The sequence below is a fragment of the Sander vitreus genome, chromosome 15, assembly GCF_031162955.1.
Source record: "Sander vitreus isolate 19-12246 chromosome 15, sanVit1, whole genome shotgun sequence".
Lineage (NCBI taxonomy): Eukaryota > Metazoa > Chordata > Actinopteri > Perciformes > Percidae > Sander > Sander vitreus.
Window position 1 is genome coordinate 4,168,417 of NC_135869.1, and position 72,089 is coordinate 4,240,505.

The 72,089-nt window shown below is 41.6% G+C and overlaps 1 protein-coding gene across 1 annotated transcript; it reads right to left on the reverse strand.

The window, feature by feature from the left end:
- Positions 1-20,879: 20,879 nt before the first annotated feature.
- Positions 20,880-47,188, reverse strand: col1a1a (collagen, type I, alpha 1a). Its single transcript, XM_078268830.1, has 49 exons — positions 46,925-47,188; positions 44,079-44,270; positions 43,317-43,339; positions 42,636-42,671; positions 40,781-40,873; positions 38,925-38,993; positions 38,795-38,839; positions 37,153-37,206; positions 37,005-37,058; positions 36,841-36,894; positions 36,672-36,725; positions 36,530-36,583; positions 35,739-35,783; positions 35,564-35,617; positions 35,375-35,419; positions 35,046-35,099; positions 34,027-34,125; positions 33,882-33,926; positions 33,611-33,709; positions 33,396-33,449; positions 33,166-33,273; positions 31,893-31,946; positions 31,619-31,717; positions 31,469-31,522; positions 31,269-31,367; positions 31,085-31,138; positions 30,919-30,972; positions 30,307-30,414; positions 30,173-30,217; positions 29,062-29,160; positions 28,852-28,959; positions 28,558-28,719; positions 28,384-28,437; positions 28,169-28,276; positions 28,003-28,056; positions 27,301-27,354; positions 27,044-27,205; positions 26,780-26,887; positions 26,226-26,333; positions 26,072-26,125; positions 25,424-25,531; positions 25,179-25,232; positions 24,951-25,058; positions 24,803-24,856; positions 24,395-24,502; positions 23,714-23,993; positions 22,910-23,100; positions 22,406-22,648; positions 20,880-21,640 (listed from the first exon to the last, which is right to left on the reverse strand). Exons 1-49 carry the CDS (start codon positions 47,004-47,006, stop codon positions 21,494-21,496), a joined length of 4,344 nt encoding a protein of 1,447 aa, XP_078124956.1. The 5' UTR covers positions 47,007-47,188; the 3' UTR covers positions 20,880-21,493.
- Between the last annotated feature and the right edge of the window lie 24,901 nt (positions 47,189-72,089).

A 72,089-nucleotide genomic window follows, 5' to 3' on the forward strand; every position in this document is an offset into this window, starting at 1 on the left:
TCCGTATAGTAAATGGTGTTCCTCAAGGTAGGACTATAAACCCTATTCTGTTTAATATCATGATAAACAATATTTTTTACAAGTGTTGGTAGAGATATTGGGTCATCACTTTATGTTGATGATGGGGCTATATGGAAAAGAGGGGAAAACGTTAGACATGTGACTAATAGAATACAGAGTGCTATATTAGAAGTTGAAAGATGGTCATATGATTGGGGATTTGAGATGTCGGTTGCAAAGTCATGTTACATGTTCTTTACCAGAAAGAGAAGGATTAATAATGTTCAGCTTACATTGTATGGACAAAATATAGTAAGAGTGAAAGAGTTCAAGTATCTTGGATTGTGGCTTGATGTGAAATGTGTATGGAGGAATCATGTTAAACAGGTTGAAACAAAATGCAAAAAGGTACTGAATCTCATGAGGTCCGTTTCCGGTTATCAATGGGGAGCAGATAAACACTCTCTGCTAGATCTTTATAGAGCCTTAATACGACCGTGTATTGATTATGGATGCATGGTTTATGGACAGAATACAGTTCAGAGCTTTGCGACTCAGTATAGGAGCAGTGAAAACGACCCCTACTAATGCGCTACTGGTGGAAGCTGATGAATTGCCACTATATTTAAGACGGTCTAAGTTGTCATTGGCATATTGGGTCAAGTTAAAAGGATCTGGAGAGGAACAACCTACAACATAGGTTTTGTGTGATTGTTGGGAATATGAACAACAACGGAAAGGTAAAGGATTTGGTTGGACTATTAATGCAGTTGCAGAAGAGTACGGATTAAATAGCATAGACTATGGACCAGCTATTGTATGGTGTAACGTTCCTCCGTGGATATTTCCTGTGCCCATTGTGGACTTGAAGCTACTAGAGAAGAAGAAAGAAGGAGTGAAAGTAATGTGGATAATATTGGATATTTGGTTCAAGATTATGTGAGGAAGAACTATTACAACTATATGCTAATCTTTACAGATGGATCAAAAGATCCAGGGAGTGAACATGTAGGTTTGGGGGTGTATATACCTGAGTTTAATGTAGTTATATGTAAAAGACTTGATGATAAATTATCTGTATATACAGCAGAAATGGTTGCTATTATTTTAGGGCTACAGTGGATAGAGGAGGTGAGGCCAGAAAGAGTTGTCATTTGTTCGGATTCTACTGCAATTTAGCAGGGATTTTAGGGATGCTGCAAAGCGCTATTTAGTTTTCTTAAGACTACAGGAACCATCACCTTATCGTGGTGGAGAGGTTTGTGTGTCCCTATGAACCTGAGGGCTGTGTTGTCTGGAGCTTTGTGCTCCTGGTAGGGTCTCCCAAGGCAAAGTGGTCTCAGGTGAGGGGCCAGACAAAGAATGGTTCAAAAATCCTATGAAAAATCGAGGAAGGGATGAAGTGACCCTGCCCGGAGAAAGCCCGGGGCCCCCGTCTGGAGCCAGGCCCAGATGGAGGGCTCGTCAGCGAGCGTCTGGTGGCCGGATTTGCCACGGAGCCCGGCCGGGCACAGCCCGAAAAAGCTACGTGGCGGACATCTCTCCATCCCATGGGCCCACCACCTGTGGGAGGAGACCCGGGCAGCAGAGGCTGGCTCTGGGGACGTGGAATGACTTGTGCGGGAGGTGGAGCGCTACCGGTTAGATCTGGTGGGGCTTACCTCTACGCACAGTCTTGGTTCTGGAACCATACTCCTGGATAGAGGTTGGACTCTTATCTTCTCCGGAGTTGCCCAGGGTGTGAGGCGCCAGGCGGGTGTGGGGATACTTACGCATACATACTGAACGCCGCTACGTTGGAGTTTAACCCGGTGGACGAGAGGGTCGCCTCCCTACGCCTGCGGGTTGTGGGGGGGAAAACTCTGACTGTTGTTTGTGCATATGCACCAAACAAGAGTTCGGAGTATTCGGCCTTCTTGGAGACCTTGACATGCTAGTCATGGATTGTCTATAACGAACACCATGTTCGAACATAGGGATGCTCATAAGTGTACTTGGTACCAGAGCACCCTAGGCCAAAGGTCAATGATCGATTTTATAATCGTTTCATCTGATCTGAGGCCGTATGTTTTGGACACTCGGGTGAAGAGAGGGGCGGAGCTGTCAACTGATCACCATCTGGTGGTGAGTTGGGTCAGGGTGTGGGGGAAGAATCTGGACAGACCTGGTAAGCCCAAACGGGTAGTACGGGTAAATTGGGAACGTCTGGAGGAGGCCCCTGTCCGACAGACTTTCAACTCACACCTCCGGCGGAGCTTTTCGTGCATCCCTGTGGAGGCTGGGGGCATTGAACCCGAGTGGACAATGTTCAAAGTTTCCATTGCTGAAGCTGCGGTGAGGAGCTGTGGTCTTAGGGTCTTGGGTGCCTCAAGGGGCGGTAACCCACGAACACCGTGGTGGACACCGGTGGTCAGGAAGCCGTCCGACTGAAGAAGGAGTCTTTCCGGGATATGTTATCCCAGACGACTCCGGAGGCAGTTGCAAGGTACCGAAGGGCCCGAAGGGCAGCAGCCTCTGCCGTGAAAGAGGCAAAGCAGCGTGTGTGGGAGAAGTTCGGAGAAGACATGGAGAAGGACTTTCGGTCGGCACCAAGGTACTTCTGGAAAACCGTTCGCCACCTCAGGAGGGGGAAGCGGGGAACCATCCAAGCTGTGTACAGTAAGGATGGGACGCTGTTGACCTCAACTGAGGAGGTAATAGGGCGGTGGAAGGAGCACTTTGAGGAACTCCTACATCCGACTAATACGCAATCTATGGTAGAGGCAGAGCTGGAGGATGAGGGGGGATTGGCATCAATTTCCCTGGTGGAGGTTGCTGAGGTAGTTAAACAACTCCACAGTGGCAAAGCCCCAGCAATTGATGAGATCCGTCCAGAAATGCTTAAAGCTCTGGGTGTGGAGGGGTTGTCTTGGTTGACACGCCTCTTCAACTTTGCGTGGAAGTCTGGGACGGTGCCTAAGGAGTGGCAGACCGGGGTGGTGGTTCCCCTTTTTAAAAAGGGGGACCAGAGGGTGTGTGCCAATTACAGGGGTATCACACTTCTCAGCCTCCCCAGTAAAGTCTACTCCAAGGTGCTGGAAAGGAGGGTTCGGTCGATAATCGAATCTCAGGTTGAAGAGGAACAATGCGGATTCCGTCCTGGTCGTAGAACAACAGACCAGATCTTTACTCTCGCAAGGATCCTGGAGGGAGCCTGGGAGTATGCCCAACCAGTCTACATGTGTTTTGTGGATCTGGAGAAGGCGTATGACCGGGTGCCCCGGGAGATACTGTGGGAGGTGCTGCGGGAGTACAGGGTGAGGGGGTCCCTTCTCAGGGCCATCCAATCTCTGTACGACCAAAGCGAGAGCTGTGTCCGGGTTCTCGGCAGTAAGTCGGACTCGTTTCAGGTGAGAGTTGGCCTCCGCCAGGGCTGCGCTTTGTCACCAATCCTGTTTGTAGTATTTATGGACAGGATATCGAGGCGTAGTCGGGGTGGAGAGGGGTTGCAGTTCGGTGGGCTGGGGATCTCATCGCTGCTTTTTGCAGATGATGTGGTCCTGATGGCATCATCGGCCTGTGACCTTCAGCACTCACTGGATCGGTTCGCAGCCGAGTGTGAAGCGGCTGGGATGAGGATCAGCACCTCTAAATCGAAGGCCATGGTTCTCAGCAGGAAACCGATGGAGTGCCTTCTCCAGGTAGGGAATGAGTCCTTACCCCAAGTGAAGGAGTTCAAGTACCTTGGGGTCTTGTTCGCGAGTGAGGGGACAATAGAGCGGGAGATTGGTCAGAGAATCGGCACAGCAGGTGCGGTATTACATTCAATTTATCGCACCTTTTGTGACGAAAAGAGAGCTGAGCCAGAAGGCAAAGCTCTCAATCTACCGGTCAGTTTTTGTTCCTACCCTCACCTATGTTCATGAAGGCTGGGTCATGACCGAAAGAACAAGATCCAGGGTACAAGCGGCCGAAATGGGTTTCCTCAGGAGGGTAGCTGGCGTCTCCCTTAGAGATAGGGTGAGAAGCTCAGTTATCCGTGAGAAGCTCGGAGTAGAGCCGCTGCTCCTTTGCGTCGAAAGGAGCCAGTTGAGGTGGTTCGGGCATCTGGTAAGGATGCCCCCTGGGCGCCTCCCTAGGGAGGTGTTCCAGGCACGTCCAGCTGGGAGGAGGCCTCGGGGGAGACCCAGGACTAGGTGGAGGGATTATATCTCTAACCTGGCCTGGGAATGCCTCGGGATCCCCCAGTCGGAGCTGGTTAATGTGGCCCGGGAAAGGGAAGTTTGGGGTCCCCTGCTGGAGCTGCTACCCCCGCGACCCGACCCCGGATAAGCGGATGAAGATGGATGTATGGATGGAAGACTACAGGATTAGATCGTAAAGTCTAGTTTTTTTTGTTTTTTTTTTGTTTATCATTATTAAAATGTAACCTGAAGTACTAAAGCCTTGATATTACACACTCCGGTACAGTAGGTGGCGGTATGCACCTAAACAAGTTGGTTGCGATCCGCCATTAAACGTAGAAAAGAAAGAAAGAAAGATGTTTGCGATTGGTCGTGGTGCGCAAACACCGCCTCTTTTATGTGAACGCACGCGCTGCTGGATTGGGAAACCCTGAGTTGATTGAACTAGTTGATAACCACCGTCGTGACACAGCTTATGCGGGACCGCGGTTGTTAGGGTTAGTGAAGCCGGATAACTGAAAAAAATCCAGGGCATGTTGATCTTGATTCGTAGTACAGGCCTCTGAAGGCAAACCTAGGACAACATAACCAAACATAACCAAACCTTGGTGTGCCTGTGGAGACAGCAGAGAGACAGAGGATACTGCAGCTTAAGAAGCCTCAGCACACCAGACCCAGGTGAGCTGAGTGACTTTAATTAGTAACCTGCAAACAGAAGGCACAAGTTAGGACACACCTCCACAATGTAGACAGCAAAACACACTCAGATGACACCAAAGGGGCATCGCAGGGGTACAGATCCAGTGGTGAGGGAGGAGTATATTATTTTTGTGATGATGGGGAAAATGGATGGCAGACAAAGCTTGGACGAGGGTAGTGGGGAGGGGATCAAGCTAACAGGTAGTGGATTTGGCTTTACAGATGAGCTCGGAGATGGTATATTCCGTTGCTGAGGTGAAGTTGGAGAGGGAGCTGATGAGGGCTGGCTTGGGGTAACCATCTAAGGTGGGTCTACTGGGGAGGTGCATGAGGTGACCAACTGTTGGTGAATAGTGCTGATTTTGGTGTCAAAGATTTGCAGAAAAGCAGTACAGGGACCAGTGGAAATATTTTGGGGGAGGGTTCTAGGAGGCAGAAGTAGGTGGCTGACTGTTGAGAAGAGGGCTCTGGAGTTGCCTTTTCCAGAATGGATGAGGTTGGAATAGAAGGAGGATTTGGCTGTGGAGAGGGTATTTTGTAATGGCATAGATGTTCAGCGTATAGTTGGGCATTCACACTGTGAGTCCTGTCTTTTTGTACAGACACTCAAGACGAAGACCAGTGGTCTTGAGCTGTCAAGACAGATACAGGAGAGTACTCTTGTTGGGGTGTCTCGGTTGTAAAACTGCTCTGGTAAACAGTAATAGCAAACCACAGCACTGTAGGGCAGGATAAAATAAGGCTTTTTATCGGAGTGTCACATATTTGGAGCTTAGCCCTCCCGTGGCCGTAGACATACTTTAATCCAGATGATGATTGGTATGATGAGATAAGAAATCATGTAAAGTGTCATGAACAAGCTGAAATATCTGTTTGAGTATGAAGACATGAAGATCATCCAACCTGTCTGCTAGAAAAGGACTAAAACTGTCTGTCTTTCTGCCATTACTTCTTCAGCTCCTCCCACTGTTTGGCTGACTCTTCAGTGTGCCTGGCTATGTGGTTTGCTCCAGGTGTACAGGGTGACATGAAGGTTTTTGTAGGGGTATTTGGGGTTTTTCTATCGTTGTGCGACTGTATGCTGCACAGAAATAATGCCCGCTGTCTTCGGGATGCCTCAGTTTGAGAAAATGAAGGAATGCTTCCTGCTCGCCGTTTCCACTCACTTTAAAGCTACCCTGAAAGGGGTTTTCAACCATTTGAACTGATGTATAACTTGTTAAACCGACAAGCTTTAAAGAAGAGTTTCCTTGTGAGCGATGATACCACAGAACGGTGTCATAGTTGTTGATGCTGTGTTTGCAGGTCAGTTTGACTGTATCGTTTATCTCCCCCAGCAGATAGACTGGAGTCTGATGAACATCTTTACTTTGACTTGGCGATATTCCTGCAGAAATGAACAAAACATGATGAAAGTAAATTTAAATGAATCAAAAGCAAGTTGAAGCAAAAACGAATACCTTAATGTACCTTTGATCCAGAAGAGTGGGATTATAACTGTAATTAAAGCACTGTGCATGTTGAGAACTATATACTGTGTCTGTCTCAAGCAGGAAATGGAAGTGATATGGCGCATCACATGAAGGAGAAGATAAGGACGTTTTATGTCAAAGGCAGATGTGTGCCTGATATGCTGTGCCCTATGTTCACGTGCTATCAGGTAAAAGAGACACATTTTTGTCCCTGGCCCACTCAAGTCCAAATGGCTCTTCTATCATATGGTGACAGGAAAGGACAAATTATATAATTTTGACTCTCCTGTTTAGAATTAATTATTTGGATAACCTTCAAAAATAAGACCAGAAGTCACTGCAGCAGATATTGTGGAACATCTAAGCAGCAAAACTAAAAACTGTAGTTATAAACTTGACAGAGGAAACAGAATTAAAGTTTAAGCTTCTGAAATAACCCATTAAGTTACACTGCTGACTGCTCTGCTATGTTTACCATTTTAGAGAATGATTCTTCAGAGCTTTCCTTTACCCTATGAGGGTTTGGATTATATAATTTATATGAGGTGTATAACTCTCATTCTTCTGGCCAAAATACCAGATGATTTATCTGTATGTTTAACAACTAGACATGCGAGTGTAGCATGATGATTGATTGCTTTGCGCTGAGTGAGTCACACTCTTTAACCACTCACACATTAGCCAATCATGAGCATTTGGAGTGCTTTTCTACTATTTTTTCTGTTTTTGCTTTTGTATGTGGTATATCTTTAACCAGAGCATGGATCTATGGATGGCAATGTCGGTGTGTCGGTCTGTCAGTCCAGCACTTTGGTCCAGACTGAGATATCCCAACAACCATTGGATTGATTGCCGTGCAATTTAGTAGAGACTTTCAGGGTTTTCCCGAATGTCAGGGGAAGGTCAGGGCGATTTCCCCACAGAGTACCCCGAGCTAAAAATTCAACATGGCTGCTCCGTGCATCAGCAATTGTGAAAGCTGTAGTTACATACAGTTTATTAGCACTTCTGTGTTACTTGTGTCTCACTAAATCAGTTGTACACGCAGCGCTGTCCATATTCTATCTGTGGACATGTTGATACGTTGTTTGTAAGCACAGAAACAGCGTAATGGCATTGCTAATAATGGCTAATCTGGCTAGAGCTAATTAAAACAATGAAAATTCCACTTGGAAATGGAACGCATTCAACTTGGGTGTGATGTCATTCCCAGCTTCGGCTTCCGAGTTCCAAGGTAAATGGAACACGCTATAAAACCTGATTCATGAAGCCAAATGCACATGTCAACCAGTTAGTAATGAACCCCCCTTCCTGTAAAAATAGTCATCCATGTTGCTGCTTTGATCCTTCTATTTGTTAAGCTCAAGGTGCTCTGTTCCTCATTGAGGTAGAATCAGGCATTGTGCCAATCTTTATCTATGAGTATTTTTTGTGCAGCTTGACTGGTATCTGCAACACTGTGTGTGCACTGACACCACAGATATACACTCCGTCGTCACCTGGTTTCACATTTTTCACCGTGAAAGATCCGCTCTCAATCACCGTCTTGCTGGCTGAGTATTTGTCCTGGCTAAAGTTCCCAAAGTCAGGCTTCTTGTATGGCACCGTGTGGACGATGAGCTCCATACTCTGCCCTGGTAACTGCTGGAACCAGTACATGTTATAGAAGGTGCCCGGCAGGATGTGACTGCAGTCCATCTGAGCAGACTGACCCCTCTGCACCAGTAAACCTGGAGTTTGTTGGACTCCCTTAGTACAGCCTACACCTGGAATCAAACAAGAACACCAAGCTGAGATTTAAAATAAAGCTCCCTTTTTGGATATAAATTATTATAATTATTTGCAAATAATAGATTATAAACCATAATTTGGGTTTTTGAGTCACATAAAGCCTTTAGGGTACAACTACCTGCAGTACAGAGCAGACAAACCGTGCAAATGATGAGAGGTGAGATCATTTTGATCCACTCGACACACAGACGTCTCTCACAGTGAGACAGCAGCTGATGGGATGAGACTTGAGGCCATACATACTACTCGCTACCGTAGTCACTCTTAGTGTTACGTCATCTTCAAACCCCATGTAGCTGCTGCTTTCCCTGGTGCGTTCTACAAACACGCTTTTTTCGTCGCTTCAGACGCTGATAGCCACTGTCTAAACATCCGTATTTTACGAGTGAGAATGGGTTGGCCCCCTAAAAACGCCCACATAAGTTGTTTGTTCAAGCAGCAATTATGACCTATATATACATTTGTAGTGACAGTGCCCCCCTAGTGGCCCTAGTAGTTATGACAGGAGCAAAGCAGGTAGTAACGTGACAAAGTATAAGAGGGGGGAGTCTCAATGAACGGCCCATTTGTGTGACGTCCTGTTGTGTTCTTTAACCTCCCAACATAGCACATGCAAACTTTATATTTCACAGTTACTGTTTTCCGTCAGGTCGTTTATGGATCTCAATGTTTCCGACCGCCCTTGAAGGCAGCTTTATTACACAGGACAAGTAATAGAGAAAGAAAAGAGAAGAGCGAGACATAGCGAGTGCATTGTTGTTGCAGGAAACATTCAGCTTTTACACAAACTCCCGGGCAGTTCAGTTTAGTGTTTTACAACTTTTTAGTGGCAGCGATAGAGGCAGTGATGTTTCCTGTTTTCTGTACGGGACTCTTACACCGTTCGGCTGAGAACGTGTGATCTCCGGTTACATGATTGGCCACCGCAGGGTGATGTGGGGTTGATTTTCTCCAAAAGTAGAATCGGTCTCAATTTTTTACCGCAGGCCTGTTGTGTTTTTTTTGAGTGTCCCTCCTGTGGCAACCCCCTGCCGCAGCCTAAACACACTACTTCACAATGAATTAAAAGACCTGCCTTTTTGCCGCATCGTGGGACGGCCGATGCAGGCTGTCTGAACGCGGTCCAACTCCAGCTGATTGCAGGGTGTTGGGTGACAAACTGGCTGTGAACTGTGAACAGAAAAAACTTAAAACTAAAATTGCAAAAATACTGTTTGAAAAATATTTATGAATTTGCACATAAAAATGACAACGAACTTCTATTATACACTGTAGAGGCTAAACCCAAGCTTTAAAATCCTGAGGTGCTGTTCCACAGGTAGAGTAATTGACGCACTTTTTACCTTTTTGGTTCCATTTATTTCCTTAGTTGGGTTTCCAGACAAATCACCACTTGGATGCCTGTGTAGGGTTGTGGTGTTGGTGTGCGTGTGTTCGTGTTGTCAAAAACTGTATGTGCTTCTGGGTTGCACCTAAGGAACCAAAGATTGGTTCCTATTGATACCAAGGGCACTAATTGGCTCTTACATACCCTATACCAATAACAACTGAGATATGATTGAAAAGTTGAGTAACCCTAGTGATCCTTTCAAATTAAGTCACTACATAGCCTAGATAGATAAACTGAATGTGATGCTGTTAGTTGTAAAGGATTGTGGGAGGTTGAATACTACTGTATGCTGTATGAGCCACGTGCCGGGTGTCAGGCTTTATGGTTGAAGTGTAGTTTTTTTTTTTTTATCCAGACTATAATACTCCAATAATGAGAAAAAAAATCCAAATAAACCCATTTGTGATTTAGAAGGGTACTTCTGTGTAAGGGAAATGACTGTAAGCACCAATCACAGATCATAGAGCAGATTGGATTCCATTATATTTTAGAGCCGGAGTCTCTGAGACTTTTTGTGACCAAGATTTTCTTGGTTTTTCATTCAATTTTGGGGTTAGCAATGTATGACGAAGTATTTGGACTATGTAAAAATACATAGTCCAAAATGCATAGACGTTAGTCTCCTTTCTCATCAAAAGTTGTAAGAAATGGGGGGGGGGTTATCAGAATACAGCATAGGAAATCTGCTTAAATCTTCATTATTAATTTAACTTGGGTTTTTCAACAAATTCTGTATCAAAATATAATGCACATTTTCTGTGGGCTCTTAAGGCAAAACATTTGGATATGTGAAAATGAATTGGTCATGTGACAAGGGCTGGGAAGATACATAACCGTATAAGAATAAAGTGCAATACACTTACAATAATCTTGCCTCAAACTTAACAAAGAAAACCTTGCTGTACACAGTTATCAGATAATAGGAAACAGAACCGAAATAAAGTGCAATACACAATTTATTTCTTATAGCAACAAGTGCTCTACAGTGAGTTCGATATTATGTTATCAAATAGAAAGGCAGCAATTAGTTGAACAGGCAGCAAAGTTACAGTACTCTGAAATATGGAAATCAAATCTGTCAGATTGACAGCACTCTAGCCCAGTGGATTGGGCTAGAGGAAGGGGCCACTCATATTTCAGCGGCGGAGGGGGGCGGGTGCCAGCCCGGGCCCCCCCTCTTGACCCGCCCCTGGTGGGTTGACACCGTGGGACGCCAGAGGGGTGGAATGACCCCCAGAAATCTGATTGGCTACTTTTTCAGGGATGTTGTTGTAAACTAAAATGGAAACGAAATAAGCAGTGAGTCATATTTTTATGAACTGAAACTAAACAACAACTCAAACTAAACTGGAACTACATTGCCAGTGTAACATATAGATATAGATCTATAGATCAGGAGTTCAAGAGAGAAATTGAACGGACTTGACATGAGATGGTGCTGTGCCCCAATTGCTTTGCATCAAGCACTCGTATCTAACATTTATCTTCAGTCCTTTTTTATTCTGCCAGACTGGTAAGATGGTGCACACAGATTCATCGTTTTGCCATTGCTATTTTATTTGGAATAATACGCTGTCCATGACCGTCCTCAGGAATCCTGTGGTCCATCAGCGCTATTAATAAAAAAAATTTATTTGAAGCAACACAGTGTCCTCTGATTAATGCTAATATTTTGTTAGTGTAAGTGTCCGGTTTTTCTGCTTACATTCAATTCTAATTAAAGACAATACAGCAGCATACCCATTCAGCCTCTTTTTTTCTTATACCAAACAGCTATTTTGTATATATTTGTTTCTGTATTTATTGTTTATTTCTTATTAATGTTTAATATGTTTGTTTGTTTGTGTATGTATGCACCAATCACCAAAGCAAATTCCACGTACTGTGGCAATGAAGTCCTTTCTGATTCTGATTATTGTTTACATGGTAGCAGGTATACATTGTAATTAGCCCACTTTGATAAATGTAATAATACATTGAAAATAAGAGTCATTTAGTTTAAGTTCTTTGTTTGTTTTGACTGACCAAGCTAAGGTGATGCAATGTCATCCTAAGTACAGTATGTATGTATGTATGTATGTATATATAGATATGTGTGTGTATAAGTACAAGCAAATGTGTGTGTGTATTTTTCTGTAACCTCTGACGTACTGTCTGTGTGTTGTGTGTTTGTGTGAGTTGTATTGGTATTTGTTTTGTTTTCTATTTTCATTTTTTGGTCTTCATCAATTCCCAATCTATGGTCCAAATGTACAACAGTATACTGTATATGTGTATGTGTTAGTGGTTAGTTAGGCAGTTGTGTAAGTGGACACTGAGTGTTGATGATGATGAAGATAGGGTGACATCAATAATAAAAATAATTAATAATACATTTATTTTACATAGCGCTTTAAAAGGTACTCAAAGGCACTTTACAATGTAAAAACAATTAACCGTGCATAGTGTATTGGTAGTGTTGATTAAGAAGATAGGGGGGTGATATGTCTGACGTATAATGTATGTTTGGTATACTGTCAACTGATGTGCATTGTGTGTGCTTTTTTTACATGTTTCTATGTTTTTTCAATGTTTTATACCTTATGCCTGGCTGCTGTGACACAAACTGCCCTCTGGGACAAATACTTATATAGAAATAACACTTTTTATTTTATTAAAGTGGATTTTTTTTTCTCACTTATTGAAATGTCAATATTTAGATTGCTACATTTTACTTTACAACGATTGATCGATTACTTTTAGCTAATTATTTGGTCAGCAGGCCTGCTTTTAGCTGACTCTTTCAGCTGCTTATGCAATACTTTTAGGTAAATATTTCAACCATAGCTTTTTATAATAACATGGATGGTTCCATACACGAAACAGGCTGTGATCATCCATCTACATACGTTCCTCTGATCTTAACTAGTAGTCAAAAATAATTCATAATTTCAATAATTAGTTATAATTTAATATGAATTGGGTTTATTGACCATGAATTCCAAAAATAAGTGTAAAACTAGTGGAAATAAGTTGGCTAAGAAGATGTAACATAAAAGAAGTGAGTGATCATTTATACGTTATGCTTTATTAACAGGCAAAACAGACCGGGTCCATTTTGCCAAATGCCAAATCAAATCAAATCATAATTTCTATTTTTTTCAAATGAGTTGCACTACTCCACAATATTCTAATTCCCCCCTGGCAACAACATAATTACTTTTTGCTGATGGCTATTTAAAGTCACAAATGGTAGATATATTTCATATCAGAGTTGTGGATTTGGCATTATGTTGGTTAAACCAGGAAGTCGCAGGGATTACTGCTTATCAACTACAACTTCCTGTGGCAGTCTGTAGTTAGACGCAGGTGTGCTCCTTTGTCTTCAGAGTGGATTTAGAGACTGTTAATCATGAAAGGTTTTTGTAGAGAAGAGAAGGCGACTGATTCACTGTGCATATATTGCAGCACAGTAATACACGCCACTGTCTTCTGGGTGTCGGAGGTTTAGAACATGAAGTTCGGCTCTGTTTGAGCCATCTCCAGTCACTTTGAAACTACGATTACTGAATGGCTTTTCAACGGTTGGGCTACTGTAGAAAACCTATCCGATCAGTTTGAGTTCAGGGTCCCCCACCGACTGCTGGTACCACAATATCGTATCGCATGAACTGAGTGAATGGCTGCAGCCGATTGTTGCAGAATCGTGAAGACGTCCCGAGATGGCTGCCGGAACCTGGAAGACTTCCTTACACAGTGACATACCTGTGTTTAAAAAGAGAGAAAAAGTTAAAGTTGACGAAAAACAGAGGTGGTTTTCAAAAATCTTTTTTTTGCAAATGTAAGGATTTGAACGTTAACCCACAGGAGACGCAGAGGAGCAAGAGAGCGATGCTGCTTCTGATCATGGTGACTTACTTCCTGTGTCTGTGTCGCTGCACAGGCACACTGAACCTACACTTTGGAGGACTTCAACTTCAACAACTTTATTTTGTCGCCTGAGGGCAATTGGAGATTCAGTATACAGTGTTAGTTCTTCCTGCATTGCTCCTCTTTTGCCAGAGCTACAGTAATATAAAAAAAGATAGAATTGTTTATAAGTTCAGTGTTCTGCACAATCATCTTAGAAAACAGATGCCACTTGTTCTTATCATTTTTTTCTTTCACAAGTTATGTCCTTTATATTTAAATAAAAACTGTGTAGTAAAAAGGTACATTATTATGTAAGTATTTGCAATTGTTTACCATAAAAAATGATGACAATTACATAGAATAGTATGTTGAAAAAACAAAATAAAAGTCAATAAATAAAAAGTCATTTTCATTGTTTACATTTTTTTCACTGTCGAAAAAAGTCATAGAATAGTATGTCCAAAAAAGTCATGAAAAGTCAGAGAGTACAGTATGTCGACAAAAGTCATAGTATAGTATGTAAAAAAGTGATAAAAAAATTATAGTATGTTAACAAAAGGCATTGTACAGTATGTCTAAAGAAATGATGAAAGTCATAGTATAGTATGTCGAAAAAAGTCATAAAAAAGTCATAAAAAGTCACTGTATCATATGTGGATGAAAAGTCATGAAAGAGCCATAGTATGTTGAAAAAAGTGAAAAAGCCACAGTATAGATATGAAAAACCCATAGTATAGTATGTCGAAAAAAATGACAAAAAGCCATAGTATATACTATGTTGAAAAAAGTGTTAAAAAAGACATTGTATAGTATGTCTAAAAAATGATAAAAAAGTCATGATATAATATGTCGAAAAAAGAAATGAAACTTCATTTTATCGTATGTGGATGAAAAGTGATGAAAAAGTCATAGTAAGTCGAAAAAGTGATAAAAAGTCATAGAATCGGGAGTCGAAAAGAGTAGTAAAAAGCCATAGTATAGTATATCAAAAAAGTCATAGTCTAGTATGTCGAAAAAAGTGTTATAAAAGCCATAGTATAGTATGTCTAAAAAAGTAATAAAAAGCCAAAGTATTGTATATATAAAAAAAGTGATAAAAAAGACGTGGTATAGTATGTCGAAAAAACTAATAAAACGGCATAGTATAGAATATTAAAAAAAAAGATAAAAAACACATAGTATAAAAAACGTGAAAAAAGTCATAGTAAAGTATATTAAAAAAGTGATTAAAAAAGCCATAGTTTAGTATGTTAAAAAAGTGATGAAAAGGACCTCATACTATGTCGAAAAAAAGTGATAAAAAATACATAGTATAGTATGTCGAAAAAAGTGATAAAAAGACGTTGTATAGCATGTTGAAAAAAGGTTAATAAAAGCCATACTATACTATGTCTTTTTATTTCTTTTTTCTACCTACTATACTATGGCTTTTTATTACTCTTATCGACACCGTAAACTATGACTTTTCATCAGTTTTTTGATATACTATACTGTGACTTTTTATTACTGTTTTTGGACAAACTATACTATGGCTTTTTATAAATTTTTTCGAAATAATATACTATGGCTTTTTATTACTTTTTTCGACATACTATACTATGTCTTTTTATTTCTTTTTTCGACATACTATACTATGTCTTTTTATTTCTTTTTTCGACATACTATACTCTGGCTTTTTTATCACTTTTTTTTGACATACTATACTATGGCTTTTAATTACTTTTGTCGACATACTTTACTATGGCTTTTTATTTTTTTTTCGACATACTATACTATGGCTTTTTATTACTTTTTTTTCGACATACTATACTATGTCTTTATCTATCTATCTTTTTTTCGACATACTATACTATGTCTTTTCATTACTATTTTCGACATACTATACTCTGGCTTTTAATTACTTTTTTCGATAACCTATACTATGTCTTTTTATTTCTTTTTTCGACATACTATACTATGGCTTTTTATTAGATTTTTTGACATACTATACTATGTCTTTTTATTTCTTTTTTCGACATACTATATTATGTCTTTTTATTAGATTTTTTGACATACTATACTATGTCTTTTTATCACTTTTTTCGACATACTATACTATGGCTTTTTATTACTTTTTTCCACATACTATACTATGGCTTTTTATCAATTTTTTTTTGACATACTATACTTTTGCTTTTCTATCACTTTTTTCCACATACTATACTAATGCTTTTAATTACTTTTTTCAACATACTATACTATGGCTTTTCTATCACTTTTTTCAACATACTATACTTTGGCTTTTAATTACCTTTCTTGATATACTATACTATGGCTTTTAATTACTTTATTCGACATACTATACTATGGCTTTTTATTTCTTTTTTCGTCATACTATACTATGGCTTTTTATTAGATTTTTTTCGACATACTATACTATGGCTTTTAATTACTTTTTTCAACATGCTTTACTACGTCTTTTTATTTCTTTTTTCTACATACTATACTCTGGCTTTTCTATCACTTTTTTCGACATACTATACTATGGCTTTTAATTACTTTTTTCGATATACTATACTATGGCTTTTCTATCACTTTTTTCGACATACTATACTATGGCTTTTCATTACTTTTTTCGACATACTATACTATGGTTTTTAATTCCTTTTTTCAACATACTTTACTACGGCTTTTTATTATTTTTATCGACATACTATACTATGTCTTTTCATTACTTTTTTCGACATACTATACTATGGCTTTTTATTACTTTTTTCGACATACTATACTATGAGCTTTTATCACTTTTTTCGACATACTATACTATGGCTTCTCATTCCTTTTTTCCACACACTATACTATGGCTTTTTATTACTTTTTTTCGACATACTATACTATGGTTTTTTATTACTTTTTTCCACATACTATACTATGGCTTTTTATTTCTTTTTTCTACATACTATACTAATGACTTTTTATCACCTTTTTCGAGATACTATACTATGGCTTTTATATCACTTTTTTCGACATACTATACTATGGCTTTTTATTCCTTTTTTCGACATACTGTACTATGGCTTTTTATTCCTTTTTTCAACATACTATACTATTGATTTTATATCACTTTTTTCGACATACTATACTATGGCTTTTTTATCACTTTTTTTTCGACATACTATATTATGGCTTTTTATTACTTTTTTCGACATACTATACTATGGCTTTTTATCACTTTCTTCAAAATACTATATTATGGCTTTTAATTACTTTTCTCGATATACTATACTATGGCTTTTTATTCTTTTTATCGACATATATACTATGGTTTGTTATTACTTTTTTCCACATACTATACTATGGCTTTTTATTTCTTTTTTCCACATACTATACTATGGCTTTTTAATTACTTTTTTCAACATACTATACTACGTCTTTTTATTTCTTTTTTCTACATACTATACTCTGGCTTTTCTATCACCTTTTTTCGACATACTATACTATGGCTTTTTATCACTTTCTTCAAAATAATATACCATGTCTTTTTTCTACATACTAAACTTAGCACAAAAAGAAAGGAGATTTGTTTTTGGTAGATAATTTTCCTGTGGTAACAATGCTTTTTGGCAATAAATCTTATACTGTTGGACCAGCCTGGTCACACACTGCTGTGGGATGGCATCCCATTCTTCAACCAGCAGTCCTGACTTCAACCCCATTGAACACTTGTGGGATCAGCTTGGGCTTGCTGTTCGTGTCAGAGTGACCAATACAACCATGTTGGCTGACTTGCGACAAATGCTGGTTGAAGAATGGGATGCCATCCCACAGCAGTGTGTGACCAGGCTGGTGACCACCATGAGGAGGATGTGCCAGGCTGTTGTGGCTGTATATGGTTCTTCCACACGCTACTGAGGCTCCTGTTTGTGAAATGAATAAATCGTGAAATTGCCAATATGTCTTGTTTCTTCAAACTTCAATCATCCAATCCACCAAACACCAAACAAGTCAATGGCAGAATAAGCTGTTTGGCATTGGCAGAGAAGATTTGGGAAACCCACATACTCAGCGCTGCTGCTCATCCCACAAATGCATGTTCCTTACAAATGGGGAACCATTTGAAAGGGAATATTATAGTATGTCAAAAAGCACAAAAACGTCATGCTAAAATTTATAGTATGTTGAAAAAGTCATAGTCATAGTATTGGGTATCAAAAAACTAATGAAAAAGTCATAGTATAGTGTATCAAAATTCATAAAAAGTCATAGTATAGTATGTCAAAACAAGTCATAGTATAGTTCGCCAAAAAAAGTCACAGTATAGTATGTTGAAAAAAGTCATAAAAAAGTCATATGTCCAAATAATATAATTCTTTTAGTATAGTACGTAAATAAAGTGATTAAAAAAAAGTCATAGTACAGTACGGAGCCCTGAAAGTGACATGGACGATTTTCTTTTTTAAAGCGTGCGCATGTTTTATAACTGGCACGCCCACTTTACTCAACCGCATGCGTGTGTTATAATGCGCTTGCGCGACGGCGCTGTCCTCCTTCAGTTGTGTCCGGTTGAGCCCCCGGTGTGCCTGCCTAATATTTATCCCTGAAATGTATTGAGGCAGAAGTAGAAAGTGGCATGAAAAGAAAAGTAAAGTACAAGTACCTCAAAGTTGTACTTAAGTACAGTACTACTTCCATCCACCACTGTGTTTTATGGACATCAGCTTTACCTGGCCTCACCTCTCTACCATCTCTGTGATGTTTACCCTTGGTGTAAAGTCGAGCCTCTGGGTTTCCTGTCCGCAAACAGAGCCTCCTCTGTGTATGAAACCCGAGTGCTCAGCATTCCTCTGCCCAGGCCTCAAATAAAGACCCAAATTCTTACAGAAATAATCCAGGTCCCTGCTGGGACTGCAAACCTACCCCCTTGCCTCCCTCAAGGTGGACAATCAGTGTCTTTGTAGAGCCGATCTGATGCCATCAGGCTGAGCCGGAGCGGGTCTAGTCCTGCTGCGGCTGGAGATGTGCAGACAGCTGCCTCGCTGGAGAAACTGGATTATTGTGGACAAATATCATGATTATCATCATCATCATCATGGGTGCTGGATTATCAGAGTTACATATGTGTTTTCTGTGGATGTGGATGATCAAAATCTTTTCAAATTGGATTGAAGTGCCCGGATTAAAAAAACATCACCAGTTTTTTGGGATTGGCTGACAACAACAGAGAGTCTATACCAACTTAAGGGTAAGCCACAGTTATTCCTTTTTTTCAGCACGAGATAAAGACTAGGACATGGTTTCCCAAACATTTTTTTTTTTTTCAAAGACTTAATTTACAAATTAGACCACAGAACCCCGTTTGATAAGATTTTGTCCCACATGGGCCCCCCTGTCGGACAGGATTTTTGCTTTTAGATGTTTTATTACATTTTTTGAAGAAAACATTGGCACATCCAACAATTCTTCTGTGCAGGTGCGTAAGAAGAATATCACAGACTTGGGAAACTCCTGCACACTGCTAACTAGGTTTAGAGGGACTGAAACTTTCGTTTTGTTTAATAAATGGTGGTGCTGCAGCAAGAGCAGTGTGCAGAATTTGCCTTTTCTCCCAAGATGTTTTATTACAGAAAGTGTATGAAACCCATGACCAAACAGTCATATTATATGTCATTGTGTTACTTACTGTATGAATGGAATTATAGTGCAAATAACATATTAGCCTTTTTTGCTGGGGGCCCCCCTGGAACCCCCTTAAGGACCCCCCGGGGTCCCTGGACCCCACTTTGGGAACCACTGGGCTAGTGTATGCTGCAGTTAGGAGTGTGGGCTATAAGGGCTGCACAAGATTTTTTTTTAAATGTCATTGCAATATCAACTGGCACAATAAACACATCACGAAAGACAGTGAGAGATTGTTTGGGTTACTTGAAAGAAAACTGCACTTTAAAATGTAGCTGTCATTCTTTTATATTCCACTCAATGTTAATTTGTTTAATAAAAGAACGTTACAATTGTTTTCCTTTCCGTTGTTTTAAATTCAACTGGCAAGTTGTTGTATTTTAGCAGAACATTGAGTGCAGCAGGAAGGCATAATAACAATAACATTGTTATTGCGATATTTAACGATGTTATAGCATATTTTCCTCATATGCCGTGCAGCCCTATGGGCTATATTTTCAGACCACAGCTCGGAGCAAAATTGTAAGCAACAAGGCTAATAGGTGAAAAGTACAATTAATAGCAAATTGTTCGAAATCGCAATATGCACTAGTGTGGATGTGTCATACCATTCTGAATTAAGTATTGTGATGCTGCAGAGACGCCCCGGCCTACAAATAGTATCCAACAGACTAAATCCTCGCAAAAATCACGCTATAATCATTTTAATATTACTATTTTTCAATGAAAATGAGACTAGTGATACAAAAATGATCCCTCCAATATCGTGAATCATATCGCAATCGCAATATCAGTCAAAGTAATCGCGATTAGGAATTTTCCTCATATCGTGAAAAGCTGCTGTTATTTAAGTCCTAGAGGGGCAGTCAGTGAGTCAGGCAGGATTCAAACGTTAGACCACTTAACATGCCTTTATTTCAGCATTCAAAATAATTAAAAACATCTCAATTTATTATACATATACAAAATAGGTACAGATCCTTGTGGTATTTTCCCCCATGGGTGTGTCTGTCTGTCTGCCTTCTCTCACAAACTTCTCTTTGCTGACGGCTCTCTTTCTGTGCATTATTTTAAAAAGAAATCTGTTTGATTCCAATTTCTTTGAGAAAATTCACCCTTTCGCACAACAAACATAAGAAACAAACTACAAACGGATGGGTGGATGAAGGGGTGGAGGAGAATTTGAAAGGGCAGAAAAGTGGTTCAAAGGTTCAAAACATAGAACCAACAAAATAAAAGCGGAAGAGGGAAGAAGAGAGTCGGATCCGCTCTTGCGAGCACTGCCGTGGCTGGAAAATAGAAGAAGCCTGTCTCATTCTGGACAACAAGAATTCAAACCGTGGTTTTATTTTAGCACCAAGAGGGCCCTGCCATGCTGGACAGACAAGATAACCTCAAAGAAAGAATAGCACCGCACGTTATTAGCTGTTTCAACTTCTGCAAAAGTGTTAAGAGTTAACCTCGACTACCCCTTCCAGCTGCCAAAAGTTCTACAGGCATCACTTCACAAACACTGGGCCCTTTTTTTAATTATTTATTTACAGCTGGTATTCCTTGCTTTTCTGAGGTAGCCATAGGATTTTTTTTTCCTTTAAAAAAAAAAAGAGGTTTAAACCCATGTTTCTCTGCTGGTGGTTTTAATGTGACTTTTCTTTCAAAAAAAATGAAGAAAAAAATAAATGGAACAAACAAGAAAGCAACCACAACAACGAACAAATCACAAACGGCTACAAAATCAGCCGATGATGAGGAGGAGGAGGGAGTTGTCGGTGTTGTCTGGGGCCGGTGGACAGGGAACAACAGAGACAAACATGGCTGTCAGTTTCACCGTTTATTCATCAACACCTGAAACGTTGTACAAAGCAATTGGGTTCTGTCTGTTCTGTTGGGACTGTCCTTTTCATTCCTTTCACCACAGTGGTGTATAAAAAATACAAAAGTCACTTGTGTGTTTCGGCTGGTTTCTGTAAACTCCAGAGAGGCCTGGTTTGGCTGGATGAAGAGGGGAAGTCAATTTTTTTTTTACACTTTACAGAAGCATATATTATTTTCTTGTTGCCAGTGAAACAAAAAATGTCTTCTTTACAGGATCCTTGGTGTTGGTGATTGTAAAAAAAAATAATAAAACAAAACAAAATAAAAAAACCAAGAGTCAGAAAAAAGAAAAAAAAAAGTAGTGGTCCCAAACACGACGATGCATCGCCGCCATCTTGTTGGAGTGCAGGTTTTTTTTGTTTTTTTTTAGGCAAAGTGGACCATCGGAACAATGGCCGAATGGAAATTCGTAGAATCAGGAGCGAGGGGTCAGATGTTTCAGAAAAATGGCAATAGAGAAATGTTTTGGTGGGGTTTCTTTTAGAGAGAGATGACTGCTAGAAAAAATAAAACACACACACACGCACAACAACAATTTCAAGTCCAGATTTCTCTTTTTACAAGAAGCAGACGGGTCCAATTTCAAGGCCAAACTCTTGGTCTGGAGCACCAACGTCCATAGGAGCGATGTCAATGATGGGCAGGCGAGATGTTTTCGATGTCTTGTAGTCGATGACTGTCTTGCCCCATGTGCCGGTGTGTGACTGGAGGGAGAGAAGAAAAAAGGGGCGTTAGGGAGGGTCAACATTCAAAATGGCCAATGCATACAGTAGTTAACTCTGGACAAAGTTTTTCCAATTTTTGCCTGAACTTTTGTTCAAAGCGCATGAACCGCAAGACTAGCTACAGTAGCTAGCAAGCATGTTACTCTGATGAACTGCTATCTGACTCAAAACCACTGTGTATACCATTAGGGAGTTTATACTATGCCTAGTCTTTTACTGGAAAGTTCCGCCGGATGTCCCTCACCTTCCCGCTTTCTTTGTGTTTATGTTCTAAACCCTGGTCGCTTCAAGGAACTGCAACCGGAAACTCTGAGCTAGCAAGCTAACGTTACACGCTGAAACTGGCAAGTTTTGAATTTGAATGGTGCAACAAGGCAGGCCTGCTTGGTTCTTTCAGGGGAATGATTGTGAAGATTTACAAAGAATATGTTTAGGGCATTTCCTCTCTAACTGGGACGTTTTGGGAGCAATTGGTGGGATTGTTGTGGACAAAGTACACACGGAGATACACTGGTGAGAGCAAATGAGGTTTAACCATGCATCTAGCTAATTTAAATAGCTACTGTATTGTGTGAACAGTTAACATTGTATGTGGCGTTGTGGAGCTAGGTCTGGCAATGCAAGACTAACGTAGGCTGAATTGTGACCGGTTATTACGAACTCTGCAGCTTTAGCATTTTGAAGCTTGTTTGGCTGTCAGTGTGATCTGGATGAGAGTATATCAACTCAAGTTTTAAAGCTCACCGTGCATCCGTCTTCCAGGACGCTGTAGGTGAAGCGGCTGTTGCCCTCGGCTCTGATCTCGATCTCGTTGGAGCCCTGGAGGAGCAGGGCCTTCTTGAGGTTGCCGGCGGCGGCGTCCATGTAGGCGACGCTGTTCTTGCAGTGGTAGGTGACGTTCTGGGTCGCCTCAGTGGACATGAGACGCAGGAAGGTCAGCTGGATGTTGACATCCTCTGGGGCAGAGCCCTCGTTGCCGTACTCGAACTGTGTGGGACAGAGGAGGAGGGGGGGTTACTGACTGAACTGTGGAGGCCAGAGGAGGGATAAGAAGTGGATAGGAAAGATGCAGTTGAGGAATGGTTTAGGAAACAAGTGAGGAATGGGAAGTCAGGGTTGCTTAGGCACAGCACCCATGCAGTTTTGGGGAGGAACTGAGACGGAAGGTGACCAAAGAGAAGGCAAGTAGGGATGAATTTTGAGCGAGGAGTGAGGAAGAGCTCCGTTTGGCTGGTTTAACATAATTACCTGGAAGCCATCGGTCATAGCCTCTCCGAACCAGACGTGCTTCTTCTCCTTGATGTTCTTGCTCATGTACCAGTTCTTCTGGGCGACCACGCGCTGAGTTGGGGATACGCAGGTCTCTCCGGTCTCCATGTTGCAGTAGACCTTGATGGCGTCCTGGGTGCAGCCCTGGTCGGGGTCGATCCAGTACTCGCCTGGAGAACAAAGAGTTCGGTGGAAGAAAAAAAAAAATCTGAAAAATCGGAACTCCAGCATGCTATTGCAATCGTTCTACCACTGTTGTGTAAACAGTGGAGTACATATACTCAAGTACTATGCTAAATTTAAAGAATTGTACTTTACTTGGGTCTTTTTTTCATGCCACATTCTGCTTTGCTACATTTCAGAGGGACATATTGTACTTATTAATCCACTACATTAATCTGACATTTTCAGTTACTTTACAAATTAAGAATTTTGCACACAAAACACATGTGGTTTATAAAATCTGATGTATAAATTAAACTACCCAACAATAAAGCAACCTACAAGTCCAGCTGAAATGATTAGACCATTTACACTTAGTTGATTGGCTAAATGTCTGGATCATTTCCAGATTCGAAAATGTGAGGATTTTTCTACATTGAATACTTTTACTTTTAATACTTTGAGTACATTTTCCTGATGATACTTGCATTCTTTTAGTTAAGTAACATTTTCAATGCAGGCCTTTTACTTGTAAAAGTGTATTTTTACAGTGTGGTATTAGCAGTTTTACTTAAGTAAAGGATCTGAATACTTCTTCCACCACTGTTATAAAAAACGTACCGCTCTTCCAGTCGGGGTGGCACATCTTGAGGTCACGGCAGGTTCTGGCGGGGTTCTTGCGGGTTCCGTCGGGGCTGCGGATCTGCTCGATCTGCTGGCTCAGGCTCTTCAGGGTGCCATCAACCTCCAGGTCGCGGTCACGGAGAACGTTAGCGTCGTCAGCGCGGTATGAGCGGAAGGGATCGGGGGCCTTCTCCTGAGGCTGGGAAATGAAGCCGAGGTCGAATCCGCCACCGGGGGCACCAGGTGCACCAGGAGGTCCAGGAGGTCCAGGAGGACCCTGAGAGACAAGAAGGGAAAGGAAGAGGAGAAGATTTTGGTTAATTCATTGCTGGTAGAGGCTTTGTGGTGTTCCTAGAAAATGCCAACCTCTATGTTCCATAAAATCCCAACCTCTATGTTTAAAAGTGCAATTGAAGTTGTATTTTATCTAAAAAAAAATATTTAAAAACATATCTCACATCAAAATAACTCTCTTCAAATAAATAAACTAAGAACACGTAGTGACGTCTGAATTAAAACAAGTGATATCAAAAGTAGATTACGCCCCAGGCTGTTTAAAAATGGCATCGCAATTAATATTTCATCCTAACAGTTTGTAATCTTTACACATTTATATACATTTTTAACCGATTCACGATCGCTTCGTCACACCCCTAAAATAGACGGTACTAGACTTACAGCAGGTCCCATCTCTCCGGAACGTCCACGAGGTCCAGAAGGTCCAGTGGGACCAGGCAGGCCAGTCATACCGTCCTTACCAGCAGATCCAGCAGATCCAGCAGGGCCCTACAAACATAAAGGGAATCCTTAAAGTCTCTGAATGCAAAGTTCCTCCAAACACTCGTGTGACATGAAAAATAAACCAAATAAATGCTTAACACATATTCAAACTGCTCAAAGCACTTAAAGATTGTGTGGTGTGTTCACTCACTCTAAAACTCACTCAATATATATATTTATAAAAATTGTTCACCAAAACTACTGACTAAACAGTTCAAATAGTTAGCTAAATCTACTGACTAAACGTCAAATAGTTAGCTAAAACTACTGACTAAAGCACTTAAAGATTGTGTGGTGTTAACTCACTCTAGGTCCAGCTGGTCCAGAAGCACCAGCAGGTCCCATCTCTCCGCTAGATCCCTATGGGTTTAGATCAAAAACAGTGTCACAGTCAGACATAAAGTGTGTACACTGTGTGTGTTGTCGATGTGTAGGTATGAGTGAAGTGACATACAGCTGGTCCAGGAGGTCCCTGCATGCCAGTGAATCCTCTGTGTCCCTTCATGCCTCTCTCTCCAGCCTCTCCGGTCTCTCCCTTGTCTCCACGAAGCCCATGAGCTCCCTGTTAGGGGGAAGAAAGGGATGAAAAGTGTGGCTTTGTAGCCTACTGTTCACCGTGTTCCATCTATTTTATTTGTAGTTTGTTTGTATTTGTCTCTTAATAGCTAATTTTGTTACTTACAGCAGGGCCACGAGGTCCAGCAGGGCCAGCAGGGCCAGCGGGGCCAGCAGCTCCCTGAAACATTCAGAAATCAGTTTGATGTAGAGGCAGGTTGCAGTGAAACTAAATCTACGCTCGTGCCTTTAGTCAATTTAGTATACATAAATGGCTAGTTTTCCTTAGCATGTACTGAAATATTAACTGAACACTCGCAATATTTTCACAAAAAGACAACGTCCAAACTGAAAAATGGCTTTGTCACTCACAGAGTCTCCACGGTCACCGGTCTTTCCAGCGGGTCCAACAGGTCCGGGGGCACCAGAGGGTCCAGGGGCACCAGGGGCTCCAGAAGGACCGCTCTCTCCACGTTCTCCCTAAAACGCAAACACCAAATTATTTAATCTCATGTCTTTTATTACCATGGTCCTATGTTCAGGGAATTTAAAGGGCTGCTCTGGTGAAAAAGACTCAGATTAAACCAAATATCTGTCCTCCAGGATTTCACAGGTCTTTGGCCTTTGATTGTTTTTCAACGAAACTTCAGATAGCCTAAGATTTGGTGAAACTGGCCACTGCCGAGGCTATACAAAACATCTCAACAGAGTTTTCAAAGACATGGCTCTAATTTTTTGTTACAATGGCAGCTTTTTAGCTAGCTAAATACAGTAGATGGTCAGCTAAGCATTGATGTATCTAGCAGAAGCCAGGCTGCTTTAGCTATTGCTTGGCTCGGGTCAACTTGGCTGACTCTTCTGGAGCTTAATTTCTGTAGTAGAAGCTGGAGCTACAGACACAGTTTACTGTGTTACTGTGCCATTTGGAAACAAATCTACCTCAGCAAGCTATTTCACTTTGACTGAGAATGAGTTGAATCTCTGGTGCTGGCGACTTAGCTATAGTCCATTTGAACTCACCTTGGGTCCAGCAGCTCCATCGCGACCGGCTGATCCCTCGTTACCGGGGCTTCCCTAAAACACAAACACAACGCAGGTTAACAGATTAGGAAAAACCTACACCAGTATACAAAGGTCAGACAGATAATGTACAGACACAATTGTTTCTTCATACCTCACGTCCTGGCTCACCGGGGGCTCCAGCCAGTCCAGGGGGTCCCATGGGTCCGGGAGGTCCGCGCTCACCACCGGGGCCAGAAGGTCCTTGCTTTCCAACCTCTCCCTGTGGGTGACACAGCCACAGTCAGTCCAGTCTTGAAAACTTCAGTTACTTTTCTAATTGATTAAAAGTCTATCTGGGCTTGCTCAGTGTTGCAGGACGAAAGGAAGCAAGACAGAAAGTTACTAATTAAAGTTATTTTATACTACTTTAAAAGCACATCTCTTACTGAATATAAGTTTGTTAATTGAGGATTAATTTGTAGAAACTTTGCTTCTTGCTTGCTGGTGGTCTTGTAATGTTTCAGTCAAGTGAGTTTTAATGGACTGACCCAAAGATGAATGGAATTTCTCAATAATTCTCAGTGGTCTGGTTTTCATCATCATGTTTTGATTCTGAACATCAATTTGGCTGGTTAAAGACGTTTTGGTACTCTTGTTCCATCAGATTCAAATGTGCAGTTTGTAGTTTTGTAGAGTAGAGTTTGTAGAGTAAAAATAGAATCTTACAGAAGGTCCAGGCTGGCCAGGGAAACCTCTCTCTCCTCTCTGTCCGGGCAGACCAACAATACCACGCTGTCCAGAAATACCCTGAGGTCCAGGCAGACCAGCACTTCCCTGCAGGGGGCGATAGAGAGAACCAAAGAGAAAGTGGTTAGACATCAAGGTGTAGGACAGGAGAAACTGATAGCAACCAACACCTAATCAATTGGTTCAGTGACAGACTGAGATGGAAGGGGCTAGAGTTTATTTTGAAGGTTAAAAATAACTTACGGGAGCACCCTCAGCACCAGAGTTACCCTTCTCTCCAGAAGGTCCTGGGGGTCCAGCAGCACCAAGCTCACCAGGGCGACCAGCAGGTCCAGTGTCACCACGGTTTCCTTTAGGTCCCTCCTTGCCAGATGGTCCAGCGGGTCCGGGGGGTCCAGCGTTGCCCTTAAGGGGGGAACACAACATTGCTCAAAACCATCCTGGACATTGAGCCCTGCCATAGAAACAATACGTGCTAATAACATTAGAGAAAGACTTACAGAGGGGCCGGGAGGTCCAACTCTGCCAGCAGCACCAGGGAAGCCAGTAGCACCCTAGGGACAAACAGAGGTCTATTAAATCAGTGATTCCCAACCCGGGGAACTTGTACCACAGGGGGTACTTCTGCTAGAGCCAGGGGTTACTTAGAATGTTGTAGAGAAGCTCAACTAATTTGATAAAAGCAATATATCAGCTGTATCACCTGAACAGAGGAATTTTAAGCTGGTACCTAAAAAATAATGAATACATAAATGGTAGAAATAAAAAGGTGTAAGTATTGCATAAGCAGCTGAAATGGTTGGCTAAAATTACTGACTAAACAGTTTAAATAGTTAGCCAAAACTACTGACTAAACAGTTCAAATAGTTAGCTTAAACCACTGACTAAGCAGCTCAAATATTTAAAATGGCTAAAAGTAATGGATAAACGGTTGATACATGCAGCTTCACTCCCAAATAGTAGTAGTACGATTGCTGACCAAACCAAACTAAAAATTGACAGTTCAGTTGTATGACTTTTGTTTAAACTTTTTTTTTTTTTTTTTTTATTGTTAACTGCTCAGTATGGCCATGGGTGCCATCACCTCTGACCTCTACACTACTGCTTATGATGTTCCTGATCTAGGACCTGAAGAGAGTCAGCATAAATGTAAATGTAGTAGAGGATGAAGAGGACAGAGTAGAATAAAAGTGGTGACTTACAGGTGGTCCAGCAGCTCCGCGGGCTCCCTTAGGGCCGGTGTTTCCAACGGGACCCTAAAAGCACACAACATATTGTTAGTCAACATGGGTGAACCAGTACCAGGCTAATTGCATAAACTTCTATTGTATTTTCTATAATGACATGTGAATGTATAAGTTTACAAACCTGAGGTCCAGGGGCACCAGTGGGTCCAGCAGGGCCGGGGGAACCAGCATCTCCCTTAGCACCATTATCTCCACTCTCTCCCTTAGCACCAGGCTGTCCATCAGCACCCTGTGGTTGAGTGAGGGGGGATGGAGAGAAAGACTCGGTAAATTCTGTGTTGAAGCTCAAGCTAAAGAAAAACGGTCAGTGAGAGGAGCCATGAAGAAGTGACTTACAGGAGGTCCGGCGAATCCAGCAGGTCCAGGTGGTCCAGACTCTCCGCGCTCACCCTGCGGAAGAGGAGGAGGAAGAAGAATCAGTTACGGATTTATAAGATTCAAGCAGCTACAGAACTTTGAGCTGAAGCTCCATCTTCTGCTCTTGAGAAGAACACTCAGACAGGTACTCACAGGGGCTCCGCGAGCTCCAGAAGGTCCGACAGGTCCGGCGGCACCAGCCTCTCCCTTGTCTCCGGTGGCTCCAGCAGGTCCGGGAAGTCCAATTGGTCCAGTCAAACCACGGGCGCCATCCTTACCAGGAGCTCCATCAGCACCCTTGCCTCCTTGGTCACCCTTGATTTGATAAAGGAAGGGGAGTGATGTATATGTACTATAAAGCTACTGTGGCTGGTGATGTGTGAGTCATGCCACTCAGTATATACTGGGAATATTGGGAATAATAGGAATATTGTAGTGGCCACTCACTCTGTCTCCCCTCAGTCCTGGAAGGCCAGCAGCACCGCGCTCTCCAGGCATTCCCTGCAGTCCAGGAGGACCCTGGGCTCCGGGATTACCGGGGGCTCCAGCATCTCCCTGAGGAAGGGGGAAAAGAAGAAAGAGCAAGAGGGTTACACAACAAATCAATGAAAACTTTACAGGCAATCAATTTTCCCTTTCCCATCTCCCAGGGTTTACCTTAGCACCATCGTTTCCAGCAGCTCCAGGGGATCCACGGGCACCAGCGGGTCCAACAGCACCTGGTGCACCACGCTCACCGGGGAATCCTCTGTCACCCTGAGGGAAAAGGGTGGCAGAGAGTTAGGCAAATTGAAGTGGAAGACCAAGAGTGGTCAAATAAATCATGGAGATCTATCTGACTGTGGATTGCTCATCTGTAAGGTGGATAATATTATTTCAGTGGAAGGTACATTGTTAATATTTCCCAGAGGCTTTTCAAAACAGGCAAAACTATTCTGCTAAGCTAGGTCCTTTCCTCAGATGGCCCTAATGGAGCTATTTGTTTTTGTATTTGTGTTTTAGCATGTCATGCTGTCTGCATAGCTCACCAACACCCGCTTAGCATTAGCCTGTGATTAGCTAGCTTTAGCCTGTTGGCATTGACCAATCAATGTTCAATCAACTTATAGACCCAATCACAAGGTTTGGTCACTATAACTTTGGGTAGAAAACCCCTGAAAACTCCTGTCTCGTACATACAATTTAACGACATTGAGCAAATGGGGACGTGGAACAACTGGATATACTCTCATTCTCACTCTCATTTATCTAAAATACATGTTTGATGCTTTGATATGTTAACCCTTTGACTAACGTTAGCTTGAAGACCTAATATACCTGTTGGGACACAGACTAAAGAAAATGACACCACCCAAACCGTGGTCAGTCCAACCAGCGGTGAGATCTTGCTGTACGCAACGTTAGACTTGGTTTATCAAAAATGCTAGCAAAGCAACATAGTACAGAAAATAAGCACACCGCAAATGTCAGATAGGTCGAGTCTCCATGTTTAACTATAACTTCAAACGTTTCCGGTTTCACATACCTCTGAAATTCAAATCAAAGGCCATTTGTAAGTGATTTTTGTGTCAGTGCGACGTCACGGTGATTCGGTCTATAAAATAGCATATTGAACTCTTTGTAGCCTGGTTGGTATGTAGATGTAGATGTACTTGTTATAAACTAATAGACAACTTTCCAATGATCCTCTGTCAATAGGTGCTGCGGGGAGGAGACTGCTGAGTAATTGTGAATATGAGGATGATGATGATGATGATAAGTGACTCACTCTAGCTCCAGCAGGTCCTGTTGCTCCAGCCTCGCCGGGCACACCCTAGATAGACAAGAGGCAATTCATGCGTTAATTTACTAGACAGTATCAATTCGATTAGGTGTCTAAATCAATCATATCTCAGTCAATACCTGCTCTCCGGGCTTGCCACTCTCACCAATAGCACCCTGGGGTCCTGGTTGTCCCTGGAATCCAGGAGCTCCGGAAGGTCCCTGCTCTCCTCTCTCACCAGCAGGTCCCTAAGGGTGAGCAAGTGAAGGACTGTTAGTGCTAACAAAACAATTACCAGAAGTAAAGCATTATGTGGGTATGGCTTGTTGTCAGTTGCTGCATGTGGGGTTTTAAATTAATTTTGTAGTGAGCAGGGTGTTAATTAGGGCTGGGGGTCGCCAATGATTATCCAAATCAATTCCGATTCACAAAGTCCCAATTTGATTACATTTTCGATTCAATATCAATAAGGTAAGGGGACATTTCAGTTACAATACCAGTTTTGCTTGGATATAAGACAGATTTTCAGAGAACTTGTACAAGCAAGAAACAGCCCTTATTTGTTTTAATGCTTACTTCAAGAATTGACCCCCAAGAACTTTGTGGTGGGTTCATCCATGGGAAAAAAGGTTGATTAACCGATATAAGATCACTCAAACAAATATCGATTTTAATTGGAGAATCGATTAGTCAAATCTATCTGTAGTATTATTCATGTGGGCATGTGTGGTGGATGTGTGCCATTGACTTACAGCAGGTCCAGAGGGGCCTTGAGCACCAACGTCACCGTCCTTTCCGGGGGCACCCTGGGTAGAAAGATGGCAGGTTTTCAGACACACAGGGTCTAGCATTCAATCATTACAAGGAAAACAGTAGAGTGCAGTGTATTCAAAGAGCATCACAGTGTAGACAACTTACAGTAGGGCCAGTGGGTCCCATCACTCCTCTCTCGCCAGACTTTCCAGCATCACCCTACACACAGGAGTAGAAAAGCACGATTAACAGGGATGGGGAGACCCTTTTCTTAGTAGCCTACTTCTCAGTAGTCTATAGTAAACACACGTTCAATGATACTGTGTAGCAGTTCAGACACATTACTCACAGCAGCTCCCTTGGGTCCGGGGAATCCCATGACTCCAGGCTGGCCTCTAGCTCCAACAGCGCCAGGGGGTCCAGGGCGGCCATCTTGTCCAGCGGCTCCCTGGTATGGAGGATTAATTAATTAATTTAAATAAATGAACACAAAATGTCTGTGTTTTGATGAGATTAAGATCAAATTTATTTTTCTGATCATGAACTTACAGTAGGTCCCATCTTGCCATCAGGTCCAGGGCTACCAGGGCTACCAGTCATACCCTACAGGCAGGGGGTCAGAGGTCAGAAAAGGGCCTTTGCAGTCAATTAATGTTGTTGCTAACAATTATGTGAAGGTCAGATGGTAGGGATTCTTACCTTAGCTCCGGGCAAACCAGGCTCACCAGTGCGACCAGGCTCACCGGTAGAACCTTTAGGTCCAACAAGACCGGGGGCACCACGCTCGCCAGTAGCACCCTAGGATGCGGGAGATAAAGAGAAAAGAAGAAAGGCAAAGATTAGTTCTGTAAAAACTGATCTGAAGTTTCTTAATGCTTGTAAGTGAAATTGTCAATTGTCAAATGTGTGTGTGTGTGTGTGTGTGTGTGTGTGTGTGTGTGTGTGTGTGTGTGTGTGTGTGTGTTTTACTCACTTTGGGTCCAGAAGAACCATCAGAACCAGGGAAACCACGACCACCAGGGGCACCCTGTAGAGAGAATCAAGTACAACTCGCTTAGCTCTATGATCAGAAGTCAACACTGTAACATCTAGACAGGGATAGCCTATTAGCATGATGCTAACATACCCTTCCCTTTGCCATGAAGTATATCCAGGGGTGTAGTGCTATTTGTTGAAGTACTGGAGTTTTGGCTTCTTTCAAAGGTTATTACCACACTTGGGGATGGAGATGTGTTAACATTCTCAGTTTTATTTGCTTTATTTTTTAATTTGTTTGAAATCTGCGGAAAATCTGCAGAAAATCTGCTATGTACATATTCCATTTGTTTTTAATGTTTTAACTCTTTTTGTCTATTCATCATGCACAATATGTTAGATATTGTATTATCAGCAATAATGTTTCAAAATATTTGGAAATAATAATCTGTTCCTGCTTTTACAGTTCTGCTTTCTGGCCTGCAGGGGGCACTACAGAATTTGTTTACATGGTCCTGATGAGCCAAAAGGCTGCTTGCATCATCTGTGGCCTACACTGGGAATGCTTGTATTATATGGGTAGGATATATTTTGACCTTTTTTCCTCATTATTGTTCTGATTCGTAGTCAGGATGAATGTCAAATCATTTTTGCACTGACCAGCAAAATGTTTTTGTGGAATTTAAAATCATATCTGTTACTGTCAAGTCTGCCGCTGCACAAAAGCAAGAATCATTTCAAATGCACTCAGCTAAAAGTAGCATTGCTGCCTTTTACTGTAGTTTTCATTTCATTTAGCTGACGCTTTTATCCAAAGCGACTTCCAATAAGTGCATTTGACCGTGATAGCACAAACTCAGAACAGCAACAATCACATAGAAGAAGCACATTAGCTTCAAATAAGCCTAACTACAAAAAGCCACATGCAGGTGCAATTTTTTATTTTTCAAAACCATCATCTCCTTAGTCAAGGTGCAGTCAGAAGATGTGTTTTTAGCGTACGGCGGCTAATGTGTAGCCTTTCGGCTGTCCTGATGTCATTGGGGAGCTTGTTCCACCATTTAGGTGCGAGGACAGCTTACAGTCGAGATTTTGTTAAAATGGCAATTTACGCAGAGATTAAAAATAAATGAAATTCTATACAGATACTATTTCCGTTTGAATCAGAATCAGAGGGCCCCTCTATACCTTCCCCTCCCTATTACACTTCATTCTAAGGAGAATATCACAGTATACAGTATGAGATAGTAAAACTTAGGTGAGATGCATACCCTCTCTCCTGGAGCTCCACGGGCTCCTGCAGCACCGGGCTCTCCTCTGGCTCCTCTCTTGCCCTCCTCACCGGAAGGTCCAGGGGGTCCTTGAACTCCTGCAACACCCTGGAGGACAAAAACAAAACACACACACGCACAGATGGAATAAGAGATGGCATGAGCATTCATACATGTGTGTGTATACAGAGAGAGATGCTCCATGCTGACTGTGGTGAACTTCAACTTACAGCCTCTCCCTTGGCACCGGCCTCTCCCTTGGATCCTGGGGCACCAACATCACCCTAAGGGAAACAAGCATGGGTTACTGTCGATTCAGTAGTTTTACTTTTTTACTTCACTATGTTTCAAGTATTTCTTTCTAAATCGTGTCCATTACAGGGGACAGACCTCAGAAAATACTAGTTTTTTGACATCGGTGTGTTCTGATAAAGGCTTTACTCACATTGTTACCCTTGGCTCCGGGGGCACCGGCAGCACCCTGAGGTCCAGAGGGTCCACGGGGTCCGGGGAAACCGGGAGCTCCGGCAACTCCAGCAGCACCCTGCAGGGGGCAGCACACATCAACAACACGCTCAACATCATGCTGCTCTGCCAGGAATCAGTCTCTGAGGCTGAGGCACGGGCTGCTTTGGCAGTGCCTCGTGCAACTTTTTGTGCCAGAAAAAGGGATTCAAATCCTCAAGTGAAGTGAATGTGTTGAGAGAGATACTCACAGGATTTCCCTTTGGTCCGGCGGCTCCATCAGTTCCAGGGTTTCCCTAAGAGGAGGAAAGAGATTTTTCAAACCTGAGGGCCAGAAGATTTCGGAGGAATGACGAAGATGCCATTACATCATCATTGGTTATATCCTGTACTTACAGAAGGTCCAGCAGGGCCAGCAGGTCCGGGGTTACCGGGCTCACCGCGAGATCCAGCGGGTCCCTCAGATCCACGAGCACCCTGAGGTCCAGCTTCACCCTTTGGGGAGAGCGGAAAACGAAGAACAGTTAGATAATCATGTCCAAACCAACAGCGACAGCGACTGTGAGCCATCATGGACGAAGACTTCAGAGAGATGAAAAAATACCAGTATGACAGAAAAAAAAGGCAAAATCTGTGGAAAGGAATGTGATGTGAGAGAGCAGAAGATTGTATTTTGGGGTTACACTGCCTTCAAGTTTAAAAATAATGATTAAAACGCCAAGTCGTTGGGGTTTTAAAGAGCAATGTTGTGAACTTTTAAAATGCCACTCAATAATGCTCCTTAAACCAATCTCTTTTGGTTTTTGTGACCAAGATTGTATTGGGTTTTTCATTTCTCATTCAGTTTTAAGGAAGTAAAAGTATCAACAAGACATAGTCCAAAATGCATAGACATTGGTCTCCTTTTCTCAACAAAAGTTGTAATAAATCAACGTAAATGAAGATGGAGTACAAAAGGACGGATGAACAAAGCATCCCTAAGGCTCCTGGAACCTATCTCTGTGCAGAATAAACTAAAACTGTGTCCCAATTCCACACTACAGAATACACTAATCTTTAAAAAAGCTTTTGCAGTTGATTTACAAGAAATGTAACCTGACAAATGCAAAGTAAATGTTTCATTTTGGAAGATTCAATACTAATATGTGTGGGCTACTGGAGGCCAGCAGCGTCCATTGACAGCACACTTAAAAATAATCAAATATCCATGATGTAGGCAATTTTGATTTTCACTTTTCAAATTAAATCAAAATTCAAAAAAAGGGTCACATATATTATGAGAAATGCATCAAAGGAAAATTGGAGAATGGGATAAAATGTGTTATTTTGGATGCTGAAAGCCGTGGATTCGGGACATTCAAAATGGAGGCTGCTGAAGATCATTGGCGTGGATCATAACGGGCGTATAGTCGTACCTTGGATCCAGGGCCACCAGGGAATCCAGGAGGTCCAGCGGGGCCAGTGGGACCCTGGGAGGAAACAAGAAGAGAAAGATGTTCAGTAATCACAGCCAATATAATCACAGCCAATACAGGAAAGATCATTTTCTTTTGCTTTGCTTTGATAGCAGAAAAATTGTGTTTCGGTGAGTCCTATCCTTCCCCGAGAATTCCCCTGGGGTTTTTAAACAACTATAGGTTACGGGAAGTTGTACATTAAAAAAAATGCTTCTGAAAGGGAGACAAACTGAAGAGTCGCTGAGTGTTCTCAGAACGAGTTAAGCTCGAGAAAATGGAAGACTTACGGGAGGTCCAGCAGCACCGGCAGCACCATCGTTACCACGAGCGCCCTGCGGAACACAGACAAACATGATTGGTCATTCTGTTCACTGACAGACGGATTCATGGATTGCAATATTTGTGTGTATGTGTGTGTGTGTGTGTGTGTGTGTGTGTGTGTGTGTGTGTGTGTGTGTGTGTGTGTAGGGACTCACAGCAGCTCCAGAAGCCCCAGTGCGGCCTCTCTCACCGGGCAAACCACGAGGTCCCTGAGATAGAGGAAGCAAAGAGTCAGTCAGCTATATTCTTTTAAATTGAGCATCAATCTGAAGGGAGGGAGAATCCAAGATGGCTGCTACATGGCAGAGATAGGGTGACTGTTTTACTCACCATAGCTCCAGGGGTTCCGTTCTCACCGGGGGCTCCAGACTCTCCCTGAAGAAACACAAACACACAGGCAGGTGAGTTTCTGCTACCGAAACTGTAGCATCATTCATCAATATTGATATAACTAGCCAAATGGCTGCTGCTATTTCTGCTAATTCTATGTGTAACCCTACTGTGACCATGACTAATAGTAACACCAGGCTTACTTAAAAGGCCAGTCTGCCAATTTTACACATAAAAATGTTACACATAAAATTCAGTTTACTAGTCAAAAGCAGACCCAGAAGGAATCTGTGGATTTAAAAAAAAAAATGTTGGGGAAATAAAAAGAAAAAAAGTTGAATTTGAAAACATTTTTGCATGCTATGTTTGACAACATCAGACGAAATCGCCTCGCCAATGTTCAAATCATTGTCAAACCCGCAGACAGACGTCAAAGGCTGACCAATAGCATTGATTTATGAACAAAAATGAAAATGACTAAATATGGAGATACGAGGTGTCTGCCCGACAGCGGCAATATTTATAACAGAAAGCCTATAAAAAGAAACACACTGGGTATTTGGAGTTTGCAAGACATGGGCATTTACCAGGCAGGGTAGGTGTAAAGAAAAGATGGGACTGGCTGCATTATGGGAAATGTAAGAGCCAAGTTTAGCCAATTTCTGGGACTAAAAATCAGGATATCTCAGCTTCTGCAGCTTCTATTTTTATCATTCTTTGTTCAAAATAGACATTGTTCTACACTGAGACCGAGCAGTGGAGGAGCGAAGACACCAAAGAGAGGCAGTCACCTTGGGACCAGCGGGGCCAGTGTCTCCCTTAGCACCATCTAGACCGCTGAATCCCTACAGAGAGAGAGACACATACAGTTATAGGAGATGATATAGTGTTGATTTGTTGTTGCTGAACAGGGAGGTGTAAGCAGCGACTTACTCTGTGTCCCTTGATGCCGGGCAGACCAGGGGTTCCTGGGAAACCACGAGCTCCCTGAGGGAAAGAGAAGAGGTAGGAGACACAATTTATTATCACAGCTCTATTATTATTATTATTATTATTATTTTTACATTACATCACTAAGAATTACACTGCCATGGTGACTTACCTGTGGGCCAGAGGGTCCGCGCTCACCGCCGCGACCAGGTTTGCCAGACTCACCCTGATAGAAAGAGAGGCAAAGAGAAGGGGGGGGGACTGATGAATAAACTCATTCTTTACTATATACTTTACTATATAAATGGGGAATATGAGCAGATCCTGTCCACTTACATCCTCTCCGTTCTTTCCAGGGGGTCCGGCAGGGCCACGGGGACCCATGGCGCCCTGTGGAGAAAACACATGCTCAAGGTGAGAATGATGACACACTAACACATTGCATTGTGAGCTGTGTATCTGCTTTCATGTTCCCAATACTCACAGCAGCTCCAGCCTCTCCAGGCTCACCAGGGGGGCCTGTGAATCCCTGAGGTCCCTGTAGGTGGAGAGACACATAAACACCATCACTACTACACTCACACCACCTATACTGAACACAAGCGATGCCAGCACTCTCATTCATGTTCACCCTGTTGTCAAGTTATTGTATTAACATGGACATGTGCAGGTTGTCTGTCAAAGTGTCTGTGGGTCATTGGGGTGTCTTTGTTCCATGGCTGCTGTCAGCCCACTTGATTGGGAACAGTAGGAACAGGAAAATAACCAGACCCAAACGGAATCTGCAGATTTTTTTGTAAATACAATTTTCGGTGGTTATCCAGAATGATATATGCAGAATTTAGCGGCCTGTTTTTCTGCTTGGGGTAGAGATGTGTTAAAATGTATAGTTTTATTTAAATTTTCTTAATATTTGTTTAAATTCTGCTGAAAATCTGCATCCGCAGATTCTGTGTGGCCCTGAAAAGAACCAAACACTGCCTCTCTCATTATGTGGCAGGACTGCTGTTAGTCATTTGTGTATATTTGAATTGAGTCCTGGTTAGGTTCAGCTAGGTTTGATCCAGCCCAGGGGCGTAAATATAGACAGTGCAGGCAGTGCAATGGCACTGGAGCCCCCTTTTTTTTAATAAAAAAACAAATTCATTTAAATGAATTGTTCTTATTTTCTTTGGCATTGTTTGTCATATGCAGATAATGCAATGATGATTGCTGGGTAATATGTATGTTGATGTGCAATTGTACTCAGTGGCCCTCAGTGGCGGGGGCCCTCAGTGGCGGGGGCCCTAGGGCCCGTCTTAACAGCGTGCACTGGGGCCCGTCGTAACTACCTTACGCCACTAATCCAGCCTCAGGAATATCTTGCAATTTCTTGGTTTTTGAACCTCAGAAGCTCAAAGCTAACCCACTAGTTTAAAGGTTTCCATAGTGCTGGTATATCGCATTTTAGTGAAAAGCATGGAGGATAACGCAAGCAAGGTGCTGTCAAAATAGTGTTTCACCTACCTAGCCTCCTGTCAGGTTGAGCTTGTGTGAGCTGCAGGTGGAACTAAAGTGTGTTCAGACAGAAAGTGAAGCAATCACTTCCTTCACGCAAATCTGACCACTGTGTATATATTTATTCCCAAATGGCCATTGTACCAACTGTACAGACGTTAGCTGTGAGCTGGTTGTTTTTTGTGTTCAGCTCGGCCTCTGACTGAACTCAGAATCCATGTCTACTGGCGTCTTTCCATTCACTTTGTATGCTACCAAATTGGCTTTGCGTTTTGACTGAACACACAAGAGGCAGTTTGCTCGTTTGTATAGCATTTTTAAATTCCTTTTAACAAAAATGTTCTATTTTTTTTTAACCGAATGCTAAAACAACAATCCGATTTGAAAATAATATCGCACCACTGTTAGCTTTATTGTAGTTTTCATTAGGGAATGAATTCTAGTGCTGTGAAGGAAAAAGGAGCGCACTGGCTGCACGCCAATTGGGCACCACAAGAGGGTAGTGATGTCATGGTGATGTCATGATGATGCTTGAGGTACACGGGCTGCCTCTGCCCTTTTTTCCCATATAATCCCAGCCTCAGATTTCAAATATTTAGAGTTGATGAAGAAGGAAGTGTTGTACTTACGCTAGAACCAGGAGGTCCAGGGGGTCCACGGGGTCCCATTGGGCCCTGCCAATCAAACAGAGGCACGGTCAGATACTGCATTAACATGATTGACAGCAGTTAAATGACAGTGTGTGTGTATGTGTCCTACCATTGGTCCAGGCACAGCAATGGCAGGAGATTTATCCTCGTAGCCACCAGACATCTGAGGGGAGAAGTTCTGGAAAAAAGTAAACAGAGATATAAATATTCCAATCCATCTGTTATGTGACATATCGTCTGAAAATGTCAATTAGGTTTAAACTTTCCATGAAAATGAACGAAAGGCCTTTTCTTTACCTTTTATCTGCCAGTTAAATGTATAACAATGCATTTGTACACACGTTCATAACAAACTTGGGCCCCATTTCTTTTCCTTTGTAGGTGTATTTATTAAAAGGGGTTTATATATTTCAAAGAAAAAAATCTATCCAACAAAATATAATAGATTGTGGGGCATCCCAGCCAAAATATCCTCAATTATACTGTATCTTAATGAAATCCTGAAAAACAAGATTAATGAAGAAGCAACCTCAAGCAAAACATGTCCAATATCATAGTGTAGTTTGGTCTGCTCCAGCTGGTTTCTGACAACTGTATAAGTGTCCAACTCGCTCCTACTTCTCTATCAGCCAGGATCCATTCCACAACCTTTGGACCTCATTAATTGTTGCAGAAGCTACTTTGTAATGACACATTGCAGTAGATGGAGAAGAGGTGAATCCAGTATCAACGAATAATAACAGTAAAACACGTGAAAGCCAAAGCTCAAGACTAAAATGCATTACTTTTGGTCATGAACATGAAGTCAACTGTCCGTCATTAGGAAAAAAAAACACAAAGACTGTGTTGTATGTAACAGAGTGATGTCTGCCTGCCGTCTGTGTCAAATGCCAAATTCTTTCCTGCAGACTTTGCAAAACGCTTTGTTTGGATCTCGTAAACTGAATCATAGTATGTTAATTAGATTGGGATACTATAAGCTATATGTGGTTTGAAAAAAGCATGTTAGTGAATGATAGCTTCTACATTAGTATGCTAAATTAAACTGGGATGATATGTAATGTTACCTTAGCCTAATGAATTAGCATGTGAGTCAATGATACACTTTACATAGGACTGCAAGATTAGCTTGGGAGTGTTAGCTCAGTATCCTAAACTACAATGAAAGTCAGTGGGAATGTTAGTTTAGTACACTAAATTAGGATGGAAGTCGATAGTTAACTGAATCATAGCATGCTAAATTAGATTGTGAGAGGTCTGTGGGCATCATTAATAAACTCATTAACACATTGTAACTCTGTTCACCATAGAACAATCTCAACTATGGATCAGACAAGCATCCAATACAAGTGTCCCCTTCCTGATCTACCCTAATGAACTTATGACCTTCTGACCCTAGACTGTAAGCCAATCTGCAAGCCGGAGCCATTCATTTTAAGCCAAAGCTGGATTCTGTGAGAGACCATCCTGTCAATGAAAGGCTTGACAGCTGTGTAAGTGGAGTTCAGTTTCCCAGCTCTCCCTGCCCTCTCTGAAAACTGTGTTCACACCCAGCATGCTTTTATTGGTTTATATATACTGGTCCATTTGGATAACACTTGCTGAATAAGACAATTGGGAATGTTCTAACAGAAACCCTGAGGTGGTGTGAAAGCACAATCCAACAAACTACATTAGAAAATAGAACATAGAAATCATGGGTAGTGGAATATGAAGGCTGGGGAGCTAAGAAGAACAAAACTAAATTGGGACTTATGCTTGTTTTTGGCTGTTTTTTTCATGTGATTGTCTGACCACCACAGAAGAAGAAGGTGTAGTTACTGGCACTAGCAGGTTGATATGATGCCACACCTCTGTCCAAAAAATTAGCTACACATGTTTTCCAGCTCTGGATTGGCATAGATTTGGACAATTTGGACCTTAACAACTTAAATACATCAATACAAAAAAAAAAGTACAACTTACTCCACCGAGGCCGGGGGGTCCAGGGGGGCCGGGAGGTCCAGGCATTCCAGGCTGGCCGGGGATACCATCGTTACCAGGGGCACCAGCAGGACCCTGCAGTTAGGGGGCAAGAGAGAGATAGAAGGGTTCAGGCTCCAGACTCAGAATAAGAGGGTCCCCTGGATGCTAACACACCCATAGACAAAGAGAGGAAAACACAACTTCCACTGTATGAGTTGTTCAATCGGCAATCACATGACTGCCTATATATACTCTTTTTACATCATTCGTGAGTATAATCGTTCATTTCCTGTGTGTCCTGGCAGCCTCATTTGTTCCCTATTGTGATGAAAGCAGCGTTAAACCTGGAGGAGGTGCAGTTTACTCCCCCATAAGACAGACCACGTGACCAACCAGGAATAGATTGGGCCGTGTTCATGTGACATGTGACATCAGGATACAAGAAGTAGGTAAGAACAGCCATTGGCTCTTTTATAGAAACTATACATTATCATCGCAAACTTAAAATAAATGATCATCATAAATTCTACAAAACAAGTTCATTATAATAATCCTGACTGAAATGTTAATTAAGTAATAATAGTAATTAGATAATAATATTATATTATATTATATATTAATAAGAAAATAAAGTGCTCTTCCCAGCTGTAGGTGAGCTGCCCTGTCAGAATAAAAGTGTTTTCCAGGGTTTCAGGCTGACCAAAGATGCCTCTGCAGCTGCCTCAATCAAATCCCATTATGACAAATACGTAATTAAATAATCAAATCAACATAAATCTTTATGTTGATTTGATTATTTAATTAAATTTTTTCCAGTAAAAAAATAATAAGGAATTCAATTTTAATTTGAAATCCCATCAATTCAGATATAAGTGGAATCACCACTGCATAAGCAATCCCAAACCTGGCTGAAGATTTTTTCCATAACTCACATAAAGCCAGCTTTCATGTTTTCAGAATAAAATACGTTTTTGTTTACGTCATATTTGACTTAGTCTTAATATTACAATTGCTTAAAAAAAACCTTTCCTCCAACCAAGCAACGTTTCCACTTCGTCACTATGCAACGTGAACCTCTGTTTGTTTTTAATCACTGCTCTCAGTAAATGATGAACCAAGTTAAAAGCACATTTCTTGCCTTTAATTTACTTTGTTGCTTCATCATGATTTCTAGAAACAAGTGACATTGACATAATTCAGAGGTGGAAGTAAAAAAGTACAAGTAGTGCAGTTTTAAGTAACTACATGTGCTATTTACTTTTGCATTGCTATTTGTTGGGACTTTTACATAATTCCCTATCTGATGGCTGTACTTACTTTGCAAATGAAACGTTTGAATGCAAAATCCATCATTAAATATAGTTATGCAGTTAGACCCGATGCCATTGGTTTACACAGCAGTCCATCAATAATTTGACTGCCCTTACTTTTCATACTTCACTCTGTTTTGCTTCTCTACTTTGATGCAAGTAGGAATTTGGATTTGCTGGACTGGGCTAAAAGATCCTGTTTCCACATGAATGGAAACACATGTACACACATTGCGTTTTTGTCAGTATTGCTACTTCAACTTCATCCGAAACACACAGGAATCTGCTCAGAGTGCCACACTTTGAACGCAACACACGGTGACCAGAAATATTATATTTCTAGGTTTATAGGTTTTAGATTATATTAATTATGTCATTCTAGCTAAGACACTTGTTATTTATTGTGTACGCTGCTGAGTCTGAGGAACACATTTTGTTCCTTCATGTTTTTAACTTGCTTGAATGACAATAAAACTGAAATCTGAATCTGAATATTAAAAAACAAATCAAAAGTGAATGACAGGTGAAAGAGAGTGTGAACATACCCTGTCTCCCTTGGGTCCACGCTCTCCCTTGGGTCCCTGTGAGTAAAGAAAAAGAAAAAACAGTCTCTCAGTGTATGATCAAACGGAATGGTATCATCTTCATACAATGACAATATGATTCGCACGATAAATAATGTAACTGATCTGATGTGATGATCTGAAATGGAATAATCACAGATAATGACCAATCAACTAACTGCATCTGATATAGACCAATAAACCATATATACAGATTTAGCTAAAGAATTATAATCTTCATCTTGATCATCTTATGTCCTAATCATCAATCCGTCCACAATTAATAACCAATATCACAACCAATAGTTGCAGCAAACTGATTAAGTCTTTCTGTTTCACTGAATTATATTGTTTGTGCACTGGAAAAAGTGCGTAGTTGTATCAACTTAAAATAACAAGAAAACTAGTTGCATGAGTTATTTTGAGTTTAAACAACTATTTTTGGATTGTGCTGCCAACGTGACTATAAAAGTTGAGGGTGCAAAAATAATTTGTCCCTCCAACTAATTCCCAAGTTTTTATTACATCAAGTTTTCCTAAGAACTAATATGAACTGGCAATTTGCAATTATAATAGTCAGAACAACGCAATGTTTCTCTGGACACAATTTTTTTGTTGTTGACACAACATGAAGAATAATTGACTGAAATAATCAATATTTACCTCAACCTGAGGCTCCTGGAAGCCTGTAGAGAGAGGAGTTTAGGTTGGATTATGGACGAAAAACACACACACACACAAAATGATCATACAAAAATATTTTCCAAATAACATAGAGGTGAAAATACAGATTCACATTAAAATCCTCAAAAGGAGTCCTGGAATCTTGAGTTTAGGCTTGCTTTCTTACAGCAGGAGGGGGAAATGTGGTGCTAAATGCTTTGTGGGGTTAATGGGGGCAGATAACGTGCTGAGTCATGTTGGAGTCAAATGGGAAAGAAGTGAGGGAAGGTGTGAATGAGACTGGGAGTGTTTGAATGTTTGGGATTTGAAAAAAAAAAAAAATATATATATATATGAAAAAGAGGAAATAAAATACAAATGTGAATGCAGGTGGCATTAACAATAAAGAAAATTGGAAGAGTATAAACATCAAGTACAGAAAGTAGGACAGAAAGATAGAAAAGAAAAGAAAAGAAAAGAAAGGAAGAAAGAAAAAAAAGAAAGGAAGAAAACAAAGGAAGTAAGAAAGAAAAAAGAAAGAAAGGAATAATAAAGAAAGAAGGAAAGGAAGAAAGCAGTAAAGAAAGAAAGAAAGATGCAGAAAGAAAGAAATAGCCTAAAGAAACAAAGAATGAAAGAAAGAAAGAAATAGCTCTAAACAAACAAAGAAAGAGAGAAAGAAATAGCCTAAAAGAGACAAGGAAAGAAAAAGGGAAAGAAGAGGAGATGAGAGAGGGAGCGTTTGAGGTGGAGGTGTGGTACCGTCATCGGGGCAGATAGGGCAGCACTCGTCGTGGGGGATGACGGGGTTGGGGCAGTCGGTCGTGTCCTCGCAGATGACCTCATCGCACATCACCGTGCCGCTGTCGCACACACAGATCTGGCATGGCTCGGGCTTCCACACATCTCGGTCGGCAAACACCTGGCCATCCAGGGTGCAGCTGCCGCCTGTGCCTGGGGGGGGAGACACACACACAGGTTACATACCTGAACACACACATACACACACACACACACACACACACACACACACACACACACACACACACACACACACACACACAGGTTACATACCTGAACACACACACACACACACACACACACACACACACACACACACACACACACACACACACACACACACACACACACACACACACACACACACACACACACACACACACACACACACACACACACACACACACACACACACACACACACACACACACACTTAAAAAACTCAATATATATAATATAATACCCTAAAAAAGAATTGTTCAGTTTTCATTTTAGTGTTCTTTTTTTAGCACATTATTATTTCCTAAAATGCCTATATCACATCAACTAAAAATGAAATCAGAATATACTTCAACTAATATTAATAATGTTTAGTTATTATATATTTTATAACAGTTGTGATCTATAGAGGCCTATGTTTTGTTCTGTTTGCTGAAGCACTTTTAGCATTAAAGGAACGTTTTGAAGTGCTTTACGATGAGAAAATCCCCAAAAAAAATCAAAAGAAGTGTTATGTTGGCGCAAACTATATGAACAGGAACATAGGAAATGGTTACAGCATAGAAAGAAAAAAAAACATCAAGTAGGAGAATGAGTGTTTTGAAAGGTTTGAATGGGAACTGGTGGCCTTAGAAAGAAGACAGGACGAGGTGACAGAGAGGGCACCGACGTCACATCACGTAACGCACGGAAAGACCTTCTTTTTTTTACGCACGGAACAAACGCGTTTCCGGGTGATTTCTTTTCCCTTTAACAAATAATAAAAACTGAAAGTTTCTCTGCTCTATGCCACATTTTCCGACCTGAGGTTGCATCTCTGCTGCTGCTGCTGCTGCTGTGGATCGCTCAGCAAAACTAAACCCCAAACTGGGGCTCCTTTTAGGGGGTTGTGAATGTCCCAGCGTGCCAAAGTGCTGAGCTCAGAGGGAAAAGCAGTGGCGCTGCAGCGGACTGTCGTCTTGGCAGCAGCTGGTGGAAACACGGTCTGCATGTGTTTGCAATTAGGGAGTGGAAAGAAAAAGCAGAAGAGGACGAGGAGGAATGGAAAAAAAAAGGAGGTGGTGTGGTGGGGGGGGGGGGGGGGGGACGTGGCGGCCAGATGTGTCTGCAGCTGCGGAGCGAAGCCTCTGGGTGACGCTGTGAGACCGCTCAAAGTGTCAAACCACATCTGCTTCACATAGACAGACAGACAGACAGACAGACAGACAGCTGAGTCCTTTCCAGATTACATGAACATCTGGAAAAATGGAACTTCAGCTCCGTGGCTCTTGTTTCCAGAGCTGGTGCTGATTTTCTTTGTCTTGTCAAAAAAAAAAAAAAATGGTTGTGTCTAAAAACACTAACAGAGGCTTTCGCTTCCCTCACGGTCCCTAAAACCTTTGTCCTAAATACATCCGCAGTATTAAAAGTTAAAGTACCTGATGCAGAAAAAATCCTCACATTTTAGAAACTGGAAACGGTCAAAAATCGACTACTTGTGTTTTGGGTGCAACAATCTGAATTTCTAAAGTAACTAGTATAACTAAAGCTGTCAGATTAATGTGGCGTAGTAAAAAGTACAGTATTTCTCTCTGAAATGTAGCGGTAGTAGAAGTAGAAAGTGGCATGAAAAGAAAAGACTCAAAGTAAAGTACAAGTAGCTCACACATCTGTCACAGAGCATAAAGTGCTCAGGCTGAAGAGGTCAAATGTTTGTGGCAGACAAGACTACGCCTGCTTGCCTCCGACTCTCTCTCTCTCTCTCTCTCTCTCTCTCTTACCTGGCCAACTCAATGCTTGGCTCCAGGCTCTGGATTACCCTGCCACATCAATCAGGCCTGTGGAAAGCTTTCCTTATCTGCCCTGTGCAAAGCTGGAAGCAGGGAAATCTTTGTGGCTGATGGCGTAAAAAGGCAATTCTTTCCCCTCCAATTTTCTTTTTTTTTTTTTAAGATTGAGATCAACCTTTGGCAGGCGGACTAGGGGTGGGGTGAAATGCAATGGGAGGATCAGGCTTTTCAAGTCAGAAAAAAAAGATATTTCTTCTAAAAAGAAATACAGCTTTTTTTCGTGTTCGAATTGGATTTAAACATGCATTTTTTTTTTTTTGCTATTCCCCGTTAGAAAACGTTGCCTGGAGGAAAGCCTGGAAAAACCTGCAGCAACTCGTTCTGCATGCATTGGTGGGGGGGTCGGTGGTAGAGAGACAGAGACAAACACAAGGCGAGAGAGAGAGAGAGAGAGAGATATAGAGAGAGAGAGAGAGAGAGAGAGAGAGAGAGAGAGCGAGAGAGAGAGACAGGGGCCTTCTTGAGATGCCCAACGCATTACGTACACCCTGTACTGTTTAAACTACAAGCTCATCTGTTTATCTATCTATCTGTCTATCTGTCTATCTGTCTATCTATCTATGGAAACAAAAGAAGCACCAAGCATCAAAGTTCTTATTTCTACTTAAAACTTTTTTCCTTTCTTTCTTCTCATCTCTGTCTAAGATCTCAGCAGCCGTCCACCCACGAAGAGAAAATCCACTTTCCAAAACCAGTAAAAAGAGAAAAAAAAAAAGGGGGGGTTGAGAAGCTCCGGTAAACAGTGATGATGAGACTTACGGTCGTCCTCGCCCTGCGCTCTGACCAAGAGCACTGCTGCGCCGAGCAGCAGCGCCAGCCGCAAATCCACAAAGCTGAACATGTTTAGATGCCACTAGACATGTAGACTCTTTGAGGCGAGAGAGGAAAAACAAAAAGTCAGGGACGTTTTTTTTTCTTCCTGCTACACTCCAATCATACACTGGTGTTTCGGGGCAGGGTCTCTCCGCTCGTCTGTTCACAGTCCTCCTGACCCCAGCAGAAAACTCCCTACTGCTACACTCACTTTCCACCAGGGTTTTTATATGGGAGTCCAGAGAACTGGGAGGTGCTGCGTTGGGGAACTGGGCCGACTTGGGGGGGACGCACCCTCATTACCTCGCTGCTGCACGTTTAGGGAAGACAAGAATGGACCCCTCCTTCAAAGAAAGAAGGGAGAAAAAAAAACAGAAGAAAAGGGAGAAAAGAAGGAGGAGAAAAAAAGCAGAAGGTCCCTCCTTCCATAATTCCACAGCAGAAGGGTTGGAGTTTGGATGGGAGGAGAGGAGGAATGGGGGGGGGGGGGGGAGAGTGGGGGGGGGCAGGAGGAAACCTGATCCTGAAGAGCATCGGAGGGTCGGAGGAGGAGAGCCACGGGTTTCATCCAAATTTTGGATTTCTGGTTCTGATGTTCTTCCTGATTCACTTGGATTTCAGCAGCGGTGGAAGAAGACGTATTCAGATCCTTTACTTGATTAAAAGAATTAATACCACACTGTAAAAAAAGAAAAAAGAAAATATTATAAAAAATACTCCGTTACAAGTAAAAGTCCTGCGTTAAAAATGTTACTTAAGTAAATGTATGTAAGTATCATCAGGAAAATGTACTTAAAGTATTAAAAGTGATTAAAATGCTCACGTTTTTGAAACTGGAAACGATCCAAACAGTTCTATCCATCAACTAAGTATTTAATGTTCTAATCATTTCAGCTGGACTTGTAGGCCTGTCTATTGTCAGCAGTTTAATTTATAATAAAACATTGTATTTTATAAACTACATGTGTTTTGGGTGCAAACATCTTAACGTATAAAGTAACTAGTAACTAAAGCTGTCAGATGAATCTAGTGGAGTAAAAAGTACAATATTTCTCTCTGAAATGTAGAGTAGGAGTAGAAAGCGGCATGAAAAGAAAAGACTCCAGTAAAGTCCAAGTACCTCAGTAAATGTACTTAGTTACCATCCACCACTGGATGTCAGTTGGGTTTCAGACTGCTTCTGGGAGTCTGATAAGTTTTAGGTTTAGTTCACAAACGAACGTCTCAGAAGATTACAGTCTTAGTCCAGTTTTGGTGTGTTGTAGTTAAGTCCCAGGAGATGTTCTTGAATTTGATTTGAAGTTGGTTTTTGGTTGTATAGATTTGTCATTGTGTCATCAAGGTATTTTTACGGTTTTAGCTGTCAGACTGTTGACATGTGCTGAACATGGCTGCAGGCTTAGAAGTGTCTGGTTTGGGTTTGTAGCTTTAGCTTGGCTCGTGTTTTTGTTTCTGTTGCTAATTCAGTTCGGATCTGCACTTGCCCTAAATGAATTTAATAAGATAATAACTTGTTTGTACAGTTTTAGGTTGTAAAGTTTCCTCTCCCTCAGACAGAGAAAAATGGACACCATATTATCAACACGTTAGCTTTACTTTCTATCTGTACAAACTAGATCAAAAACATGGTGTGTGGAGTTAGAACGAAGTAGCATTACCATGGCAGGGAGGGTCGGATGAAAAGATGCTGTTAAGTGGCATTGTGGGAAGTGTAGGATCCAGCTTTTTTAGTGCTTCGCCTGTACTAAGGACTGAAAGTCAGGATATCTCAGCCTCTGCTGCTTCACTTTAAACCATTATTTTAAAAATCTGTCTTTTGTGAGTCATCCAACATTATGAAAGTACAATACTAAATTTCTAGAGTGCCCCTTTAATCCGCATCTGACAGTCCATCTGCCTTTACCCTGTATCACTGAATGACTCCCAGAACTGGCTGACAATCAGTGTGCTCGGGGATTTTTCCTTTAAGTGACATAGGACTGCACTTCAGACACAACTCAGATCTCGACCAGTGACTCATCAGCAGCGTGTGTCTGTAAGCGAAAGGCCCTGTCATGTTTTATTGTGTTAAGATCTGGATCAGCTCTCAGATCCATACGAGCATGTGGCCTGACCCTACTGTAGGTAGGCTTGCAGTTCTGGCTTTGGAACCAAGTAACTTATTACCACAGCACTGACATTTATGTAAAGAGTGAGAAGTATAGTAAAGATGGGTGGCGTTATTCTTTAAATTAGTACTCCACCGATGTAGCATCGTACTCATTTTCAGACAGTTTAAAAATATTTGAATTGATGCAGCAGATCAAGAGATATCATCTTTTTTATTCCACATTCTTCTTCCTTGTCCTGCATCACCACAATGGCATTACCGCAACTCAACTGTTCGGTTGGAGATTGGGGTGTGTAGCGGCTAAAGTGGCCTCAAAACTCCATCCTCAAGCAACAAAGTACCGTTCATTGTTACTTGGGCAGGTTCACATTTTACATCCCAGTGTATAAACCAGAGTTCAAGAGTCAGTGCTCCAATTTGATGCTTTTGGAAAGAGTGATGCATGCACATAAACTGACTGAACTATCATAATGATCAAAAGCAGGCTATTTGTCATAATTTATATTTGTCATTAAGTTGGCCACATGCTTATGTTTGAAGTATTTCAGTTGGTGCCGAGGCTAAGTTTAAGAAAAGTGGTACTAGGGAGTTGGTGAGAACCTGCAGACTTAGGCTACCGACCTAGGCTAAAGAGGATTGTACTGTATATCGAATAGTGATGTGTGAAAAGATTTGAAATACCTCCATCTGAGATCCAACTCCAGAATGATCCTCCTATTTAAATAGATGTAATAGAAATGTATAAAAATAAAAACTTTAAGGGGCACATGTGATAGGTGCTGCACCTTTGTCTCCATGTTATCAGATAGATAGATAGATAGATAGATAGATAGATAGATAGATAGATAGATAGATAGATAGATAGATAGATACCTGCCTAAATGAAGCAGCCAATTATGAAAAAAGGCTTCCACACTTTTTTTGAGTGAACCAGATGTTGCCATTTTTGAGCGGGGCTGAAACGGCCTCTGTTTTGAAATACCTACAAAATGTGGGGTTTGCAGACATTATGATTGTTATTGGCTCTAAATAATAAAAGCACTCCCCCATCCCCCCCACTCCAAATAAAGGCTTATATGGGCGATTCTCTTGCCCCCCTCACCCCCCGCAAAAGGCTGTTTGCAGCGCCGGCTGGGCTGCAGGTGAGCTGTAATTAAGCAGAAAGCAGACATTATGGAGCAGAAGAGCTGCAGGGAGATGCAGAACAGCAGCTTTCTGCCATCTGATCCAGCAGCAGCAGACACGTTGCACAGTCTGAAGCTGGCCAAGCAAGCCTCTAATTCACTCCCCCTCTCTCGCTCTCTCTCTCTCTCTCAACCCCCCCCCCCACACACACACTGCAGACACCTTCACATTATCCATGTGTCTGCCTGTTCCTTTTTTTTTTTTACAGGGAAGAGGATGGAATGCAATCCGTCTTTCAGGAAGAAAGCGAGGCAGAAAGGAAGAAGGGAAAGAAAGCGCCACCTCATCATTCCCCTGGTTCAACCTCCAGTATGATCGGATCCTCTGAGCGTCACAAACCAACACGCACAAATGCATTCGAACACACTTGTACACACATACACACACACACACACACACACACACACACACACACACACACACACACACACACACACACACACACACTTTTAGCTTTTGTGCCAATGTATCTCTGAGGGGAAAAAAAACAAAACATATCACTCTCATTTAAGCAGCACACCACCGAGACTTAACTTGTGGCTATTCAACAGTACCTTCACTATGAGGTACATCAGTAAGCAACAGAAATGTTCATAAGTCATTTTTTGGAAGTCCAAGTCGAGTCTCAAGTCTTTGAGGGGCAAGTTCAAGTCAAGTCTCAAGTCTTTTGCCACGAGTCCAAGTCAAGTCTCAAGTCTCTGGCCATCTGATCTGTCCCTAACACTGTATTGTTAAATCTTATGAATTCAAAACATGTCCTGTAGCTACCATCCAGACAGTACAGTATCAAACATCAGTTGTAGGATAACTTTATGGGGTCTACTGCAATGCAATCTGAAGAAACACAAATTAAGAAGTCTGTTTCAATTTTATAATCATATAATCATATAATCAACATTTTGGTATCTGCACCAAAGGATACATGTCTGTCTGTGTTACTAACTGGCTGTAAAGCCCAACCTCATCATACATTACATTTTTATAATGAATGTCTCAATGCTGCTCTGTCCCGCTCCAATAGTACATTGTTTAGACATGGACATGGGAAAATTATTTGCTTGCCACTGATAAAATCGGCATAAAACTGACATATGTGTAGTGTTCTGTGGGGAAAATAGCTAAAGTAATACTAAACGTTTCTATCATGTTTGTTTTTTCTGAAATAAAATGTGGGCACTGCAGCCAAGAGTGGATGTGAACTTGTGACGGGAAAAATATCACGTATGCTTAACACATCCCTCTAGCCCTCGGACCTGTTGAAATATTAACCTAAGTCTGTCACATCATATGGATACAACTATAAAGATAAAATGTGCCTGTTCTCAGCATTAGCACAACACTTTGCGATGGTTAGCTTGTTACCTGGGACATATATGGAATATATGCTAAATTTAACAGCAAGTTAGCAAGTGACTGACCTATCCTGGGTGCGTTTTGAGATGCCTGACGAAGTTTGACGTTGTTGATCCGGCGTCATTTATCTTGGTGCCACATACCTTGCATGTAGCTGTTCGCTTACTGCCACTGTTTACGAAGTTATTGAAAGCAAAACTAATGACAAAAGGCACAACTCCAGGAGGACTTGGTGTCGCCATCGTCAATGCATTTTTTGATATGTGAGTGTGCGCACATAAGGCATAACGCATGCGTTACATTGCACATTATGGCAAAGGGCAGGGGACATGCAGCTCGTCATACGTTTCCCCAACGTATATGCGCCAATAAAAGAAAATAGAAATACATGAATACATTTAGATTTAAAGAGCAATAATTGCATGAAAACAGGTTGTTGACGAGTCTCGAAACTCGAGTCCGAGTCAAGTCTTTTGGGTCGAGTCGAAAGTTAAGTCTGAAGTCACTGTTTGTGCGACTTAAGTGCGACTCGAGTCCGAGTCTCAGACTTGAGGCCCCATCTCTGGTAAGCAACCTTCCTTTGTACATCATAACGACTTCAGTTCAAATGTAGGGTCGAGTTTAGGCACGTAAAAGAAAAGGGTTTAGGCCAAGTCTTGAACAGAAACACAGAAAACACATATCTTATACTGTATATTCTTGAAGAAAACAGTTTTTAAAAGGATGTTTATGGACAAGCTGCCTCCAAACATGCTTGAGTCATTGAGTCATTACAGTAAAAAAAATAAAACAACTTGAAATATTGAAGATTTTTATGTATGTTGGTAATGCTATTATACCTGTCCAAAACGCTCCATTTTAGCGCCTGTCTCTTTAAGCACCCCTCCTGAAAAAGCCCAGTCTGTTCTGATTGGTCAGTGTTTCCGGGTCTTCCACAGCTCTTCTCTCTGTCCTGTCATTGCAGCTGGGAAATGACTGTAACGGCACTGTAGTAGCACTTTCTGGACTAAAAGTTGTAATGGAACGGCGTTCCCTTTCAGTTTTCAACGTTGTTGTTTTTTTGGGTAAATCGTTATGCCTATGCATTTTGCAGCGTTTCTGACTTAAATATTTTTCTCCTGAGCACACTTGAAAGCAGCACAGAAGATTGTCAGTGTACCGCTTGTTTTCACACAGTTATATCTGACACCACCTGACAAGCAGGTAAGATTAAATAAATAAATTTCTTTAAACTTCAGTGGTGTCTCGAGATTTTTAGTCTAGTATAGAACATTCATTTTGATCCAACCACCACACAGTTAGGGTTGGATACAGAAACCTGGTGCTAATACGGCACCGGTGCCAAAGCGACCGGTATCTACTGGACTGAATAGCAACGCAAATTTCGGTGCCTCATTTTGGTGCCACTGAAATGCCTGCACTTCTCTCTGATGCTCCGAAACAGACGTTAGAGGAAACAGAATCGCTGCATGTGACACTATTACACATTACACTTGGCAGCAGGTAACGTTAGCCTACACTTAGCTAGTAGCTGCAGCTCTGCAGCTGCCACTGTCAGAAAAACAACACAGACGGGACTAAATGGTGCGTTTAGGTGAAACTGGTAAGCCTCGTGGTGCATTCAAAGTTATTGTAAAATACCCTTTTCCCATCTAGTGGTTGGGTTTGTCGTTTGACAGCAATTTACTGGTGAAATAAGTTATTGTTTTAAGTTATTGTTATAACATTTTTAATAAAACTTTAACTTTAACTTAAACTTTATTAATTTTGACCATATGGCCTTAGCAATAAACAAGCCGTCCTTTAATGTTGCAGCCTTCCGCTTTGTGCTCTTCCTTTTTTTTTAATCTTTTTTTTTTTTTTTTTTCAGTAAGTATCGGTTCAGGCACCATTTTAAAAGTATCATTTTAGCACTGGTATCGGGAGAAAAAAAAAAGATACCCAACCACAGACAGGACCCAGTGTTTCAAAATGCAACATGACATGGTGAAAAAAAACGTGATCTTGATATCAGCATTCTGAGTGCCCACACTTTCTGACTGGATTGGATTGAATCTCCACCTTCTATGCCGTTTGGAATTAAATGAGTGTGAGTGAATTTGAGAGATTTTTGCTGAACTGATTTAACAGTTGTAATTGTAGTTTATGCAGTTTAAAACAGCCAGAAATAAAGAGATGCTAAAAATGACTGGGGTTTTCTTTTAAAAGTTTATTTTTCATACTGTAATAAAACACGTGTAGTGTGAATTTCCATCAGTGTAGTCCGGACCAACTATGTTTGGCACTGAGGATTGAGCCTTTTTTCAGACTAAAGAATAATTGGACCTAAATTAAAGAGTAAAGCATTATGTGCATATTCTCTTTAGTTTTATAAATGTACATATAGGCTTTGATTTATAAAAAAAAAAAGTCTTCTTTTTTTAGCATTCACAGAGCTGTCTGTAATTAGTTGTGTGTTGATTGGCTTAACTTTAGCATGTTGGTAGGTCAGATCAGTTTTTCTAAGCAGAACAATATGTTTGATTACAGAGAGAGAGAGAGAGAGAGAGAGAGAGAGAGAGAGAGAGAGAGAGAGAGAGTCCATCAAGTATGATCTAATTACAGCACATTCCAGAGCCGTATAGCAATAAAGTTTGGGTGATCAGTGGAGTTGGATTTTCAACTCTGTAATTTCCAACGTTTTCCTGGCAGAGCAGAGTTGGAGAAAAAACATGGAAATGTTTGGGATTCCTGCTCAGAAGGAAGGGAAGAAGAGATTAAAATGATATTAATTATTCCCTAAGGTCAGATAGGAAGGAGAGAGACACTCATGTCACAAAAAAATGAAGAAAGAAAGTATCCTTAGTGCAACTGTTACTTTTATAAGGGAAGCGTACTAATAAAGTCTCCTTGTATGTAGATGATATGCTGATGTATATGGATGACATATTAATTACACTCCTGGCTGAAAATGCAGAATGGAATATCAATGTTTATTTGCGAACATATCCAAGAATTAAACGCAACACATTGTACGATAAAATAATTGAGCTATTACTGTTCCTTGTTCCATTAAGAAATCTATTCTTTATATAAATTGAAAAATATACAGTGTCACCACTTCAACACTTGTGTTTTGTTGGCATCTGCTTTTCTTATTGTAAATGTAATCATAATAAATGCATCAACTCATTTTTTTTAAATATTTTTTTCTTTTGTTATAGCCTTTAACATATTACATTACATATTATTGTTATTAAAACTCAATATGTAGAAAACCACTAAAGTGGTAACCCTTCCCTTTGCCACAAACTGAACGAGTACTTTTAATAAAGGTCACAGAACACAAATATGATCAAAAAAACATTGTTTTAACACCACATTTATGTTACATGGGCTATGCATTTACACATATACCTTATATTTGATTTATTTTGTGGTGAATAATGTCAAATACGATTTTATATATGATGTGAAAATGGCCAGCATTGGTCACACATTGAGGGAGATTACATTATTTTATTTCTATTTATTTGTATGTCAGTCAGTTGTAAACAGTGTAAAAAGGTAATAAAAATATATAATTAATTTGTGGTTGTCTGCAGTGAAGTGATAAGTTCATAATGAAGGAGTCGTCCACAGATTGTACCCGAGCACAAAGTGAGGAGAGGTGAGGCAAATGTTGGCTGAATGTTTTTGAAAAGAAGAAAAGCCAAATTTGTTTTCATGGGAATTCTTTGACGAGCACCTTGAGAAGCGATGGATCATTTTCAAATAATTCTCTTAACAGCCCCAAACGCTGATATATCACCTTTTCTTTAACACAGAAATACACAGGATAAAGTAATTAGAAAAATGTCATAAAGGATTGGAGATTATTAAATTATGTCTGAGACTGTTAAAAAGAAAAAATCCGCTAAATCAGTGGCATACAGTTTCTAGGGCAGCTTTGAGAGACCTTAAAAGTGATGGATGTTAAGCGTACAAATAAATCTATCAGTATTCATTGAAAACAGCAGTAATTGTAATATTTAAAGCACCTCTAGTGAACAGTAGTTTGGGTTCCACTAGGAAGTAGCTGGATGTAAATCCTGTTGGATGTTTTTTGTAGATTTTCTGTATATTTTGGGTATTATTAATTACTATATTATTTACTTTTTATTCTGTCTTTGTTAACAGCATTGACTGGAGAGATGTCCACCATGGATGTCACTGGCTTTATTTGAAATAAACCAGTCAACCATGAACTGCAGCTTTTGTGCTTCAGAATTCAGGAAGTGGAAAAAAGGAAAGAATCTCAAAAACAGTTACTCTGAAAGCTGAGCTGAACTGTATTTTCTGTCTGCGTTTGTTTCTCAGTAGACATGGACGCTGCGATGGCATCATTGCCACATCATCGCCACAACACAACCAGACCCACAGAGCAACCAGAGCTGCCTCTGAAAAGCAAAAAGGCCATATAATGGCTTTGGACCCGAACTCAAAGCTATGATTAACTCAATAAAATAAGACCTGTCTCCTACTTACTCATAACCAGAGGTGGAAAGTAATGAATTACAATTATTCACATTACTGTAATTGAGTAGTTTGTTTGTGTACTTCTAAACTACACTACAAAATCTGTGATTTTACTTTTACTTATGTTTTGTTTGAAGTATTGTACTTACTGTTAGAAAAGTCCATAGAAATACGAGCTAATATACTGTGTTAATATGAAGGAATTTTCTGTGATGATTTTTCACAGGTGTTTTTTCGTGTTTGGATTTTTGGATTAACACAAGTGTCCATAAACTTAACGGAAAAGGTACTGGTCATTTTCTGCCAGGACGTTAACCGTTTTTTTACAGATTTTTTTCTTACATGTCTACATTTTGACTCACATCCTTTTCGAGTAAAAAAAAAAAAAAAGAAAAGAAAAGAAAAAATGCAACTGACTGATGGGCAGCGCCAGTTTATGTTCAACGGCGCTAAAATCACAAGAAGGATGGAGACGGACAAGTCGTGCAGTGGTGTGAACCAAGATAAACGCGAAAACTGGTTAAATTCTGCTGAAGTTAAACTCAAAAGGAAATGAAGAGAACCCCTGGCCATATTTGAGCGACCACTTCGGCTTTAGTCTCGCATTGCCAGACCTTTCTCCCCAGCGCTGCAGAGAAGGATTTGGCTAGTCCACACAGCATTCCAGGATGGGAGAAAAACGTGCTCTCGTTTATTGGCATTTCTTTAAACCAATCACAATTGTCATGGGCGGTGCTAAGCGTCAGACGGAGCCGGGGTGCTGCTGCAAAATAGCCTCGGGAAGGAACTTGTTTTGGTGGAATGTGTACGTTCAAAAGTTGTTTTAGTCGTGCAACAGAAAACTCAAATTGGACAGATAGTCTAGCTAGCTGTCTGGATTTACCCTGCAGAGATCTGAGGAGCAGTTAACCATAGAACGCCAACACAAAGAAAGTGGAAGGTGACGGACATCCGGCACAAATGAGGGACATCCGGCGGGATTTCAGACGGCCCTGGAGCAATGTCGGAAATGAAACTTCGTCAATATAGACTACTTTGGCTTCAAGTGCAAGACAGGAAACAGAGAGATCGAACTAGCAGTTTATAAAAACTTGACATTAATTTAAAACTAACTAATATTTTTTACGTTTACTCTTGTAGATTTTTATACTGGCAATTTTACTTGTACTTAGGTAAAAGTTCATCAAAGTAATAGTACTTTTACTTAAGTAGAATAGTTTTGTGACGCTGAATACTAAAGTATGCAAACTATTTCTACGCTGGATAAATCAGCCCACGATTAGGGATCGTTTACAGCTTTACCCCCGTCGTCAAACATCCTCAACCTGTCGCCTATGTGAGTGTGTGCCGATTACAGTCATTGAGTCTGGGGATGCTTGGAATATTTTCTCATGCTAACACAGCGTCCCCTTCCATTCCTGGCAAATGGAAGTGACATGCTTCCTGCTGTCTGACAAGCTGTAAGTTAAAAGAGTTTTGCCTTCAGGCCTCATATTACTGTCATTACTGCTACTTCTGTTTCTGTTAGAATATTACTGCTGTACACTGGTGACAGACAGATAAGTAGCTGTAAGTATAGCACTGTTAGGTTCCTTACAATGACTACGTTTACATGCACATAATATTATTATTTTTTGCCCTTATTCCAAAAAAGACGATATTCCGACTAAGCTGTTTACATGGCTAATGAAAGTGAATATTCCACTAATATTCCCGTTTACATGTAGCCGTGCTAAATATGATTTTTTTCAAAGTTTACCAGTGGTGGTGGACTTGTTGGACCGTGCGAACACAGCGTCCCTCTTTCATTCCTTCAACCAGCTTCTTGAAACGGTCGGCGTGGCGATGTTTGTGCGTATCCAAAAACCTGTTGATATCCAAGTCTTTGATAATGTTTATAAGTAGCTGTGTTTCACTTTCTTATCGGGTCTGCAGCCCTGCAAACTGTTGGCTGGTTGGTTTGTTTACAGCAACCATAGCAACGCACAGAGCTGACCGTAAGCCGTGAACAGGCAAGAGGGCGTAAACTGGGCGTAAAAACCCTGATTGAGACGCATATTCTGAATGCGCTGTATACATGTCCAAACAATGCTTCTAAAACCTAAATAATACCGGACTATCCCACGTGTCTTAAACAGAAAATGCTATATTCAGAAAAAAGGCCTTATTCTGAATATCCAAACGGAATATGCTGTTTACTTATTTGGTTACGGTTAAGAAAAGATTGACCAGTGACGTCCAGTCACATGACTGGACGTCATGACATGTTAAGTTTAGCGGTCTTTACAGTTACATTTAGCAGAGAAAAGCTTACTGGGAGCCGGGCAATGACCACCGGGCAACGGCCACCGGGTAACGGCCACCGGAACAGCCTGCATTATGCATTATGTGTGCTGTGCCAAAAAGGGCAAAATAAAAAAGTACGTCTGCGCTGCATTATGATAATCCACCACTCGCGCCGCCTCCCAGAAGCGCTCGTGATGCAGCTCTCCGCTCCGCTAAAGATATATGCGCCAGGTCTATTTTCACTCTAGCCGTAGGCAGTGTTCAAACTATACCGTGGCCTTTGGGGAGCCCACTTTTTTTTTTTTTTTCATCGCGCTTGTGATTTACAATTACTTACAAAGATACATAACAGTTACAAGTGTAGGTCAAACTACAAACAGCCACCCACAAATAGTCTATAAACAAAGCATCAGGCTGTCTTTGAGATTTCACATGAACAATGATTAAAGTTACTCAGGCTACCGAAGAATTCCATAATTCCTCCGTTCAATTAGGCCTAAGCGATGCACTCCAAGCTTCCATCCTTAACAGAACAGCCATGTATAACGGCTCTTCCAGTCTCTCCACTGCTGGCTGTTCCAATTAACGGGAGAGAGGAGCAAGAGGGGTTAGGATGGTGACCGGCCTCTGATGAGCTGTTACCACCACCATTCTCAGCCAGAGAGGACATTATTTCTTCAGCTTCTTCTTGCGTTGTCACCCTGGCGGGAGGTGTGCCAACAGGGTTTGCAGCAGGTGAATCAGTCGTGCTACTAACGTCATCGCTACAGAATTTCTTAGTAAAACCAAAATCAATTAAACTGCCTTGTTTTCTTTTTGCCATGGCTATATGATGCTAACTGCAGAATGGATTTCAAGGACTTGGCGTGCCAATTAATGGCCTCCAACGGGTATATTTTTTCCACGAATCTTTGAGTTAACATGTACTAAACATGAGTTGAATTTGCACCGCAGCGCCGCCACGCCTTGATGCTCATGACTCAAGAATAGCATGTATAGTTATCGTTATTGAAGTGAATTAGGTTTAAATCGCCAGCATGCAGGAATGAATGATATTTTTTGCAATTTCACACGAAATAATCCACGATTCACATTACACAAAACTTAAATTGCACGTCAAAATGACACACTGTTAATATTTTTAGAGACCGAGCTCCCCCTAGCTCCCCGTAGTTCACACCCTGCCGGTAGGGCGTTCAGACATCCGACAGAGCAGTAACCGAACCCGGCCCGAGCCCGACAGGCATCAAGATATTTATGTCCGAGCCCGACACAGTTAAAATCAAATTATTTTCTCATACTAATGACACATTAACACAGGCGCGCACCTACATTATAAGCTTTTTTAAATTTAAAATCTTCAATGCCTTATCGCGCTGATGTGACCGAGCCTGACCCGAACCTGAACATCATTTCTAAATATCTATCTGGTCCCGACGGGCTCGGTTCGGGTATCCATCCTCTAATGTGATCGTTCTGTAAAGTACTTGCAGAGACAATATAATCTGGTAGGCGGGCGGGCAGGATGCTCTGCTTCTGAGACGCTCCCGGTGTGGTAAGATGCGTGGCGGAGTGACGGTACAAAACCGCGGCACAGCCGGAACGCAGCACAGACGCACACAGTGGAAAATCAGGGTTAGTGTTTTATTTTGTGACATTGTCTTAGGACTTCATCCAAGTTGACAGAGTTTATAACGTTTATGACCTTTTTGACATCATCAAATGCACATGTGCAGTAAACATTTTTTCATTACTGCTTCCCAGTGCATCTGTATTTCATAATATATTTATGCATCTAGCATCTCAAACACTTAACCGTTCAAACAGAGCACACACACACACACACACACACACACACACACACACACACACACACACACACACACACACACACACACACACACACACACACACACACACACAAACTTAAATGATGGGCGGCTGTCAGCCCAGGTGTCAGTGCCGTTTGGTTTCCGCCGCACACCTTTCAGCAAATGTAGGCAAGGAGGGGGGGCGAGGGGAGGGTTTGGAGTCCTAAACCTTCATCTTGTGTCATTCCCAGCTGTTTCCCCCCTATTATCCCCCCTACAATCCCCTATACTAGGAGCGAGGCTCTTCCTCACTTTAGACCTTTAAAAAAAAACAGATTGCGCCGAGGCAGGGAGAGGAATGTGAGAATGTGGAAAGGGAGGGATGGAGGGATGACAGCAAGATGCACAAAGGTGGAATGGAAGAAGATGAGCCGAGAGGAAGAATGATTTAACTGTTCCCAATAAATCACATTTACTGTTGGAGATGTTTGAACAGGAGACAGCCAGCCACGTAGGCTTTTATTAACAGAATGTACCCAGACCCTCCTCCATCGATCTGATTGGCAGCATGAAATGACCTGTTGTGTAACTCCACATACTGTATGTGTGCTTTCCCTCCAACTTTGAGATGGACAGGATGAGAGAGAGGAAGGGAGGGCTAACAAGACAACATGGCAGTTTACTGTAACAGTCAGAGCCGTCAGAGAGTCCGTTTTGGTTGAATAACTTTATGTGCCTCAGAATCCCTACAATTGAAAAAACAACACAATTAACACTCTCAAATTAGTTCCCGTTTGGCTCTGAGTCCTTATTGGCTTGTCTTTAGAGGACTCCTCCAAACATTTGAAATTCCTCACAAATATATATATATATATATATATATATATGTGTGTGTGTATGTGTATGTGAGAGAGTGTGAGTGTGAGTGTGTATGTGTGTGTGAGTGGGTAATGGAGGGTTTGGATTTGTAGGATTTGGGGTACAGGAACATACAGTCATGCGGACTTATTCCCTATTCTAATGCATTTTACCTTTTTTTATTTCTGTTTAAACCTTTGATAAATGAAGATATTTTTTCCATCTCGCCTCCCTCATTAGGATTGGCAGAACGAAGATGTGTTGCCCTAACCCTAACATTAAACTGTGACTTAAAGCATTATGGCCTATGTGACCTATCAGCAAAACAAGCACTTGTAGAGTTTGTTATAGAATACCAAAACCTTTGTAGGTTACACCAACATGTAGTCTGGATCAACGGAAGTACATATTCAGGATTATAACACGACATCATGCCCCTCACCTTCCTCTCTCTGTGTGTTGCCGTTCTCAAACCTCGTTCGCTTCAGGAAACAACAACAAACTTCGAGCTAGCTAGCTACACGCTGAAAATGTCAAGTTTAGAAGAGAATGTGGATGGTGCAACAAGGCAGGCCTGCTTGGTTCTTTCGGGGAATTATTGTAAAGATTTACAAAGAATACGTTCATGGCATTTACTCTCTAACTGGGACGTTTTGGGCCCGATTGGTGGGATTGCTATGACAGAATGACAGCAATATTTGTTAAAGGCAAAATATGTATCAAACCATTCTAAAATAAAGTATTGTGGTGCTGCAGAGACGTCCCGGCCTACACATTGTATCCTACAGACTAAAGAAAAAATCTTTGTTTGGTACAGATCCTCTCTCAAAACACATATACAAAAATGATCATTCCCTCCAATATCGTGAATCATATCGCAATCGCAATATCAGTCAAAATAAGACTACACTGACATGTAACATTTTGTATCACGTGACTTTTTCTCATCTTTCTTATTAGAATACTCTAACCTCTGACCTTAAACTGTTAGCTGCTTCTAATGCAAAATGCTTGTCATTATTTGTGCCTCAATTCGGAGCGCACAGACATTTACTATGGAAAGTTTAGATTAGATTCTTTTTATTCCAGTAAGCACTAAGTGGTATACATTCAGGGAATTCAGAATAAAACTAATATGCAACCTATCCGTTGCCTTACCGAGGAGGGTGAAAAGAAAGAAGTGCTTCAGGAGCCAATTATGGGGAGGAGAGGAAAGGAATGAAGGAGGGGAAGAGAAAAGGAAGGTAAGAAGGACAAAAAGAAAATGGAGCAGACAGGACACCAAGATGAGGATTTAGAGAAGACAAAAGAAGAAAAACTGAGATTCAAAGCAAGAAAAGGGCGTGTGTCCTCGGCTGAAAGGCTGTGTGTCTGTCCAAACAGACTGAAATAGAAGCAGTCATTACTGCCTGTACTGCTGTGACTGTTAACTGACCGACCGACCGACTGACTGTCTGATAGATAGTCTGACTGTCTGATAGATTGTCTGACTGTTTGTCTGATAGGTAGTCTGACTGTCTGTCTGATAGATAGTCTGACTGTCTGATAGATTGTCTCACTGTCTGATAGATTGTCTCACTGTCTGAAAGATTGTCTGACTCTCTGAAAGATTGTCTGATAGATTGTCTGACTGTCTGATAGATTGTCTGACTGTCTGATAGATTGTCTGACTGTCTGAAAGATTGTCTGACTGTCTGATAGATTGTCTGACTGTCCCTCTCTTGCTGAGTGTCTGACTGACTTTCTGCTGTATTCATAATGCCCTGTGGTCAGTTAGCAGAGAGTCAGACTGCAGGGTGGAGCTGCCTTCACTGTAACCACACGCATGCACACACACACACACACACACACACACACACACACACACACACACACAATCTGAATCTGAACTGTTTCAAATGCAGGCAATGCAGTTTTGAACTCTGTGTGTGTGTGTGTGTGTCTGTGTGTGAGAGGACAGAGAAGACATACTGATGTGTATAGGCACATAAGCAGGCACAGCTTTACACTCATATGAGCATCCACCGACACAAATCTACGGATTCTAAATATCAGTCTGCACATGCCAGCATACTGCTGTAGTTCACATGAGGACAGAATGGCAGTGGAGTGCCAGTAAATGTAGGGACATGATTATGTTGGGTGTCAACATTTGAGGAGAATGAAGCAACTGCAGTGAGCTGATCTTAAAGGTCCCATATTGCAAAAAGTGAGATTTTAGGTTCTGGTTTCTATGTAAATACCGTGAAAGTATCAAAACGCTCAATCCCAAAAAGAAATGCACACAGACCGTATTCAGGAACTATGCCTTTAAACGAAAGGTAGAAAGGTAGAAAGTGCCGTTACAGTCATTCCCCGGCTGCAGCGCCGAGAGCGCAGATGCGGAAATCCTGTAAACGCTGACCAATCAGAGCCAACTGGGCTTTTTTGGGAGGGAGGCTTAAAGAGACAGGCGCTAAAACGGAGCGTTTCAGACAGAGCGTGAATAAAGGTATATTCAGACAGACAGTATGAAAAACTTTAAAGCATGTAAACATGTTCTACTAGAAACGCAAAATATATAATAAGTATGAAACTGAAAATGAGCATAATACTTCTAATTCACTGCAGTACTTTTAATTCACTGCATGCTTTTACTGTATGTCTTAGAGTAACTTTCCCCGATGACGTCCTTAAGGCTGAAACACATAGGCATGTTTTAATAATTTACCACCCAAGAGATATTAAAGGCTTTTTTTCATTACCCTCTTGATTGCCTCAGATTCCTTCTAATCTACAATAGGATCCCCAAACTGAAGAGCACCAGAGGGACACCTTCTACACAATGTTTTGAAGTAAATTTGATGGGTTTGAAGTGAATTTTTAGGGATGAATTTTAACTGAACTAAACTGAGCATGTTTTGAGTTAAACTGTACTTAACTGTACAGTAGCAGCCACTTTGATGTTGCTCTGTTGTCGACTTTGCACTTCCTCTCAGGTTGTAAAACCTGAATACACAGCTGTGTGTCATCACACACAGCAAGACGGCGTGTGTGTGTGTGTGTGTGTGTGTGTGTGTGTGTGTGTGTGTGTGTGTGTGTGAGTGAGTGAGTGAGTGAGAGAGAGAGAGAGAGAGAGAGAGAGAGAGAGAGAGGGAGGATGAAAAGGATAGCCTACCTGCTGCTTTCTCATTACTGCCTTTGAGATCCTCAGCAATGGTTAAACGTGTGTGTGTGTGTGTGTGTGTGTGTGTGTGTGTGTGTGTGTGTGTGTGTGTGTGTGTGTGTGTGTGTGTGTGTGTGTGTGTGTGTGTGTGTGTGTGTGTGTGTGTGTGTGTGTGTGTGTGTGTCTGTGTGTGTGTAATGGGCTCTTTATGAACGGAAGCGATTGGCTTTTTGAAGTTTTACGCTACTGGCAAAAACAGGAGAGGAGACACGTTTTAGGGTTTCCAGTGTGTGTGTGTGTGTGTGTGTGTGTGTGTGTGTGTGTGTGTGTGTGTGTGTGTGCGTGCGTGTGTGTGTGTGTGTGTGTGTGTGTGTGTGTGTGTGTGTATGAAGGGGCCTCCTGCTAATAGTCATTTACTGCAAGTGTGTGTATGGTAGGAACGGGAGGTTTACACCTAACTATCGTGTTCCACCTGGGTGTGTATGTCTGTCTGTGTGTGTGTGTGTGTGTGTGTGTGTGTGTGTGTGTGTGTGTGTGTGTTCAGTGCTCCTGACCACCTGTTAATTGGCCATTCTGGGCCTGCTGTGTCCCAACATTCAACACTGTGACATCAACTTGTAAATCAATTGTAAATTCCTTTCATTTAAAATGTGTTGTGCATCATTTGAACACACTGCCCACACGGCCATGACACAGAGCTGGATTTAAATGAGCAAAAAAAATCTCTTTTACTTCAAACACCAGAAGAAATTATTATATTTTAGTTTAATAAATCATTTAAATAATTTTATATATATAATTTAATAATTTAAACCGCAAAGGTCACATGTGATCAATGTTCATACGTAGATCTGTTAATAAGTTCAACATGACTTATACAGTCCAGGCATTGTTGCTTATATAGATATAGGTATATACTAGTTCTATGTTTATTTTAATTTTTGTTCAGCTTTGTTGTTCTCAATTCCAGCTGTATATCTTTTTCTAGCTTCCTGAAAATTGCTCTTGGAACTGTGTAGTAGAGGGGGAAGAAGTATTGGCAGTAGAGGGGGAAAAAGTAGCAGAGCAGGGAGTTGTATCTTGTCACACACCTCATGCTTTGGCTAAACAGCGTGCGTAGGCTGCGCACACACGGCGCAGGATTTTGAGTCAAAGCCGAGACGGTGAGCTTTTGCTTTGGGATTGTTGTTGTTTCTTCACTTTTTTGGAGCCGGCACAGCTCTGTGAAAACGTCTGCTGTCAGCTGTTATCAGAGGACACAGGTGACAGGAAGCAAGAAAAAAAAACAGAAACTCTTAAAGTGATCATATTATACTTTTTGGCTTTTTCCCTTTCTTTTAATGTGTTATCTATCTTTGTTTGTGCACGTTATAGGTTTACAAAGTGAAAAAGCCCAAAGTCCACCCCAAAGGGACTTACCATCTCCAACAGAAAACACAGTTCACAAACTGCTCTAAACAGCTCTGTTGTAGTCCAGCCTTTACTTCAGAGACAAACGTGCGTCACTTTGTAACACACGTTATAATGCTCGCCTAGCTGCTAGCATGGCACGCCCTCATACTCTGCTTCTGACTGGCTAGTAGTCCTTACCTAGCTACTGCGCATGTGCGACTCCCAACAAAGATGGAACAGAAGTGAGATGTCTCACTCTGTAGCTAAAACAGAGAGCTCAACACACAGGGTGAAAAGAGGAGCTGCAGTGCAGTACAACAAATATATGGTGTTTTTTGAAAATTAAACCATGTAAAACTATTCTGATATAACCTCTAAATACAATTATGAACCTGAAAATTTGCATAATATGAGCACTTTAAAACCAAACTGCCAATACGCTCATTGACAGTCATTAAGTCATGTCCTGTATATTGGAAGTTTAATTTAAAAGAAATATAGAAAGTTTCGGATCCATTTTCTGTGTAAAAGGGCCGCGTAACACACCTTGCGTAAAAACATAAATAGAAGACTGTCCTATTTTTTACGCCTGTAGAGCGGACCTCCACGGTGGATGTGCACCATGTCGCGCTGCTCTCGTGCCCGGTGTAGCCAGTGTCATTGATTATAGTGAAAGCGTAGTGTTGGATGGTCCGCGCCGCATATGTTACACGTGCAATGTAGCCGTGCAATGTAGCCGGCCCGTCAGAGCCAACACAGTCTCACTCCCATCGCGTGAAAAAGCGATGCTTGGTCAGGAGCCTTTGGCGTTTGTTATTGACGCAAAGAGTCTCCTTTAGCGTCATATTTAGACGCTCTGGGTCGAGATCCTTGGCATCACTGTTTGATGCTCTCAGGACTCGTGTCTAGCCCTTTTGACGCTCTGGGTCGGGATGTACGTTTAACTGACATGCGGCACAAGAACAGGACAGTTAGGGTTAGGAAAAGATCGTGGGTGGGGTTACAAAATGTACGTTTCAGTGACAGGCAGGAAAAGAACGGGACACCAACCACCGGTCTCCTGGGTGAAAGTCCTGTGTTGTTTGACCCATCCACCCCTCCCAACCAACCTCCTTACGCACATTTTTAGTCTTCCATACTACTCACTACACGTATCCCTCTTAATACTACAAAATCTTACTCTTTCAGGTCAAGGTGCGTTCCATACAGATGCTAAAGGGTGATTTTTGCGTCAGAATGTGACGTTGAGAGACACTGACCAAGCATCAGTATTTTACCCGTTGGGAGTGAGAATGGGTTGTCAGAGTTGTTGTATTTGTTGCAATAGAGGTTCCGTGAAACAGACCAGTGACAGACATAATAAACACTATAGAAAGACTGCAAATTGCCCTTTATGATGTAATACATTATTTCAGTGGGTATGGGTGTGTGTAAAGGGGCCTGTGGGCCAGACGGACTACACTCTACTGCCACCTGCCACCTAAGGAAATTACAACTGAGAGAGAGAGGGAGTCAGAATCAGTTTAATCTCAAACAACATTATAAAAGAATTTCCTGAGTTGAGAGAGAGAGAGAGAGAGAGGCAGCGTTGAGATGAATGGCTGGAATAGTCCACAGACTTCTTCTTCTGTCTCTCTCCTCTCTCTCCGCCAATAAAAGAGATAATTGAAGGCCTCGCTCTGGTTTGGGAAGCAAAAGGAGGGACGGACGAAGAACGAGACGCATCAATCGAGAGCAAAGAAGAAAGAGAGAGAGAGAGAGAGAGAGAGAGAGAGGGAAGCCACGTCCACATGTACTGTATGACTCACTCTCCTTCCCTCCCCCTGCTCTATAACTCTTCCTCTATGACACTCAACCACTCTCTCTCGCTCTCTCTCTCTCTATCTCTCTCTCTCTGTCAATGAGGTCAAACTGAACTCAGAGCTGCACTGATTTCCACCCAGAAAATACTTCCTACTTCACACTTGGTACCATTTAGTGATAGTACTACTGATGGCAGTAATAGCAGTATCAACATTCCCTGCGATAGTAGTTTTAGTAGTATTCAGAATCAGTATCGACAGCATGACTTTTAGCAGCAGTAATTGTATCAGCACTGTAGTAAAATGTGGCTAAATATAAGGGACATGAGATGCCCCCGAGCAAGGCCAGAGGCGGAGCCAGACGTTCAGAGCTTAAAGCTGGGGGGGGGGGAGTCTGGGGCCATGCTCCAGCTGTATGCACTATTTTTTTTAAGCCATTTGATAAAAGAATGCCTAAAAATCTGTACTTGGAAAAAAGCATAATAGTTGCCAAGGAAAAGAATCATCCTGTAGAGCCTACATCCTGTTTTGTATCTAATTGTTCTCCTAATCTGTCTTCATCATTCTGAAAAAAAGAACACCACCACAATTCAACTCATATAACTTTTTGATCTTGTCTGTGTTGCTGGGTTTTACATATTTTATGCTGATATGGACCTCTGTGTCTGAAATAAAGGAGCATTGAATTTAGGATGACTAATTTTCACTCCTGACACCTAAAAAAATGCTGCCTTTCTTTAAATAATTGTTCATTTCTTATACTGCACTGTAACTTTCTTTTCTCGTATTTTATCTGTTTTTATATTTTATTGTTTTTATGTAAATCACTTTGAACTGCCCTGTTGCTGAAGTGTGCTGTACAAATAAAGCTGCCTTGCCTTGCCTAAAACGAGGCCAGAATTGTCTGATTTTACTAGTTTTAAGTTGCATAACATAGGGTAGAGTAGGAATTCAACGTAAACAGCATTACTGATCTTGAAACATATCTTCAGTATAGTTTACAGAATGAATGCCGAGGTTTCTTCAGTAACAGAACGTTTGCTCCATTGATTTACCGGTCCAGTCAGAGAGACTGAGGGGAAATGACACAAATAATAATAATAATAATAATAATAATAATAATAATAATAATAATAATAATAATAATGATAATAATAATATTTGAATAACCTAAAAGATTTGGTGGACTTTAAAAATCTCAGTTGACTGAGGGGTAGTCTCACATTGCCAGACCTTCCTCCACAGCGGCGCGGAGGAGTGTCTGGCTAGTCCACACAGCATTCCGGGATAGGAGAAAAATGTGATCTGGTTTATTGGCATTTCTTTAAACCAATCACAATCGTCTTGGGCGGTGCTAAGCGCCGTACTGAGCAACGGTGCCTCTGCAAAATAGCCTCGAGAAGGAACTTGTTTTGGTGGAACGTGTACGTTCAAAAGTTGTTTTAGTCTTGCAACAGAAAACTCAGACAGATAGGCCCTGTTTACACAAGAACGCTCGCGGGTGAAAACGTAAACATATTTTATCAGATGTGCCTTTTGTTTAGACGGCGACGGCTTTTTTGGGGCTTAAAAACGCAAAAAAGTGAAATCCCCCTCCAGAGTGGAAATCTTAAAAATGCTCCACCGTCGCGTTCCCGTCTAAAGGGTAAAAACGCAAAAGACTGCTAGACGATCTGCTCACGGTGGCTCTCGTCGCGTACGCATTTATGTCACAGACATGCGCCAGTACAGGAAAATAACAACAAACATGTCGGATTATTTCCATACGTCGGACCTTCAAGTTGCCCTAGCAGCTCTAAGAAACATACAAGAGTCTTTTCAGCAGTTGTACGAAATATTCACAGATAGTATTACTGATCAAAGAAGGCGCATTAATTACCTCCATCAAATTGTTGATGCACCAATTCGTCGGAGGCAAACCAGACGGCTTTGGACAAGACCTGGGAGAACCAGTAAATGGTGGGACAACTTTGTGGAAGGAGTAGTTGATGACCATACATGGCGTGAAAACTTCCGTATGTCCAAAGATTAAGAAAAAGGTAGCTTGCACGTTGTATTATTTAAGCGACGAGGGACGGCTAAGAAAAACCACGAACGCTTTCGGCTTATCATGGTCCACTGTGTCGGTCATCATCAGACAAACATGCAAAGCCATAACTGTCCACCTCGGTCTGAAATACATACAGTTGCCATTTACTGTGCCTGAGGCAGAGGAGCTCGTTTTCGGATTTCTGCAGGATCATGGAATGCCCCAATGTTTGGGAGCGGTAGACAGGACTCATATTGAAATAAAACAGCCAGCCGTCAACGCCATGGACTACATAAACAGGAAGGGCAAGTTTTCCCTGAATGTCCAAGCTGTGTGCGACCACAAATACAGGTAGGCTTAATCAAGGTGTTTAAGCTCTCTTGTGCTTTCTATATCCCATGTATGTTTCACTGTATTGTCATTGTATAAAATTGTGAAGCACTTAGAATTGAAAAGATGCTATTTGCTTGCCTTACAGATTCATGGATGTGGATATAAAATGGCCTGGAAGTGTCCACGATGCGTGTGTCTTCGCCAATTCCAAAGCGAACACCTACTTCAAGACTGGTAAGATACCTTCACTCAAAAAGCAGATAGTGGATGGAGAGGAGCCCATATCTATCTTTCTGTTGCGGGACCCTGCCTACCTCATTTTCCCTTACCTTATGAAAGATGGACATAAATCACCACGACCTACTACGAACTACTGTGAGGCCTGTTACGACACTGTGGATCACCATGTTGAGCAAGAAGCCATACAGCGTGACAGGGATCTGCAGCCTCCCACCCAGACAAACAGCTATCTGACCGACTGTAATGAGGGAAGTGGAAAGAGAGTGAGGAGAACCCTCACCAAATACCATGACCCTTAATGGCCTATGGACTAGACTCTGCACGTGTGGACAGTGACCAAGGTAGCTGACTACTGGCTGTAGCAGTAATTGTCTGTAGGAGGATGGAGGTGCAGGGCCCATCGGCTGTGCTGTGTAAGAATGTGCAGGGCTCATGGGTGCTGGTGTGTGTGAATGTGCGGGGGCCCTGGGCTGTGCTGTGTATGAATTTGCAGGGCCCATGGGTGGTGGTGTGTACGGATGTGCGGGGGCTATGGGCTGTGCTGTGTATGAATGTGCAGTGCCCATGGGTGGTGCTGTGTTGTAGTGGTCAGGTGGGGCACGGTTTGCTTGTGGCTGAGATGTCAAGTGTCTCACAAAGACATCAAAACTATGGCTTATTCTAATTTGAGCCTCTGCAATTGTGTCCAGCTTATTGCTGTTGCTCCTTTCAGCCTTCTCCATGATATCTACAATCTTCCTCTTTATGTCGAGATCGGTCTGCATTGAATCCACCCGAAGTTTCTTCTGGAGCCTTTCACCTCTATGGCCATCGAGCCTTGCCTTGAAAAGAACAGAGGGAAAGTATTAACATTCATTAGCTGATGATATCTTTGGTATTGACAATAATAAATTGTATGGACAGTGGTGTAGTCTAATGTATTGCAGTGGGTATACTGTACTGTATATGTATGGGCCTATAGATATAGGGTGGCATATCATAGTGGGGGGTCTGGGTGTCCTCCCCCAGGAAAATTTTCAGCGTCAAATACTTCATTTCCTGCATTCTGACACACTTTTATATTTATTTATTTACAGAGGAAATATCTTTTTATTTACAAAAAAATACAGATGACAAAATTATAATGGAAAGTATGTTGTTACATGTCATTGGGCATTTGTAAGTGGGTATATGGAAATCCTGGAGCTTTCTTAGTGGGTATACTGCGTATAGCTGCGTACCACGTAGACTACACCACTGGGCATGGTGTATGTAGGCTTAATGAACAAAAACATACCTGAAGTAGATTTCTCCCCTTCTGGACTGAAGTCTGGGGGCTGACAATTGATTCTTCTGTGTTCGGCAGATCAGACGATATGATGCTCGCGTTTGACTCACTACTAGTCTCCACGGTGTTGTTCACTTCTGATGTTTTTGAATTTCACACACTTTTGCGTCACCATATGCACGCAGATTCCCCCACCCCCAAAATGCTTGTCTAAACGCGGAATAAAAACTGGCAGGTGATAGGATAAACCATTTGTCCATCATGTCCGCCATTGTTGTTTTAAACGAACAGTCGGCGGCCGTCACACACATCTTAGTCTCGCGTTGCCAGACCTTCCTCCACAGCGCTGTGGAGGAGGGTCTGGCTAGTCCACACAGCATTCCGTGATGGAAGAGAAACATCCTCTGGTTTATTGGCATTTCTTTAAACCTATAACAATTGTCTTGGGCCAAATAGCCTCGGTAAGGAACTTGTTTTGGTGGAACGTGTGTTCGTTCAAAAGTTGTTTTAGTCATGCAACAGAAAACTCAGATTGGACAGATAGTCTAGCTAGCTGTCTGGATTTACCCTGCAGAGATCTGAGAAAAAGTTACCCATAGTCCTTGTAAATCACCTGGAGTTTAAAATGCCAACACAAAGAAAAAGGAAGGTAACGGATATCCGGCCTAAATGAGGGACATCCGGCCGAATTTCCGGCGGCACCTGAACAATCCCGGAAGTGGAACGTAGTGGATATAGACTAACTGAGGGGTGTCAAATTGATGATTTGAATCTTCGACTTTCAAGGGGCAGCCCTGTTTGAA

What these genes read in the sequence shown, in the direction of transcription:
- col1a1a (XM_078268830.1), bottom strand. Translation starts at nt 47,006, where the DNA reads ATGTTCAGCTTTGTGGATTTGCGGCTGGCGCTGCTGCTCGGCGCAGCA. An exon ending in CTGGAGAGGCTGGAGCTGCT is followed by an intron (nt 37,059 to 37,152) that starts GTGAGTATTGGG and finishes TTTTCTCCACAG; the next exon opens with GGCGCCATGGGTCCCCGTGG. An exon ending in CTGGGGCTTCTGGAGCTGCT is followed by an intron (nt 35,420 to 35,563) that starts GTGAGTCCCTAC and finishes TGTGTTCCGCAG; the next exon opens with GGCGCTCGTGGTAACGATGG.